Below are 72,089 nucleotides of genomic sequence, written 5' to 3' on the forward strand. Positions count from 1 at the left end.
AACAAACAACGATATTTATAATGTAGTTTTTTATTTTTTATTCTTGCACTAAAAAAAATACGGACCAAAAAAAACAGCAATAAGAAATACTAATTTAGCGACAGAATTCGGACAAGTGATGCTACCGATTCGGACGAATGAAACAAACAAGTTGTCCAATTCGAACAATTGAAACATTTGTTATTTTGGCGGTTCGGACGAATGAAATTCGAACATTTGTTCCACTGTTCGGACGAATGAAATTCGAACATTTGTTCCACCGTTCGGACGATTGAAATTCGAACATTTGTTCCACTGTTCGGACGAATGAAATTCGAACATTTGTTCCACCGTTCGGACGATTGAAATTCGAACATTTGCTCCACCGTTCGGACGATTGAAATTCGAACATTTGTTCCACCGTTCGGACGATTGAAATTCGAACATTTGCTCCACCGTTCGGACGATTGAAATTCGAACATTTGTTCCACCGTTCGGACGATTGAAATTCGAACATTTGTTCCACCGTTCGGACGATTGAAATTCGAACATTTGTTCCACCGTTCGGACGATTTAAATTCGAACATTTGTTCCACCGTTCGGACGATTTAAATTCGAACATTTGTTCCACCGTTCGGACGATTGAAATTCGAACATTTGTTCCACCGTTCGGACGATTGAAATTCGAACATTTGTTCCACTGTTCGGACGATTGAAATTCGAACATTTGTTCCACTGTTCGGACGATTGAATTTCGAACAAATGTACCTACCCCGTTAATTTATATAGAAAGATCAAGCGTTTTCCGTCCAATTTTAAAATCGTTGTTTTATTACATTGATAATCCTTTTCTCACCCCCCGTAATCGATTTACTACTACTACTGTACTAATTTTATTACGCAACTGATTATAGATTTAGCATTACCAAAGACTCGTACACCGTTTTATGTACTGATTTTTAGAAATGGTTATTCACTCGGTTTATCGTTAATTAGCGACACCTGTGCTAAATTTAAATAGAAATTTACACACAGATTTACTATGACGTATACAGTAGTAATTAGTTTCCGCAAAATGGCCGTATTAATATTAATAAAATCAAAGGCCTATCGTTTTAAATGAGGCTTATGTAAAAATTTAGTACCAAATGTCATCCCTTATCGGTTCAAATTAATCCGCAATTTTGTACATCGCTAATACGGAAAAGGCATACTAAAATTGCCACCTTGTACGGTCGTCCTACGATCATTGATTTAACACGATATATACGACAGCATTGTTAAGAGCGCCGCGCTTCGAGTAGCCGGAAAAATGATTAATGGCAAGTTGTTAAAAAGCGAATGGAAGTACATGCGATACAACAAGCTTTTTTTGTTAGTGCCTGATATTTTTCTCTCGTACTCGCTTAAAACGATTCTGACTCCACACGCTACTCGACTTTCCATAGTGTCCCCACGATATAGTCTTATTGAACTGGGGGGTTTTTCAATGTTTATCAGCGAGCCAGCTGCTTGACTTACGTGACTTTCTATCCAAGGACCTCGAAGCCGAGCTTTTTCGTCGAGTACCTCACGTGAGCAATTGAAAATCACTTTCCCCCAAAGAGGGAAACCCCGACGAATAATGACGAAAAACCCGTAAGCTTATAAAATATCGCTTCTAAATCAATCAACCATTTCCTTTACATTATGATCTAGCCAGTATACTCAATCCTTTTGTCCTAACTGTCCCTGTAGTCACCGGAAACCCCTTTCGTGATACGATGATACTTAAACTCTCTACCTTCCGAACACGGAATGGAACCAAAAAAAAAATTGAATTAATGTTCGGGTTTGTCCCATATAAGGTTTGATTGGTGCTTGTGGAACGGTTTGATGTATTACATTCCGCGGGTCGGTTAACAAAATTTCCCTCATCGGAAATTTATTTCGTACAATACGCGATGTACAAGAGGAAATTAGATTGTTTATGGACTGGAATTTTCTTTGTAATACGGGAATATTGCTAGAATACGTGACAATACTGTGTTTGCGGTAATATGGTGAAACAAGAACTTAAATTGTTTAGTTTTAAAGTTTTTTTATTTTTGGTGTAGTCATTTGTTTACGTTGAAATTTACGATAAGCATATTTTTGACTATTTTTTTTTAAATATTCTGACAAGAAATCCAACTTTATAGTATCTTTTAGTTAAAATTACAAGGACAAAAAGTATAAAATAAATTTGAACTTGTTTGCTCGAATAAAAACCATAAAAATACAAAAATGTATCCCAAATTGAGCTTAATTTTCTACTCATAACTTTTTTAAAGTCTAAGACATATTCACACTATAGTCAACATTTTTGAGAAATTTGGTCGGTGAACAGGTTTCAACTCGAGTTCGTTACCTACGTTGGGTTTTCATGCACACGATCCACGTAATATTTCAGGGATTTCACACGTCCACCGTCAAAGAAAATTACCAGTAATTCTTAAACTAAAATACCTCTAGCGCCTCAAAATTAAAGTATGTAGTATTAATATTATCGTTTTTAGTTTTGTCAGAAGTAACTGAAGCGAAGTTATCGAAATAGTGCTCCTTCTGCGTTGAGTTTGCAAGTTCTTTCGCCACTGGTTTAAGGGGTTTTCTCCCGAGCTCTTCGGTTTCCCCTTCCATAAAAACTTGTTGAGGTTAATGGTAATAGTTAGTGTAGGGAGCTGTTTGCTCGCGTGGCATGCAGGGCTTGCCACCACCCTCCTACGCATTATAACATGGCCACCTGAATTAAAGGCTTCGAAAGTAGCTTGATGACTTAGGTCTAAGGTAGTGCCTTGGCTATTAGCCTAGCTGAATCGGAGGGCGTTTTCCTTATGAAAATGAAGAGAAAACCGAGTAAAAAAAAAGCTAATTTCCATCCCAGTCTTTTGACGCGATAATGTCACTTGGGAATTGTGGGTATAGCCATTTCTATGTATAAAAAATGGTTTCATAAAAACAAAAACCTTTTTTTTGGCCTAGTAGAGCGCAAAATCTTAAATTCGAGGTCAAAATGTAACTTCATATGGAAAACGCCTCCAACATGGGGAGTATAGCAGTCTGATAACTTCGGTTCATTTACTTTTGGTTTTGTTCAATCAAAAGAATGTATATGAAAGTTGCCATTTTTGGTCGTAAAGTTTGGTTATAACACGTTTAAGTATAAACTTAAGTGGAAATTATTAAATTATTCACACTGTTATTCTTGTTGGTCAACAATGTTTGAAAAAACTGCTTTCTGTGAATAGAGCTTAAATTTTCAGTAATGAATTGAGTTGAAACCCAGGGGCCCAAAAAGGTGAAGGGGGGTGTTGAGGGATTGAGGGGCCCAAAGATGCTCGAGGCCTAAGGGCCCTGGTTAATACGGCACTGCCCGCAAGTCTTTTCTATTTCCCCGCTCATTAATGGACGTAATTGAAAAACAATTTAAGCAATCCAATATTAATTCCCCATTTTTAATGCTAAATAAATGAAATTAGCAAAATGAAATATATTTCCGTTCAATAAAACAAAGGAGTCTGAAAAACCTCTGACGTCAAACGTGACGATGCATTTATCCGTTTTATTTGTATAAATCGTAGAAATATTTAATTTCGACAGGGTAATAAAATGAGATTATTAGGGACTGGAGTTCCACTCATCGTCGAACAACAAATAAGTTAAAGCAAAATCGTTTAAATTTCAGAACACGAATCGATACAATTGGCAAAGCTATTATTCTTGTTATTACGATAACCGAAGTTCCTTCCTCGGTAAAAGGCTTAATCATCAACCGGTGCTCTTCAGTATTCACAGCTAGCCTTTTCCTACCAAAATTCAAACGAAAACAAATCTATTCTATGGCGTTACGCAATGTATAGCCTCTCATTTTTTTAAATTAAAAAAACCGGAGATTTACTATTCTCGGTCTCCACGCTTGACTTGAAACGCTATTTCGACTAGAAAAAATATTATATTAAAAATATCCCCCCTTCGCGCCTATATAAATTCGTATCTGTCGTTTTCAATAAAAATCAAATATACTGTAGATATACTTGTAGAAAGAATTAGCATCAAATTGAATGAATTGTATATGTCCCCCTCTTATTCAAAAATATACACTCTTTTCTAGCCACTGAAGAAGAGAGGGTCGTTTAATAACGTTTATCAAAACGCTTATACATTTTTCTAGTCGGGTAACTCTTCGGTTGAGATGCGTTTTGAAGTGCGGCGATTCCAATCGATATTAAAAGACGTTTCTCGTTGTCAAACTTTGCGGGGAGAAAAAGACGGTTTGAAGAGAGACTTTTCATGCTCGAATAATTTGAATAAGTCAAACATCTGTTTGGCGTGATGTGCCCCTCAATTTTTTACTCCTGAAAAATGTCCTTATTTGTTAGGGATTTCTTCAATTTCACTTAATATATATATTTTTTTTGTGTTTTGGCAAAGACTAATATATTGGGGGAAACTTAAAGATATAAAATTATTTGACTATAAAGAGAGATATTATTTTGACTGCATAATGTATATCTTTTATTTATATTTCCAAAATTTCACATTTTCTTCTTAAATATATAATAATTTTAGAAATTAAGGAGTATAGAATGCTAACGTTTAATATCAGCGTTCTAATCCCTTTTGGGTTTTTAGGATTTCCGTGATTAAAATAACTGACCATAACTTTTGCTAAATTAATTTGATGTTTGAAATGATTTGAGTTTCCTTAAATTGTTTGGTAGTTTAAAAAAAAATTAAATTTTGTACCTTTTTCAACTTAACCTTTAATTCCTGATAACTTAAATCCGTAATATGATACTAGCCCTAAACCTCAATGTCGTTTGCATATCATTAACTATATCGGTAAAGTATATCAGTTATAAGTTGTTTATTTTATTGTTGCGAATTTGGTGTTGATATAATTACGTTTCGAAGCATTTTACGGTGTGAGCACTAATGAATTTTTATTTATTTTTATAATTTCTATAAATTAACACATTAAACTTGCGGGGTTTTATTTCCCCATTGAAACAGTACACTGTAATAATTTGCTTATCTAACAAAAATAACCGTTGGCAATAGTGATTGGTGAAAGTGTTTTTTTTTCGGTTAACATCAAAGTAAAATTTATTTTTTTCTCGGCAATCCGAAGAATGAAGTTTATAAATACTATACATTTCTTATAGCTATACTTTTCAAAGTTTTTTTTATTTAAATTATAGAGTTTTTCCTACCGTATTAGTTCATTTCCTACTAGACCTAGAATACAGTTCGTTGAGGTGACTTTTTTCTTGTAAAAAGGTTCTCGAGTCTTGAGCGTGCGTGAGTAGTTCGTTTTCATGTCGCGCACTTTGTCACTTTAAAGGCCGGGAAAATACGAAATCGCCGTTCAACTTTCACATTTGTTAGATTTTGAAGTATCGGTTCCATTAATTTATTTTTCCTTTGTCCTTATAACCCGCACATTGTTTTATCTTCAATCACTGCACTTTACTGAACTTGAGCTATTAAAATTGGGTAAAAATAGTTGGATTAAAATATTATTATAATTTATCAAACCAAATTTTTGAATCTGACTATTCTATGATTAAAAAAATTTGGCTTATGTTCAATCCTTTTTCGTCGGTATAAAGCTGAGGTATAAAGCTAAGGTAACGTCAGAAGTAAATGAACCAAAGTTATCAGATTGCTATACTCCCCATGTTGGAGGCGTTTTCCTTATGAAGTTACATTTTGACCTCGAATTTGAAATTTTGTCCACTTCTAGGCCGAAAAAAAACCATTTTTTATACATAGAAATATCTATACCCAATATTCCCAAGTGCAATTTATCACGTCAAAATACAGGGATGGAAATTAGCTTTTATTTGACTTGACTTTCTCGACATTTTCATAAGGAAAACGACCTCCGATTCTGAGCACTATTTCAATAACTTCGGTTCATTTACTTCTTTTAACGTACAAGTAGGGAATATTTTTAAAAATACAGTAATATTACAAATGAAATATTTACGCAATTAATGGTATATCGGTATTTCACTGTACGCAATGGCTTGTTCAAAAATCTATTTAACTAGGATTGCAGGTTTACCAGATAAATGAAATAGCTATTTCTATTGCATTATATCTATACCCGCAGAAAAAATATTCAAGGAAATTAAGTCATATCCTTTAATATCATTTTCAGCCGAAGCTCGCTCTAATTGCGTTTGAACCTTGACTATAAATGTTTTACTTCTATTAACCTATAATTAACGGTGTTATTTCCCGTTTCGAATTAGAATTCCTATACATCCGGAAGCTATGTCAAAGGTGCAACCGTAGAGCGTTATGGCTTAACCACTAAATCATTAAGTCAACCAGTGCCATAAAGGATTTTTAAGCCCTCGAGACTCGACTCCAGCTACGAAATGAAAAAAGAACCTCCCCTATAATACGCATTGTGTATTTTTCTAGTTTTAGAATTTGAAACGAGAATTCGGTGGTGAAAACTATTGTTTTTCGGGCTGTCTTAGCTCTGGTTAGATGTAGTTCGATAAGGCGGGGACGCGAAAATCAAATCGTTTTTCCGACAGAATTTATTCATTCTGGTATGGCTTAGGGCCAAGCGGAGACTGTGTCATTACCTGCGACGACTTCAATTTTTGTCGCGAAACGAGGCGTTTTTATATCATGGGCGATTCGGAGTTTTTGCGTCGCATTTTCCCCTCGCCTCAACGAACAATGCCTCTTTTTTCTTTACTTTTCCAACTGGGTAATAATTGGTGGAAAGGCCGGTCCCTTTTTGGGGCCGGATGCCGGGGTATTTTATTCCCGGGCGAGCCTTTTTCTACTTTCGGATGGCGTAACGCCACCCCCCTCTTTAAGTATACGATACCATTAACCGAAATTACATATTGTTTCTAGTCGCCGTATCCCTTTCGACTTAGCCACGGCTTACGTCTCGCCCCTGCGGCTCACCCCGAAGCCTTCCTTTCGTTCGTCGCCCGTAACGCGACATTGACGTACTTTACTTTCCACGCCCGCGATCTACGAGACTTCTTAACGCCTAAATTGTCCGCGATAAAGGGTACCCCGTTTACGCGTTAACTAAGTCCGCCATGACCGATACGTCGAAGTAATGAAAGTAGGAAATTACAATATGGAAATTACAGAGCTCGTATCGATCGCGACTAAGTATAATTAACTAATTAAGAATGAGCTTGTTCTATTAAGGAAAATATCGTTACTTGTGTAAAAAGTCTTGTCGAATTATTAAGGCTCACTGGTTTTACCACTACTCGAAATGTGTTCTACCTTTTCTCCGGGGGATTACAAAAAGAAATATCTAATTTGTAAAGACGCCCAAATCGTGTTCGACGACCGTTGCGAGGAAAACACTGTTATAGTTTGCGCGTCGCGTTAAGGTTAATTTAAACGAGTGGCGAAAGCTTACCAGTAGCGTCTCCTTCTCCCGTGGATCGCAGATGGTCCAAGGCGCTCTTGGCCGCCGCTGACAGGGCGCTCATGGAACTTCCGGCGTATCCGCAAGAGTTTGGCGGTGTTAGACTGGTCGATGGCGGGGCTCGGACCAAAGGAGGAGGATGACGGTCCAGTTGCTGTTGAGACTGTATACCGTATTTACTTTGTTAGAAAGGCGCTGAGGATTTACTTTGGGGTGCTTAGGGTTACGGAGTTTGCGCTTACTTCGTGTTGAAGGTCGTAGGCCATGGCTGCGGCTCCCATGCCGTGCGCCGTCGCTATATCACAGTAAGCCCTCGATGGCTGATGGCCATCTTCCGCCACCCGCAACGATCGGTGGAACAAAGGAGCGTTCGAGTCGGAACTGCTGCCGCTGCTACAACTATTGCTTCCGGGCGACAACCTGGGGTCTTTGGACTGTTCCTCACCCACCGTCGTCTCATTCGCGCAGCGCGTGTTTGTCGGGTCGAAGGCGGTGGCGGTGCCCACCGGGGACGTCGACGAGGGCGCCGTACAGTTTTTGGACACTAGCGAATGTCCCATCGTCCCGTTCATCCAATTTTTGGTATTCGTCACTCCGCCGTTGACGGTGCCGCTACCGTAATGTTCGCCGTAGTGTCCAACGTTGGCCGGTTTGGCGTCGAGGTCTCCTTGGCGACCATACATGCCCATGGCGACGCCACTCATGTTGGCTCGACCGCAAAAGATATCACCGTCTATTTCGGATTTGACGTATTTGGGGTCCCGGTACTCTTGCCTGTTGTTGATCGCGCTGGGCGTTGATGGCGCGGGGTTTTGGTGGACGAGCGGACTCCTCCTGACCGGCGGGGGACTGTCCGACGTGGCCGTGTGAGCGAGGGACCATATCTTGGGTCGGTTGCTTTCGGAGGTGGGCGAATCCCTCATGGAGGCGAGTCCCCCCATGGACCCGTGAATCCCCGGAACGCCACCCGCCACTCCTCCCGAAGCCAGCACGAATGCGGAATTACGCGAGGCGGACAAGTTGAGACCGGACGGAGAGGTAACGTGGTGACCGTGAGGCAGTCCGCCTCGCAACAGGAGGTTCTGTTGTTGCAAATGCAGGTTGTGAGATCCGATCGGAGTGGAGAGCGGGTTGACGCAGTCGGCGGAACTGGACGAGTTCTCCGGACTGCTAGTGGTGCCCATTCCACGATGCGGATGGTGCAATTTGAAGTCCGAAGAATCGCGTGACAAATCTTCTTCTTGCTTCATATTTGAACCTGATTAAAACAAAATACGAAAAAACCCGTCATTATTACGCCCTATATGTTTCAAATAAGGTACTATAGAATTGAATAACACTTTGCCCATCGTGTGGCGTCTAAAAATATGGGCGCAGCGGCAGTGAGAAACCAACACCCGAGATATGCGAGCTAGTGTATAAGCCTGTAATTACGTATCTCCTAGTTGTTATTTTTTCATTTTACCCTTGGATTTGGCGAGGCCTGTTCGCTGACGCTAACCTGTTTGCCAGTCCGCATCATTCTCTCTCTGTACGTTTATCCATTTCTGGAAGGGCGTGCCCGGCACACTCAATTTAGATAAAATCGAAAGTAATAATACTCCACACATAAATTCAATTAATACAATTTCCTGTTTGTTTCTGGCGCCAGTCAAACTGTGAAAGCGACGCGTACGGATGCTACACGACTCTTTTACCTTTATTTCCGGTAATCGACATATCGATGCAACTTACAATATTTATCACGCGATTAACTAGTCTAATTAGCCGTAGAAATTTTAGTATAGAATTAGTACTATAATATGGTTTTGAATTTTAAGGTGGGGCTAAATATTCACGTGTTTTAACAAGCGATAAAGTATGCCCCGGATCACAATACAGAAGTTAAACTTTGGCCCGAATTTTAATATAATTCATAGACCTTTAATGTGTTCTCTCTATTAATATAAGTAACATAATCCCTCGTAAGTATTCCTTTGTATAACATGTCCAAAGAATAATTTCACACGGAACATACAATTAAAATTCATTTCGCGCGTGAAAATACGTCTCCTTGTTAGGGTATTAAAGCAGATAAATAAGGCTACTAGACCTCATAATGCAGAGGCATAGTCATTTTTCAATCGGACAATTAGTGTACCCATAAGTGTATAATATTGTTACATAAAGTGTGACACTTCCTATTCTTCACATGCAAAAGTTTTACTGAGAGATATTCGCAAGACAGACTGCATTACGGGCTTCGTCGCCGTTTTGCGTCCGCTTGCTAACGCGTCACACGTTGCCTTTGACAGCGCCTCGCTAGGGGGAGATTTTCTTCTTGTGATGACGTCACTCCGTTACTAGCTCTTTGTAAAATATTAGCTAAAGTGACCAAATTATAGAATAATATTATAGACCGTGGAAACAAATCTAATAATCACGAAGCACGAGCTATATGACGTGTTTTTCGTCACTCAGTTGGAAGTGACGTAATTTACGTCATATCCCACGAAAAAGGTTTCTATACCGAAAATATCATTATGGCTTTGTTATTGATATGTTACGTATGATTTAGAATGTGTTGTAAAAAGTAAATTTCCTCAAAACACTTATTATTGCTAAGGTGGAGAAATTGCAAAGTTGACAGAAAACTGCAAGTCGAATTGAAGTCGCCGCGGGTTGACATACAGTGGGTCTTTTCGTTTAGGAATCTGCTTAAAAATCCATCACAAACAAGCTACGGGGCCGTATTAAAATATCTGGCAGGCCTAGACGAGCTGAGAAGGAACGATCCCTAAACGAACAGCCTCGAGGCTACGAGTGTCTCGTGCGATTTTCAAATCGCTTTAAATATATATCAATTTTGTGGAAATGATTTTTCTCCGCGACAAAACGGCAGATGGACGCAGTGGGCCAAATAGGCTTTTTCGACGAATGTGATCATCATCGACTCTCGGAATAGTCATTAAGACGAAGCGAGTCGGCCGGGCGGGGATCCACCCGTGTCCAATCCATCCGTCGATTCGCCTCCCGTCGTTCCTAATTCCAACTTTATAACTCGCTAATTGTGGTTGAATGTTTTTTTTTTGGCTTTTTTTAATCAATTCTTTTTAATGCGTCTTTGCCGAGGCGTGTTGAAAATTGCGACAAGTCTCCGAAATGACGTGTCTCCGACGGACGGAATAGACGCGAAATTAGACGCGAAAATTAGACGCGAAATTAGACGCGAAATTTTCGTGTCTCTCGTAATAGAAACGATTGATTTTTTTGCCGTAGCGTTCCCCGTCGACTGCCAAAACGGAGAAATTAGCGTCTCCTAAATTAGGGCTATTTTTCGTTCCCTCTTCGAAACTAGTTTGACTCGAATGAGAGTCCCTTTTAATGATAGTAATAATAAATTTTTCACACGATGAAAGCGCTCACTCGGTGATAGAAAAATTTGTTCCGCGCCGTAGTCACTTGTTACCGTCCTAGTTTTGGATAAACTACGTGTAGGGAAAACGCGTTTTTAACTTTTATTCCCATAAGCCTTGGTCGCGTTCAACGTTAGGTTCTTGTATTTCCGAAGAACTCGTTACTCGTTGTATGGGGGAGCCCAACAGTTTTGTTCAATTTTACGGGTTTAAATTACCTAATGATACATCAGTTACCGGTGTCATTACAAGGTGCTCCCACATATTCTTAATTAAACCCCCTGCGTGGGAAATAAATTTTAGGGGTGTTTCAAACGTTACTAGAATAGAGGTATTTATATTAATTAAAATATTTCAAGTTGATTATTTTATTTTCAAAATGTATTCTAGATTTTATGTTTCGTATATTTTTCTGTTCTTTGTGCTATATTGTTCGTCAAGCCTTGGTAAAATTTCAACCTTTTAAATCGTTAATTTGCAATTTTCTAGTAGGCCTACCGCAAACGGACACGTGGAGTTCAAAGAATAACTGAAGCTAAGTTAATGTAAAATGTCGCGCATGCTTAACAATCGTTTGGAAGCGATTCCATCTGAAGTTGTATAGTAAAAATAAGAAAACGAAAATTGAGTTCATTTTCTCAATTCTTAAACTGTGGAAGAGAAAATGGTAGTTGACACGCACGTCCTTCGTCATTTTCCACTGCACCCATTAACTATTTCTGCCCTTCAACATTTTTTTGCCGTTTAACGACGTTTGATTTCTTCCAATTTTTTTCTTCTTGAGTCCGCCCGAGGATAAATGTTGTTCGGATCCATTTGACGCGGAATCCACGTGGTACGACCACCGACATCACTCGAATGATATCATAGACTTACGTAACCATCGATTGCCGGCTCTGCGTTATGTTTTCCTCTAAGGGCTACGGTTAAATGTGGACGCTGATTGAGCCTATAGTATCGAAGAACTCCCCGTTTTCCGAGTCGGGTTAATTACCGACTACGGATCGTCGTGTTTTTCGAATACCAATAATTATCCGTCCGTGTAATTCCAATGAGAAAATCATTATCTAATGTTACTCTTAGCCGTGTCAGTTGCGAATTGCTTTTCCGCTTAAAAATATGGCTTTTTAAACGTCCAGGCCAAATTTTTGGTTTTACCCTCCCGTGAGAGTATTTATTTTTCAATAAATTCCCAATTTGTTAAAATTACCGTGTTATTCGGGGTTTATTCCTCACTGAAACGTATTCAAGACAATTTTATACGTATACGTATGGCAACCATGTATGTTAACCTTTCTTAAAGCTTATTATATGGTCTTTGTTTTGCTTTTCCTTATTTGCCGTGAGAAACAAAACCAGTATTTGTGATAAAGTAATTTTCTGGGGTTCACTTTTAAATTTGTTATTTAACTATGTTCTTACCAGAATAAATTTGATCGTAATTTCGATAAAATCGAATTTAAAGTTTTAAAATTTTCAAGAATATATGGAATATAGTATTTTTATTATATTTTGTGTCGCAAAATCTATTGTTTGTATAATTAAACTACAATGGTATTAACTATAATTAGAGCTGATATAACTTAACAAGTTAACTTATAGTTACACTTTTATTGTTAATAGGGCGTTATTCATAACCATAGATATAAGAATAAAGGTCTAGATAAATTTCGAGGCGTCTAAGCCTAACATAAAATACGGAATTGACACCTAGCAGACACCAGGAAGGCACGTGACCAAGAGCGCGAGCTCTCTTAGCATTTTAGTACTAACAATGGGAAAATTTAAATTTGTTGTTGACAAAAACATTTTTCGTTGTCATGGCAAAACGGTTGCCCATTAAATAAATTACCTTTAGGATTTTTCAAGTTACATGAAGGTCTACCAATCCCCCGAGTTTGAACAAAATCGGTGGGTTACACTTCGGGATGTCTCCTTGCAAGTGCTTGACCTTTCCGCAGGCTGTAGTCTTTAGACACCATCTGTTGGTGACTTTAAGTATAATTTTTAAGCAGGAGGCAATGGCTCTCGCGAGCTTTCTTACCGATAGGTAGCGCCTTATAAGGATAGCCTGCAGAAATTACGCGTTTCTGCTAGCTGTCACCTCCGTATTCACTCCCTTTGAAATATTTTATCTAGACCTTTATATACGTTTCCTATATCTATGGTCATAACTTCATAAATAGGCGGTTAAATAAAACATCTTAAAGGAAATCGCCAAGAAGTAATATATCCGAGAGCCAGGACCTGCAAGTTGTAACCCGGCCACCTGAATTAAAGGCTTCGAAAGTCGCTTGACGACTTAGACCTAAGGTGGTGCCTTGGGTATTGGCCTAGCTGATTATTATAAGTTACGGCTTGTGGAAATAATGGAAATTTTCACCTGTTAACCGAACTTCGTGTTTTTGCTAAAAAAATCTACGTGGTTAAAATTAAACACTTGTAGCATAAGGTACAGGTTAAACGTTTCCATTACTTCAACAAGCACTATATAAACAGTAACTTGCAAGTACTGGCTCTCGGAAATAAAAAATACTTCCTGGTGATGTTTTATTGAAGCGTCTAGTGAATCACTCTGCAAAGACCTTATAAAACTCTTAATAGATGAAAAAGTTATTAGCTATAAAGCAAATTTTACACTCTTCTTTAGATTGAACTTCGAAATCATATATCTCGGTTCAGAGGTCAAATCTAAAAACAATTCGTCTGCATTACGACCTGCGTAAAAGTTATTTCTGCAAAATAACACGCAAATTGGGTGAAGTAGGTTTTGAGATTTAGTTTTGACAATAAATATGATATTGAAATTATGTTCTGTGGGTCCCAAGAATATTTCGCGCACAAATTCAACATAAAATTTGAAAAAGGCACGTAAAGTTAAGGAGGTTTTTTGACTTAGGTAGCAATTTTTTCTCAAAACCTACCCACACGCCGACACCAGAACATATTTTAAGCCAGTAACTTTGTAGGCAACTGCAGTTTTCTAAAACGTTGGCTATATCCACATAAGGGTAACTCAAATCTAGCTAAATATGATCATAAAATGAAGAGGTATTCATCTGTTAAACTTATTTTCATAAAAACTTGTCGAGGTTAACGGTAATAGTTAGTGTAGAGAGCTATTGGCTCGCGTGGCATGAAGGGCTTACCACCACCCTAATACGCATTGTAACCCGGCCACGTGAATTAATGGCTTTAAAAGTCGCTTCATGACTTAGGCCTAAGGTGGTGCCTTGAGTATTAGCTTAGCTGATTATCAACATGTACAATAGATTAATTTTTACAAAATTTTGCGTAGGGGATTTTTATTACAGAAATCAGAAACTGATTTTGATATTTCAGAGTACAAATTTCGTATTGATTTCAGGTTTCTTAGGCTGATTGCGAGATTTTGCAACTAATTTTCGCCCAGAACTCTGAATTTTCACGTTAATTTCAAGATTTCTAAAATTATTTTTCTCTACGAATGTCGCAGCCCTCGAGCTAAGTCTTGGATTACGTTAGTGGTGAATATCGTAAATTTTCGTCCCAGATAATCCAAATATATTCGTATAGCTATCAGATAACTGGGATATTGACATTCTTATAAGGATTGTCGATTTATGCATATTGCATACGCAGTCTGGGAATGAAGAGTTTGTCTACTAACCGCCTAGCGCCTGTGGGTAATTTCATTCATAAGACGTGAAATTTGGCTGTTTTTTAGAATAATCCCAAATTCAAAGAAGGCCGTGGGTCTTTTTTCAGTGTCCCTTACATTTTACGCGATTTACCAATGTATCCTCGCGCTGAATACTGAATAATTTGGTAATGAGTGAATTCTCAGCCTCCTGGCTCATCTGAAATGTATATGGCATCTTGTAAGGTACTCCGATAGCCGCCAAAAAGCAGAAGGAGGCAGGTACAGGGGACATTATTAATAGTGGAAAGAATTAACATGCTACCAGCCCGCGCCTCCAGAATGTATATTTTTCTCTCCCTTTAATGGGGAAATTGCCCGAAAACATTATCTCCAAAATGGGGAGGTCTCCGAATCATTCTTTTGGGAGAAACTTGTTTTTGGCGCCGTGTGTGCTTACGCTCAGAAATAGCTAATGCGTCTTACGATGTCACCCTGTTCGTCTGTCTTACTTTGTTTATTTTTATTGCTGACTGTGTTTCTGGAATTATCTGCTGGTAGTAGACATTTTGCTAGAATTATCATTTTCTAAGTTATCTATATTTGCAGAATGATTAAATTAATTTATTTTAACTTGGTCTGGCTTTGTGGTTGCATGGTTTTAGGGGTAATGCGCAGATTTTATGGTATTTTATGTTATTACATCAATGTCGTTACTGAGCTTAGCTCATTTCATTGGTCTAAGGTCAGGTTTACATTTGATTTGGAACAAATTATATTTATTTTTAAACAGTAAATGACTTTTTCCTGTATAATTTATTGAAACTTAAATTATTTACATTTAATGACCTTTTTCCTTTTTGTGTGTGTTTTTTTTTAATTTTAGCGTGAATAAAATTTTCAGTTAAAATACATTATAGGATTATTTATTATTATTATTCTTATTAACCCGTGTTATATCAAATATCTTTTGAGTTTCAATTATTCCACAACCAGAAGTAAATTAACTTAATGTAATGTAATATAATATCAAAATTATGTAATCTAACTTTATTGTTACAAAAAGTAAACTTATTTAAAATGTAATTTTAACTTAATAAGATAATTTTATTATTGTTATTCCTGCGTAGTTTGTAAATAAAAAATAAGTCTATTCGTAATAAAAAAATAAAACAAAATTTGTATACCGGTAAAAAGTGCAAATATCGTGTTGATTCTTGGAATAACCAGTGTTTGAGTTGAATTGAATTACAATATTTAATTAAATATATAATGTATTAATAATACGATGTTAAAAGAACAGATTTGCGGTTGAACGCGACATCTTGTCCCATTTGGGTAATGCCAAATGATTAATTCAGTTTTTCCATCGCAGATGTATAAAATTTAAAAAAATCGTCTTCGGGGTTTTTGTTTTACATCGAAGACTCGTTATGAGAAAACGACAACGCGCAATTGATGAATGTCACCCGTGTACCACGCGTTTTAGCCAAAAAAGAAACAGAAGTATTTTTTTTTTACTTAATTCGCCCATGCAAGGGATGTCACGCGCTCAGATTTATAATGTCTTTGGTAGCGAGTATGGCGGGATATAAAGATATTCTAAACGTACGTGAAACGAATATACGATTGGTAACCGCGATGAATCTTCCCTCCGAACTTTTCGTCTTAAATTTTCATTTTCTGATTTTTGCCAATTCCGCACCTCCCCCTTGAGGTATCTTTTACGGTTGCCAATAAGGTCCCCCTTTTATATATAAATATATATAAAATTGCCGTAACAAGAATTCTCGGCGAAAAGAATTTGAACAAGTCATGTTCCTATGTTAAATCATCGATGTGATATTAGTCATTTATGCCTTGATTCGAAAGGCCGCGGGCGAAATCGCGCGGATTGCCTTATGTAATATTGGAGAAATTATTTAATTGGAATCATTTTTCATGCTTCTTTCTATTGGGGTATTAAACAGGCCGCAAAATACTGTTCCCAGAGGGGGAAATCATGACTGTTATATATGTAAAAAAAATTGAAATGTATGAATTTCGTCTATGCATTTTTTTTAATTCGCTTCGGTCCGAAACCTTGATATGGAAATTAAGAGATTTCTGAGTTTTTTGGCAATGCTTTTTCTCCCGTACACTACGTCTCAAGATCTTAAACAAGGTTGTGTTTTTAGAGGTGTATACAGAACACTAGAATTATCTCTCGTTTAAAGGGAGCATGACATTCCATATTTATGGTGGTTAGACGAATTTATATTTCTGCCACTATACACTCTAAAAAATTAAGGTGTATTTCAACACCTTTTTAGGAAATTTTTTGGGTCCAAATTTGTTGTGTTTAGAGGTGTTAACTCACACCATTAAAGGTGTTAAGCTACTTCATTAAAGGTGTTAAACTACTTCATTTTTACACTACCCAAAAATTCAAGAAAAAAGTTCATTAAAAGTAATCTTTAATACCTTTTTTACACCTTTTTGGTATATTTATCCTTCTTAAGTAGCACTTTTTTACTCCATTATAGGTCTAAATAATAGTATTGTTTTCTTTTTTAAAGGTGTATAGTATCACAAATTAATTTTGGCATATATATATAATTTAAAAAAATTGTTTTACTGTTACGCTCCATATTAACACCTTTATGAGAAAACGTTAAATTCAGAAAGGTGTTTTTATATAAAATGTTTTTTCTGGAGTTTTTTAAGGGTTAACAGAAGCTAGGGGTGATTAGCGCTAGTTAAAAGCACGTAGTAGCGGCCTATAGCGGGTGTTATTTAGTTTCTATTCGCTTTAAGAAAATAATGGTTTTATCCTTGAAATTATCACTAAATTAGGGTCCCAATTCGATTCCAATCGTTAAAGAGTAATCGAGTAAAACTAATAATCGCCATCTATCGGCCTTAAAAATGTTACTTTTTGGAACCAAAGAAACCTTATAAGATGATCTAATTGGTCACTAATGTATGACGTCACAATAACAAAATTGACTGTTGAAAGGCGTAAATTTAAGGGATCCAATGAGGTGTGTTGTTAGAAATATATTCTTGGTTTACTACAGTTTTTTGTAGAAAAGTATATTATAGTTGATTTTTCGGTTTATTCTATTGGAATTAATAGTGGATGATAATTGACTTTTGGTGTCGCCAACAACATTAGAAAAGTTTTGGTATTACAAAAACAGATCGAAAACTATTGACCCTATACTATATACATTTGAAATAACACGGAATAAACGAAGTTCAGCACCTATACTACGCCCAAAAGACCCATTAAAACTGACCAAGAATGGAATAATATATATGCTAATTATTCGCGATGGGGGAGGGTAGTCGTCAGCACCCCCCTCCAAATATATTTTCGAGGTGGACATATTTTTCGCGTCGAGTGTGATTACGTCGATGGACACGACACGGTGTTCCGGGGCGCTGTCATTGGGCGGCCGAATCATTTGTTTCAAGCGGTGTTCGACGCCAGCTCGGATCTGATTGGTTTACAAGGTGATTAGCGAACCCAAATTATTTTAAAAAACACTTTTCACACGCTATTGTCCGCGGAGTGTAGAATATTCTATTCCCTTGTTCTTAACGAATCGAGAAACCTGACTGTCTAGCGTGCCGCGTATCCATTAGGCCCCCGCGGGGGATTTTCTATGTAGCTTTGCACATTGCAAAATGCAAATACGACGTAGCCTAGCGATAAATAGAACGCTTTCTACAGCCAATTCGAGCCGCTTTATGAAGAATGTTTTTTCTTCTAATATATCTCGCTGAAAGCTATTTCCTATAATGTTAGTTACCGTAGTTACAGTCCTCTAATGGAACCCACCGAAATAACTTTAAGAGAGAGTGGCTGTTTTAAACGCATTTTTATAGCAATTCCTATGTATTAAAAGGTTTATTTTAATCTCGAATTTACGTGTACGGGTTCTGTTATTACTGTCAGCTTGACGCTGTTAGGCGCGCGGATAATGAAGTAGCGAAATATCGACGTGTTTGCCTCGAACGCCGTGTTGTTTCCAGCATTGTTAGCACGACTGCTTTACCCGTGTCTGCTTAGAAACGCTCAGGTTTGCAGCCAGCTCCTATATTTGTATTTTGTAGAATGTTAAGGAGTTGCTTTGGGAATTTTCCAAGAACCACGCCTCGCTCTACCCCTCCCAACTCTTTAATAAGACTGATATATTAGAATTTTCTACCTTTGGCATTTAAAGTCGATCGTTCTTAATTAAAGGTAACGTTTTGAGCTAAATTTTTTTGAAAGGTTGACATGATAATATAGATTTTTAGCGCGCCCTTTATTTTATCAATTAATCTAGTTAGTAATCAAAGCCCTTTATAATACCATTTCTAACGATAGGCCCCATTTTACGTTCTTACAGGTGGTATTTTATGGTCTAATTTTAATTAAATTGTTCCTTTATATTAACATTTCTATCAAATTGCTCCTTTTTATTAACATTTCTATCAAATTGCTCCTTTATAATAAAATTTCCATCAAATTGCTCCTTTATAATCAAATTTCTATCAAATTCCTTTTTTATAATCAGATTTCTATCAAATTGCTACTTTATAACAAAATGTCCATCAAATTGCTCCTTTATAATCAAATTTCTATCAAATTACTCTTTTATAATCAGATTTCTATCAAATTGCTACTTTATAATCAATTTTCTATCAAATTGTTCCTTTATAACAAAATTTTAATAAAATTGTGTCGTTTTGATCATTTTTCTATCAAATTGCTCCTTTATAATCAAATTTCTATTAAATAGCTCCGTTGTTAACAATTTTCTATCAAATTGCTCTTTTATAATCAAACTTTCATTAAATTGCTACTTTATAATAAATTTTCTATCAATATGCTACTTTATAATCAATTTTCTATCAAATTGCTACTTTATAATCAATTTTCTATCAAATTGTTCCTTAATAACAAAATTTTAATAAAATTGTGTCTTTATAACCAAATTTTCATTAAATTGCTCTTTTGCAATCCAATTTCTATCAAATTGTTCTTTTATAATAAATTTTCTATCAAATTGTTCCTTTATATCAAAATTTTAATAAAATTGTTCTGTATGATAAAATTTTCATTAAATTGCTCTTTAGTAATCAGATTTCTATCAAATTGGTCTTTATAATCAAATATTCATTAAATTGCTCCTTTATAATAAAATTGACCATAAATTGGCCCTTGAAAACCAAATTTTAATTAAATTGGCCCTTGAAAACCAAATTTTAATTAAATTGACCCTTGAAAACCAAATTTTAATTAAATTGGCCCTTGAAAACCAAATTTTAATTAAATTGACCCTTGAAAACCAAATTTTAATTAAATTGGCCCTTGAAAACCAAATTTTAATTAAATTGACCCTTGAAAACCAAATTTTAATTAAATTGGCCCTTGAAAACCAAATTTTAATTAAATTGACCCTTGTAAACCAAATTTTAATTAAATTGGCCCTTGAAAACCAAATTTTAATTAAATTGACCCTTGAAAACCAAATTTTAAATAAATTGGCCCTTGAAAATCAAATTTTAATTAAATTGACCGTTGAAAACCAAATTTTAAGGAAATTACTGCATAATGTACAATTTTTTTCCAAACTGCTCCATAATGTACAAATTTCTATCAACCGCCCCTGTATATTGTGTCCCTAGAAATGGTACCAGTTGATCGGTAATGTGCAAATTTTTAAAATCCTTTTATAATCAAATTTCTATCACGGTACCCTTTAAAATTCAATGTCTATCAATATGACCTTTAATCACTCAAATTTTATTTTATGAAATTGCACATTTAAGACCAAATTTCATTCAAGATATGCTTTACAATAAAATTTCATTCAAGATACGCTTTGCAATAAAATTTCTATCAAGACGCCTCTTTTATAACTAAATTTATATCAAAAGCCCCTTTCTAATCAAATTTATAAGAAGATTTATAAGAAGACGCCCTTTTACAAAACAAAATTATATTAAAAGGCCCTTTAGAGTCAAATTACTTTATGATAAAATTTTTATCATTATAATGAAATTGCTACAAAAACGCCGTTTTATAAATAAATTTCTATCAAAAAGCCCCCTTATATTCAAATTCTTTTTAAATCATTCTTTAATATTCAAATTTCTATCAAATTTCAATTAGTAATCTCTTTTTAATAAAAGTTCTATGAATAATCTCTTTTTAATAAAATTTCTATAAATAATCTCTTTTTAATAAAATTTCTATAAATAATCTCTTTTTAATAAAATTTCTATAAATAATCTCTTTTTAATAAAATTTCTATAAATAATATCTTTTTAATAAAATTTCTATAAATAATATATTTTTAATAACATTTCTATAAATAATCTCTTTATAATAAAATGTCTATCAAAACACTCGATCCTTTATATTAAAATGACTATCAAAACACTCGATCCTTTATATTAAAATTTCTATCAAAACACTCGATCCTTTATATTAAAATTTCTATCAAAACACCCCTTTATATTAAAATTCTATAAAGTGTAACCGCTAAATTAAATTAAATTAACAATTATAATTAAAAGTCCTTATAGGTGTTTTGTGAGCAGGATTTTGTTTAAAAATTAAAATATACAAAAATGCTTTCAAAACTGTACTATAATTAAATTTTTAATAGCCTTTGTACATTCCCATGATTTCGTAGTCAACGTTATTAGTACGAGGTGAAAAAACACTAAACGAATTTGGTTACATTTAAATATCCGAAAAGGTCAAAAGACTCGGTGACGTATCGAGGGCCAAGACATTCTCATAGCTAAATAAAATCCCTGTTTGACCCACATAAAGACAGATCATAATATTTAAGAGAATCTGTCTGCCATATTCCCATGCAACAGGTATACCCTTTTAATACGACATTAATGAATGAAATAAATCCCCCTCCACTCCGCTGAATGACTCGAATTTAATAGGATACCAATTTTTTTTCTGGTATCGTCGCTTTGCTCGAAATTGTCAATTACTTTTCTCTTAACTTAGGTGTTTCCCAACTGTATATAATCGTCCCCAAAATTATATTTCTTTTATATTACTTCTCGTAATGATCCTAATTCTTAAAACTTCCACTAATTGACGTTTAAACGTAGCTTGGAATCTCCTTCTTAACGGGATACGAAATCTGGTTTTGTTCTCTGCCTCCTTAGACAAATACCAGTTTCGTAAGGGTCGAGTTTTGGCAACGTATATAAGTTTCCCCTTTTTTCTATGAGAAATTTTGATATAGTTCATTATGACCCCCCTATTAATAAGCCGTAATTACTGCTAAAATGTACCGAGACTCGTTGAACTGGAGAATATAGTTCGCACGGTTCACCCCTCTTTCTTGAATGATTGGGATATATCCCGTTAAATATAACACCCATTTGAAGTATGGTACGCCAGCCCCCGACCCTCTGTCGCTCTCACGTCTAATAATTTAGAACGTCATTATGATTCTTTCCCATGTATATATTTTGTTGCAATAGGAGCGGCGTGGTCCCTGTTATGTACTTTAGGTGGGAAAGATCATGGTTTGCATCTCAAACCTGCCCCCGAGTCCCTGAGTCTTCAAGAATGTCCTCTAAATGTTCCTGGGACGGTTCCCTTACACCCGGATGACCCTCGCCGCTTTGGGGTCAATGATTTTGGGACTATTTGGCGCTTGTTCCCCTATTATGCGAGATCTGTTTTATGTATTCGTAATAATCTTCGCGATGCAAGAATGATATTATACGTTAATGATCATTTTATGAATGAGTTCGCCAATTAATTCCCGCTTTTTATCTTGTAATTTTATTGCTAAGTTGACTACTTACTGGGCGATTAGCCTTTGAGATTACAAAACGTGTATTTTGGTTCGTCCAAAAACTGGGGGCAAATTGCGACCGCGGTCGATAAGACCTCAATAAGAGGATCATTATGTTTAGTAAATTAAAGGGTAAATATTACTTCCTAAAACACTGCGCAACGCGGTTTACTTCCAGTAATGAGCGCAATTTTAGTCTGTCAAACACTGTATAGCGTAACATTATCCGGTTCGAAGCAACAATGTTTTAAATATCAATGCGAAAAATTAAGAGTAGTCTTTAAAAATTAATGTTAGAAATATCTAAACTTAATCATGATGCGATTCGCAAACTGATCTCTAATTTAAACCAGAACCTCTTTTGGAGTCGCTGTGCGTTATAGATAAGTTATACCATACGAAAATCTAGGAGCAACAAACACAGCACTGCCCACACAAGGAGGACGCAACCTGTCAAAAGTCGTGCATTTTCTCACGTACATTTTTCATTGGTTAGAGTTAGACGGTTTATCGCCTGCTGCCGTCGGAAGAGGAAAATTCAGAAATTGTCTTCCACCCCTACCCGTAAAACGTGCAGAGTAAAGCCTCGTCCAATGAAATTTGTACACAACACTGCGTTAGCGTGTTTAAAGGCCAGCTGCGTTCTCCTTGTGTGGGGTGCTGTGTTTGTTTTGCTCCTAGACGTAAATAATATAACTCTAACGAGATAAGTAGGCCACATAGCCGCTACAATATATTCGGATACTCGAGACAAGTCATTAAGGCATACACCGCATTACGGCGTTTTTAAATTTAAAAAGTACACTGCGTAGGGATATTCACTTCTTTAAAAACCACATTTATACATTTATAGTGTTGGATGATGTAATTCGCCTCGCACTATTTTATCTTCCGGCCGGAAACCTTTCAAGCGAATAGCATTATGGGTAGATACTAGCTTATCGCGTAAAAGAGAGGGAGACCCAAATTGATGTATGGGGAGATGTCAAAACGAGTACTCACCCGAATTTAACTTGTGTCCCGTCGGCCTGTCATCGTGGATGGAGTTATCTTCGTCTCCGCTGTCCGATTTATCATCGCCGTCCGCCCCGTCGTTTGTCTTGTTGCGTGGTTCCCAAGTCATCTTGTTCTCCTTCTTTAACCTCCTCCTGGCGTTGGCGAACCAGGTTGACACTTGGGTCAAGGTCATCTTGGTGATGATGGCCAGCATGATCTTCTCCCCTTTGGTGGGGTACGGGTTCTTCCTGTGCTCGTACAACCAGGCTTTCAAAGTATTGGTGGTCTCGCGGGTGGCGTTCTTGCGACGGGCGGCGTTGTCGATGGCTCCGTATCTGTACAAGTTCAAACTTCGATTATTATTTTCGGTAATAAAGTTGCTCCCGCCGTATGGAAATTATTTTGAAAACCGCGTGCTTTAAAGAAAATTATCCCTCTCACCTGTCGCCGTAGGGTCCGTAGGCACCCATCGGGTCGTAAGGGTAACAAGCAGCCGCCGCCGCCTGGGGCAGGGTACCCCAGGCCCCCCTGCCATCCTTCAAATCGTAAGGACTGGGCTGAAGATAACAAAAAATACCAAGATGTTAAAAAGTTGCGCTCTGTGTGTCTGGTTGGAGGCTATCATTGAATTATTATTTTTTTCTCTTCGGAAGCAACAATTAAAATCCACTCAGAACTCGAATTTCACCCGCCATTAATGTTAATTTCTGAGGCGAAATAATTTAACTTCGAGACACGATTCGGAAATAAAGTGATTAGGCCCATTTGCTAAAATTACTTTCAATATTTAGTTGTCATTATGCAAATACGCGATTGCTTTATTGTATTTTAATTTCTTTCCCATGGTTGACAGTCACTGGTTTGTTTGTAACGAATTTAATGAACCCTTGGCACCTACGCTAAAAGATAGACGAATTCGAGTAAGTTACACAAATTCTATTGATTTTGTTTTTCACGATTAAATTTTTAAATATTTCAATTTCTTTATTGGGTTACCATTATTTATTATTATAATATAAGTGGTATTTACAGGTATATCTCAACAATGAATGTTTTTGGTGGATTAAAATTTTTCCAGTAAGTATAAAATTTAACTATGTACTACCAATTACTACTAACCCGAAATAAATTGGAATTTACTAGGTTTTATCTTTGCACAGCCGATTAGATTATGTAATGGTTTACTATACGTTCAGTTGTTTAATTTTCAAACTAGAGACAATATGGATGTTTGCTCGTATTTATATTATTTGGCGTGCTTATCGGCAAACAAAATTAAATCTAGATTGAAATAAGCCTATCTAGAAGCTTTCGAAGCAATGACAACCAAACTCAAAACCCCAATTTCCTCCACGAAAAACAAATACTAGGTGAATCGACAAAATATTTGTTCGTTCGTCCGGCCATTTTTCAAAAGACGCGTTGTGACTAGCAATGAATAGTAATAGAATAAACCAAAAAAAAACGAGTTAATAAATATCCCCCCGTCCTTTTGTCCAATCCGAGTCTCGCCAAATTCTTTTTTTGTTGCTGTTCCGTATATGTTCCGCGTCATGTTCAACAAGCAGCCCGACTAATACCAATTCGATCGAATTGTTAAACCTAAGTTTTCTTGTTCTCGCCAATTCGGATTCCATGTTTGGGAAGGCTGACCCACGCGACTATGACATTTCTGCTTACTTTTTGCCCCGCAACCCCCACCCAGAACAGACAAGTACATGAATGTTTTAGACAAGTTTTTTGTTTAACATAGTCGGAGAAAACACGTAAATATTAGAAGAGTTTTATCCAATGGCCTATAGCGTGTTCTGGTCATTATAATAATAGACGGTGTGTATACTCGACCAGTGACTTATCTGAAGCCGGGATCTCCGGTGAGTTCGCCCCCCCCCTTAAAGCCCCTTAATATTGAACACGCAAACCCGATTTCGTTTATTAAGTACCTATCCGAAGCCGTCGTGCGAGCACACACGCCATGTGTTCGAACATTACTTTTTTGGACGCGCTCAGCCCTCCGCGATCGATCTTGGGGACAACATTTTTCTTTTGGCCGAAGCTTTTGGCGCCCTAGCACGGTGGCGTATTATTAACTGTTAAGACTAAGTGCTAATATGCCAGATATTGATCATTGTAACGGTGGCGTTTTTGTGTGTTACCCACTTTTTTATGTTTTGGTTTTAGGATGCAATTTAAATGCTTTTGTCCTCGTAGCGAACTCATTATCTATAAATGATGTTATAGTGGGCAGTTCTATATTCAGGGTCATTGTTTGAGGGATGATTTGTCTTAAAAACATTAATTAAAATCATTTTAATTAAAATTGCAGAATTATAATAATTCCAATTTTCAAAGATCTAAAAATCGTCTATATAATTTGGCTCGAAATTATGAGGTTTTACACGGGTGAAGCATTTTTGGAATTGACAGATTCAAAATACTGATAGGCTTTAAAATTGAGATTAAAGTTACAAATTTAAGTTATGCTACTAACTGGCATTAGTCACGTTAGCAAATTCTATAGTGCGTTTTTGCAATCGTTTTTTTTTCTTTAGTTTCTACTCCTAATTTATCACTTTTGCTACAAGGTCAATAGCTACTGGTTACTTTAAAAACAATTTATAAAGCTCGCTAGCAAACAGTTTTCTAATTTAGAAACTACCTTTAAACGTAGTTATACCAAAATATTTATCAATCGGGTTTGACATTTCACGATACGTAAGACTATAACTTTAGTTTATAAATTAATCAGTTTATTGCGCAACATACAATATAAACAAAACATCGATTTCATTCGTACCCTTTAGGAAATAAAATATTGAAATATCACAAAAAGAAAGTTTTCACTATAGTAAAACGCCCTTGAAGTAACGCAATAAAAAGTCTTGTTCAAGAAACAAAATGTTTTCCGTTAACAGGTATAATGGGCGCTACAAAGCGCGCGTCCTCCCCAAAAACAAATCAAATCCTTCTCTTTAATCTTATGCTAAAATAACCTAATATATGATTTAATGGACTTATTTTTTCCCGAATAAGCTATTGTTTGGCAGCCAAGCATTCACGCTTAAACACAGTAATTTGCGGCCGTTGGCAATATTCGTTCAGAAGGCTGTGTTTTTCACTGACTTACCCGCTGCGGAAAAGGAGTTGAATCGACACTCCCACTCATTAGCGGAAGCCGCAGCCGTGTAACCATGAATGTTTCACCGATTCCTATCGCACCCTTTGCTTTTCCTCTGACGACACATTTGTCTTATCTTGTTTTATTTACCTTTTTTTATACGTGCATGTTTTGTAAGTTCTTTTACGGATGGGATTTTTGATTCAAAGCCAAATTTTGATGACTTAATTGTACGAAGGTTTTTGAATAAATTACTTGTTTTTTACTGGCGTGCAAAATTGAAGTACTACAATTTATGGTCGTTTAATTTGAAATAAAATTTCTAAACATATCTGGTAACGCATAGCTTATGGAAACCATTTTGTATCTGAACGTATTTTATAAATATATGTATAATTAAATAATTTCTAAATATATTTGGTAACGCACGGCATATGTAAACCATTTTGTATCTTAACGTATTTTATAAGTATAATAATATAATTTCTAAATAAAATTTCTAAATATATTTGGTTACGCATGGCTTATGGAAAACATTTTGTAACATAACGTATTTTATAAAATAGATGTTTAATAATATAATTTGACTACTCAATTCTACCGACGTGCAAAATTGAAATACTAAAAATATTTAGTTTTAATTTAAAATACAATTTTTACGTATTTTTGGTGATGTAGGTCCCATGGAAACCATTTTGCATCTTAACGTATTTTATGAATATGCTATGTTTAATAATATAATTTGTCACCCTAATTATACCGGTGTTAAAAATTTAAATAACAAAAATTATATTGGTTTAATTTTAAATAAAATTGTTAAAAAAATTGTTGATTAAACGGGCCATTTTATATGATTGCATCTCAATTAATTTCAGAAATAAGTTATCTTTAATAAGGTAATTGGACTATCTAACAAGTGTACCGGCGTGCGAAATTGAAATAATAAAAATTATATCGGTTTAATTTTAAATGAAATTTTTACATATTTGTTGTTGATTAAACGGGACATTTTTATGATTATATCTCAATTAATTTTAGAAATAAGTAATGTTTATTAACGTAATTTGATTATTTAAGGGTACCGGCGTGCGAAATTGAAATAATAAAAATTACATCGGTTTAATTTGAAATTAAATCTTTACATATTTTTTGTTGATTAAACGGGACATTTTATATGATTATATCTCAATTATTTTCAGAAATAAGTTATGTTTAATAAGGTAATTGGACTATCTAAGGATACAGGCGTGCGAAATTGAAATAATAAAAATTATATTTTTACAATTGTGACAAATTTTTGTCGATTAAACGGGACATTTTATATGATTATAACTCAATTATTTTTAGAAATGAGTTATGTTAAATAAGGTAATTGGACTATCTAAGGGTACAGGCGTGCGAAATTGAAATAATAAAAATTATATTGGTTTAATTTAATATAAAAATCTTTACACATTTTTTGTTGATTAAATGAGCCATTTTATAACTCAATTAGTTTTATAAATAGGCAAAAATTTAATAACGTAATTTGACGAGCCGAAAGATCATTTGGGTAAAATTTAACGGTAGACGTAATTTGAAATTGGATCGTGCCAATTTACGGGAGAAAACGTGATGGTCAGCTACGGCTGATACCCGATATTAGGGAGTAGTGGTCGTCATCAATTATACTTACAAGGGACGAGTAGAAAGCCGAGGCGTTGGTTCCGAGAGCCGCCGTCACGTAACTGGTCTGATCGGGGTAGGCCGCGGCCGCGCCGTAGAAGCCGTTGACTGCGGCGGCGTGCAGCCCCGTGGCCAGCCGCGGATAGGACGACAGCAAGCGGCTGTCGTACGCCGCCGCTGTGGGCAAAGAACACACGGCAGCAGCCGCTGCGGCGGCGGACTGGGCAACTTGAGGGTCGGGCGACATGACTCCGCTAGATACGCTTCCGCTGGTCGGTGTACTCTCGCAGCAAGTTGTGGCTGGTGGCTGTTGTCCGGTCATAAGAAGCTGCCCAAAGAAAAAACGCTATTATTTCGGTCCATTTCGTAATATCACCTTAAATAAATCCTGCTAGGTTTTGTTTTTAAAATTAGGGGTAATTTGCTGGCTAATTTGTCCCGGTAAATTCGAGCCGTACGCGTGATATGGCTGGAATCTTGTCATCACTTTTCGACGTAAGAATCCTTTTAAATTGTTTGGAGATGATGGATGGGTTTTATAAAGAAGGAAATACTATCTAACTATAGCGTTTCGATCTTTTGATGCTCGATTTTATTTAAGAGAGCCTAATTTGTCCTCATTCTAGCGTATAAGAAACCGGTTATAATTGGAGATGTTATATTATTTAGGTTTCGCGAAGTTTAAAAGTGATGTGTTTTTCGCGCGGCATTTCGTGTATGTTTTCAATCACACGAATGACAGGGCCCGCTTGACTTATAGCCAAATATCGTGCGCGTTTTTGTTCACGCTTTTTGGTGTTTGGTTACGCGGTTTAGTTCTTGTTCGTAATAGCCACGGGCATTGTAGCTTCTGGATGGTCATTGAAAGTTAAGGATTTCGTTGAACTACTCGAAATTAAGCAAAATTAGTTGGGTTATTATGTAACTTTGGAAAACTTTTATTTGTCAAAATCAAATTTACTTGCCAAAAATTGAAAACTAATATTATTTGAGGTAGTACTCAATTACTCAAGGGGGTGCTTAATTTTTAAAACGGGCCCTAATCGGATGTTGATTAACAACAACCTGGGCCTATAGGCTTCAGCTTTATTATGGGCCCTCTGAAATTGCTTTAGACTCGTCCTCGGGCCCACAATCTTTTGACCCTAGGCCTACTCAAACTATTTGTTAATGATACACTGCATCCAGAGGCCGGGGTACAAGCATATAGCAGCGGTTCCCCAAAGGTATTCCGCAGAACCTTGGGGTCAAGAGTCTTTTAAGATAAGTAAAAAATTAGTTCGGGTTCCGCCAGAATTAGGTGGATATAATTTAGGGTTCCCTAGCAAAAAGAAATTGGGAACCACGGACCTTTAGCTTTGACTGTGTTAAAGTGATTACACAATACCCTTTTCATACGAAGCTTATAAATAAAAGCATATATTCCTTTTAGCTAAAATTCTATACTTAAATATGTATTGAAAGTGAACTTGGGGTTTACTAAACCTGGTTCTATAGCTCTCGTTTGAAACCTATTGCAGATTGAGCACTATCAAAAGCTGTACTCAGTTTCGTGTCCATACAGTACATATGATAATAGTATGGTTACCACGTTAGTATACAGTATATCTATAGCCTATTGGATGCGCAATAAAATAATTATTAATATAGCAAAATCTCAGTGAAGGAATTTTAAAATGCCTTGTTAATTTGCATTTTTTTGTGTTTCAAATTCCGCTTTAAAAATAAATAAAATATTTAAAAAAGTTAACTTCGATAATGGCCTTAAAATATAAATTCTAAACGTGATATAGGAATTTCTGGTATGTCTTACGTTCCAGTCAAGCGTATACAAAATCATTACAGTCTTAATTTCTTTCGATACGTGTTGTTGGTCAAAACGTTTATTATACAATCCCAATTTAAAATTTAACTCGATTAAAGTTAATTATAATTTTTAAAATAATCGCTGATCAACATTTATAGTAATTTCCGGGACTATTAAGGAAGCTTAAACGTTAAACGTCGTCGATTCCGTATTTAAATACCCCCATAATTAAGCTAATGAAACGATATATGTTAATCCATGGTTCGAATTGTTCCGAATATACCAACCGTTTAATATTAATGCATACGCTACGCCTCATTATCGCGAAATGGTCTATTTATCCCCCCTCATCAATGGGGGCCTTGCCAACCCCACCGAAATATAACTCTTATAACTCTTGGCCGTTCGAAGGGACTGCCAGCTGGTCGCTTTTTCCAGCTAATAAGAGCCTCATTAAGACGACTTATTTGGCAAATACGCGTGAAATATTTTCTCCCAAATGAGCGTATCGCTTAATCGCGCTCCTGAGTCGCATGTTTCGTATGAGCCCTGGCCCTTTTAACATAGCCCTGGGCAGCTTTCTCCTTTCCCGCCCTCCGTAACCCTCCCACTTCATCGTCGGAAATGTTACGGCCGATGTTAGACTGCTAACTTCGATTCCGCCCCGTCGATGTTAGCTGCCCCGTAAAGCTCCCGTTTCTCCTCCTCCCCCGTAAAGGCCGCTTCACTTTGGCTCTTTCCACACTCCACCCCCGCCTAAATTACCTATAACTTTATATATATTTCCAATGTACATGTTTGTGGTATTTATTGTTATAATGTATGCCTTATATGATTTACATATTTTAAGGAAATGAACCTACTGTAACTCCGACATATTTTATTGTTTAAAATTAATTTGAGTATTTTAAAACGGCTGGCGGAAGTTGAGACAGACTAATTTTATTAGTTGGAATTTTATTAGTTTGAATTTTATTACTTTGAATTTTATTACTTTGAATTTTATTAGTTTGAATTTTATTACTTTGAATTTTATTAGTTTGAATTTTATTACTTTGAATTTTATTACATTGAATTTTATTATTTGAATTTTATTAGTTTGAATTTTATTACTTTGAATTTTATTACTTTTAATTTTATTAGTTTGAATTTTATTAGTTTGAATTTTATTAATGATAATTTATTTTTGTTATTACGCAGGTATTCAATTAGAAGTTTCATTTAAACCAAGGAATAGGCAGAGGTATTCCTTGGTTTAAATGGAACTTCTATTTGAATTTTATTAGTTTGAATTTTATAAGTTTGAATTTCATGAGTTTTAATTTTATTAGTTTGAATTTCATGAGTTTGAATTTTATTAGTTTGAATTTTATTAGTTTGAATTTCATGAGTTTGAATTTCATGAATTTGAATTTCATGAATTTGAATTTCATGAATTTGAATTTTATTAGTTTGAATTTTATTGTTTGGATTTTATTAGTTTGATTTTTTTAGTTTGAATTTCATTAGTTTGATTTTTTTTAGTTTGATTTTTTTAGTTTGAAATAGATTTATTATTATAATTAAATAATTGTTATATTGAAATTATTATTTATGTATCCCCAGGTACGATTGGGGGGAGTTGAAAATATCTCCAGAGTATAATATTCGTACATTCTTCAAATATAATTCTAAGATGGATATGCAAAAATGTGTAACTTGTTTATCCTGCATTTCCTATTTTTCTGTAATTTGGTATTGAAGTAGTTAGTTTATTTTTCTTAAATATATCATATAATAGTATTAAATTTTAGTATTTTTTCCGTACAAAAAACTTTAATAAAATTGTGGTTTTAATTCCCTAAATCTACTATTATTTTTGGGAAACTAATGTCTATGAGCACCACAATTCACAAGCTACTCATGATGTATTTGAATTGTACAAAATAGTCGAAAGATGTAAGTAGTTTTAATATTTAAATCTTAACTTTCGGTTGTCCTAAAAAAATTATTATTTGAAATTGTTGAGTGGGTAGTAACTTAAGTAATCAGGTATACAAATCGTAGGTAATCGTAAGAATTAACTTGGAAAAACAGTAGAAATAAAAAGGAATATATAGACATGTATATTAACTAAAAAATATATAAATCAAAGGAAATCAGCGAAAAATTGTTAAAATGAATCGAAATCTTAAAAAAAAATATTGAAATGAATGTTAATCATTGAAAATTTATTATAAATCAAGGAAAATAAGCGAATAATTGTTATAAATCAATGGAAATCAGCGAAAAAGTGTTATAAATCATGGGAAATCAGCGAAAAAAAGTTATAAATCATGGGAAATCAGCGAAAAAGTGTTATAAATCATGGGAAATCAGCGAAAAAATGTAATAAATCAAGGGTAATCCGCGAAAAATAGTTATAAATCAATGAAAATCCGCGAAAAAGTGTTATAAATCATGGGAAATCAGCGAAAAATGTAATAAATCAAGGGAAATCCGCGAAAAATAGTTATAAATCAATGAAAATCAGCGAAAAAGTTTTATAAATCATGGGAAATCCGGGAAAAAGTCTTGTAAATCCAGGGAAACCATAGAAATCATGTTATAAATAAAAATAAAACAGCAAAAAAATGTTATAAATCAAGGGAAATCAGCCAAAATTGGTTATAAAATAAGCGAAATCAGCGAAAAATGGTTATAAATTGAGGGAAATCAGCGAAAAATTATTATCGTACATTTGTTATAAAACATTGAAGATCCCAAAAAATTTCTTATAAACAAATGTAAATTACTTGAATATTTTTCAAACTTTTTTAATAAAATATAGGTACAAAATATTTCCTAGTGACTACGCTTTTGAAATGCCATTCTAAATCTGTTAGTATTTGGCGCCTAGCATTTCCAGTTTAGGCAATTTCCTTAAGCGCATTAAAAGACAGACAATTGAATTTCAATTATTCAATTTTCTTTATTTTCGACCCGTGTACAACTAATTGAATGAACCTTACTTGATCATTACTTTAATAATTTCCTTAGTCATAAAACAAATCGCGCTTAAAGATTATTAATATTATTATTATTATTTTTGTGTTGCGCGTCAAACAAGGAAACGTTTTGACGAGTGTTTTCTGTTAATTCCACTTTGTCTATTTGAATAGAAACTCACTTCTAAATCAAATTAATAACTTGGTATTTGCCATTGTATTGTCACGCGTGTTTTTGTCGTAAATTGAAATTGTCGAACTTCGTGTAGCATTTCTATACAATGTGTCTTAAAGCTGGAAAATAAATTTTACAATATCTTCACTGCTAAATACATGCTAGTAAATTAAAACTATTTTGAATCTGGTAAATTCTAGAAGATATAGAATATATTTTTTAATGTATACTTTTGCTAAGAAATGAGCCTGTTTAAGGCATTAAAAGTCGCTAGATGACTTGGATCTAAGCCTTGGGTATTAGCCTAGCTGAGTCTTAATAACAAATAAGCCATCTGTATATTACTTAAAAGTGATAATGATTATAAATATTTAATAATATATGAGCAAATCCACATTTCAAGTTCTATTATGGGTAGGTAATGAATTATTTTGCATTGAGATTTCCCTATCAATAATCATTTCTTTTAAATCAATATTTATGAATGAGTGAATTACTAAAAATAAATTATTACAATGTTTTCGAATATTTAATATTTAAAACTAATACAAGTGCAGTGATTATTGTCGAGATCTACTATTAAACTTTAATTCATTTTTGTACGCTCATGCGATAAATAGACTTTGGATGAGCTATAACTAGCGCTGGCTTTTTCTAAAATCTTAAAAATTTTCATCATATACCAATTTATTAAGGGTGCTTTTACGTAAAGTTTTTGGTGATATTCCTAAATATAGATTTTGAAATAAATGGATTTACCGATAGTTTTGTTTGAAAAATAATAATCAATGGAAATCACGCGATAAAAATTTAAAATAAACTGTCTCCTAAGTATATTTACTTATTTATAAACTGTATTTTAAATCTGTAAAACCATTATGGTATATTTCTTCCGAAACAAATTTTGATAATTCAGTGGGAGCCTGCAAATAGCATTCCCATTATAGGTACATGGATATTACTATCGTAAGATATACAGGGTGTTTCAAAAGGTTATGCAAAAATTCTAAGGAGTTGTAGGGGGTGTGAGTTGAGAAGTATGCCTGTTTTTCCCCCATTTTCCTACGTTGAGTGAAAAGAGCGCCAGAGAGCTTCAAAGTGTGGCCTACTAGCCCCTGGAAGTAGGCTGCAACAAGCGCAAAACCAAGCAGCGGGGAAACGTGAACATTAAGGTTTGGGTTCGTGTGATAAGTAAAAAAGGACTTTGTAAACAATTCGAGGTAACCAGCGTAAAAAAATAAACTTAAACGGTATTTAAAGTCCCTGCTGCTTGGTTTTGCGCTTGTTGCAGCCTACTTCCAGGTGCTAGTAGCCCACACTTTGAAGCTCTTTTAACTCAGCGTAGGAAAATGGGGAAAAAACAGGCATACTTCTCAACTCACCCCCTACAACTCCTTGAAATTTTGCATAACCTTTTGAAACACCCTGTATATTACGTATTTCCGATTTCACTAAATCCTTATAATCGTGTTTTTAAATGTAAAACAGATATACAATAAAGGTCATAAAGGTCAATCCGATATTTCGCAACCAAATGCGTTGTTTATTAACACGGAATTCTAAAACTGACTATGCGATGTAAGCGAAAACGAGTCTGATAAAATGTCTTAAACGTATCTCGAATACTTTGTGGAAGGCGGGACACGGGAGTTACGTAGATACGCTTAACGCCTAAGCAGAAGTCAAATAACGAAGGAAGTTTTGGCGTTACCCGATAAGTATACACGACGTGAAACGACATTTCCAGATTACATGAATCATGTTTTATGTGTTATTTTTTCAAATAATTCGGAGCGATATAATAGCCGCCATTTTTTTGCGCGCTCTAAGGGGATATTGCTAATGGCCGAAAGCATGACAAAGAGCCATTAATATTGTCCACTGTATTCTTAGAAAAAGCGTAGCTTTCGGTTAAACTTGTCCGACATTGGCAAAAACAAGGCTTCGATGGAAAAGGAGGTGGTTACGTTTTCTCCAACAAGACAGTTGTGTCCACATACAAAAATCAGCCTATTCCCGGGACAAGAATTGGAATACAAATGTCATACGCCTTGTTCTGCCAATCGACAAACGAATAAAAGAAGGCTTGTAGATTTTACAGATACCCCCTTAAATTTCTGGGAACCTATTGCTTGTTGAACAGCAGGTTTTCGTACGTTTCGACCAACATAATACGGGGTTTTATTATTCCAGTGCTTTTGTCTCTAATGCTTGTGTATACTTAATTCTGAGAGTTTATACAGGCTGGTGGCGCGTTTTAGTTTAATGGTCTAAGTTGCCATAATTAAGTCCGTATACATTCATGTAGAAGTTACCTGTTTTTTGCGTTTTTACCAAGTTATATCGGCTCTGTATAGGTTTACGCAACAAGTTCTAAGTAATTTTTATTACTGTTATGGGATTTTTATATAAATATCACGCGTGAATGTTAAGTTAATGATATAATGCTGTATTATAGGCATACCAGTATTTCTTATATTTGCATATTTATTTCCTTCATGGGGTAAATAATTCTTTGTGTAACGATGCTTTGGTATTGGTTTACTTATGAATATTCTTTGTATAGTATTTAAACTGCATTTTGATATTATTTCCATGGTAAAAAGCATGGTTTTTGTTATGTAACCATGCAATTTATCTATTGACCAATCCATAAAATCTACAGACCGGAACAAAAAGACGCGAAACTCGGACCAAATAGATCGGGTCAAAAATTAATTATTTTTTTAATTTAATTTTTTTTTCTTACAATTTAATTTAATTTTTCACTCGAAGATCTGTTTGGTCCGAGTTTCGCGTCATTTTCTTTGCTCGAAGACCTATCGGTACGAGCTATTTATAAGTTTTTAAATTTCTTCAAATTTGTTTAGGGTTTAGCTTTATTATCCCTTTTCATAATGGACTAATCTACTTATTCGCTCATTTTATCATCCTTTACAATAATGCAATGGTTCCTTCATTGCTTATTTCACTATCCTTAGTTCCAAAACCAGGTAAATCAACTTATGTATTTCGAAAGAGCATTTAAAACTTGATTTATATTAAAAAATACAAATTTAAATTCAAAGTTCTTTATTTTTTCATTTCTAAAAATTATTGCTAATGCTATCTTTTTAATATTTAAATAATTTTATTTTTAAATTGAAATTTTTTAATTACCTAGTTATTTAAAGCTATACCTGTTTTATGTAAATTATGATTGCGCTAACTTTTGATCTCTAATGTTCGCAAACTAAACAATATGTACTAGATTTAATGTAAAATATTCAAATGTGGATTATAATATCTTCATTATGAATGTCAAATGTTAAGGGGGAAGAATACAGTAAAAGCCTCTTTTTCGTTCAAGCTGAACGTTTCTGTTTTAAAAATTACAAAATTGAATTATATTTTTATTATTAGGCTGAACCTTCCTCTAGTGCTTAAAATAATTTTGATAATTATAATATTAATAGTTAACGAGATACAAGGTTCTAACTAAAGGCTAGTTTGGGCGCTTGCGCAACTTGTTTAGCTCCGGGGGTCCGAATTACAACGTAATAACTTAATTAATTTTATATTTTAAATTGTAAAAATTATTTTAGTCACTAAACAAGAGGCTGTTCAACACTTAAATATTAATTTTGTAAGTTAAAATACAAAATTAAAAGAGTTCAGCTAGAAATATCGCGAAATTAGACAATGTCTACTGTAGTCTTCCCCCTTAATAGCGAAAATCCGGAGCCATTGTTTAGTCAATAGAGATCATGTCATAACAGAGTTATGTTAGACGTGGGACATTTACGGTTATTACGCCTTACCACGAAGGGTCTAACTGGGGTTCCAGCCCTCCACATCGGCTATTATCGCTTCGAGAGGGGTTCATGAGCCGTTTTTACCACCACTTGCATCGCGGCACCTCCAACCACGACTCCGAAATGGATGTGACTCATTATTGATTACTCTCTTTGAAACCAGAGGGACTTCCCTGCAGTACTATATTCGGTTTCATAAGGGATCATATATATTCCCTAACTTGGTTTAGGTTAGGAGCTAATATATTTTTTAATGATATGAAAAATGATACACCGACATAGCGTGTGTGTATACACTGGAAATATCGTCATAAATATTTTCGTGATGAAAAAGTTGCATATTTAAAACTCTGGGGACTTAGGGCAGTTACTAATATTGCGCGCGATTTGACATAATCCGCTGGAAATTTAATAATTTTTCTATATTATTTATAAATCATTTAAATATATATCTACCATTCTGGTTAAGTTTTCTATCAGGTGTAAAGCTCATTTGGGAAAAACATAGTTGAATCTCGCTAGGCCAACTCGATTTGGAAAGCGTAAGGTGGGGTGGCGGAGTGGTTAGCACTTTCGCCTCGCAGCAAGAGGAGCCGGGTTCGATCCCAGTTTGTGGCACTGGGTGAAAACTCGGAACAACTCCTTCCGCGTTGAGTTTTCAAGTTCTCTCCCCACTGGTTTAAGGGGTTTTCCCCCGAGTTCTTCGGTTTCCCCTTCCATAAAAACTTGTCGATGTTAACGGTAATAGTGAGTGTAGGGAGCTGTTGGCTCGATCTCGTGGCATGCAGGGCTTGCCACCACCCTCCTACGCATTGTAACCCGGCCACCTGGATTAATGGCTTCAAAAGTCGCTTGATGCCTTGGGTATTAGCCTAGCTGATTATAATTATTAAAATAAAGCATCTTTTTCGCTGTGTTTAGTTCATGTATTTAAATTATCTTTACAAGAATAGCTAACTATAGTTTAAAACAAGACACCCCTTATTTTAGCATAACACGCAATTTGGACCATATAAATTTTATTCCGATATACCATTATGGAGTATATTTTCTGGCAAATGGCTTTGCTTGGCGTTGATGGGTATTATATTTGTATTTCGACTCGTTATATTCACAATCGTTTTACGTTACAGCATCCGCCTCAGGAAAATTTCAAACTTTTGCCGTAATAATTCTCGAATTGATATTTATTCTGCCATGTTGGAAATGTATAAGTATTCAGTCTAGTTACGGAGTATTATTAATGAAGTGTAAAGACAGTCCTAATGATAGTGTTGTAGGTAGAAATTCTGTACCGAGTTTAATTGCCACTTTGTCGTGGATTTTTACTTAAGTGTATATATTATCTTCCTTCGTTAATATCTTTATGCAAATATGACGAGTACATCGGCTCCCCTAATGGGAAAAACATAGTTGAATCTCGCTAGGCCCACTCGATTTGGAAAGCATCTTTTTTCGCTGTGTTTAGTTCATGTATTTAAATTATCTTTACAAGAATAGCTAACTATAGTTTAAAACGAGACACCCCTTATTTTAGCATAACACGCAATTTGCACCATTTGCCTTCTTTAATAGTTTTGAAAATGGTACTTGACTTTCAGGTTTATGCTTATTATTCAATGTCTTATCAATGAGATGTTTTTATTATGTTATATAATTATTTAAAATTAATAAATGAAAAATATAAATTTATATAATAATTAAAAAATAATAATTTATATAATAAATAAAAATAATAATTTATATAATAAATAAAAAATATAAATTTATATAATAATTAAAAAATTATAATTTATATAATAAATAAAAAATAATAATTTATATAATAAATAAAAAATAGTAATTTATAAAATAAATAAAAAATAATAATTTATATAATAAATAAAAAATAATAATTTATGTAAGAAATAAAAAATAATAATTTATATAATAAATAAAAATTATAATTTATATAATAAATAAAAAATAATAATTTATGTAAGAAATAAAAAATAATAATTTATATAATAAATAAAAAATAATAATTTATATAATAAATAAAAAATAATAATTTGTATAATAAATAAAAAATAATAATTTGTATCATAAATAAAAAATAATAATTTGTATAATAAATAAAAAATAATAAATTATAAAACAATTCATATTTAGGGGTAATTTTAACCAGTAGAAATTGACGTGTTAAAATTATACATTTAATATTTTAGGAATTGAGCATTTTCAGAACACGCATTTGAGGCGTGTGTAGATTACACGAATACTAATACATTGTCATTATTAAGGTACCGGTATGATTCGATACGACCGAAAACAGCTATGTCGCGCCAATAATATCGGAGTTGAGTTATGGCTTTTGATTACCCGTTTGACTATAAAGGAAAATTTTGTTGCCAATTATTTCAATATATTATCAAGTTAATTTAATCTTCACCAGAAATATGATTTAAAATATAATTTACGCAATTTGGAAAATGGTATTACCTGAGAGGACGTAGGATACGTGTAGGCGTACATGCTACACGGACCGCGGTCAGTTGGTCCGAGAAGTAGCCGCTACGCCGAAGATTGTCGAAGATGAAGATGGCAAGGCGATCGACCACTCCGTCTTCGGTGAAGTCCGGCAAAGTCGCGAAAGTCGTTGAGACGCGTATTCGGGCCGTTTTATCCACACAGGTGACGTTTGACCACCGCAATCGCGATTGTTTCGGACCTTTGAAAGCGGTCCATTACGATAGTCCGGTTAAAAATCGGAGCGTCGACATACGGTGTCCAGAAAACTTCCTTTAAAGCATGGTTGATTGGGACAATATTGCACTCCGTAAAAATGTTTCGCCGATAAATTTGAATTTCGAGAAATTATGAAATAATTTGTTGACAGAGCTCGCCGATGTCGCCCAATCCGAACTGACGCGTCAAAGATGGAAATAAATGTTGAGGAGGGAAAAAGCTTCAACTCGGCTTAAAGGGGAGGGTCACGACGCTAAGAGGGGGGCCGGCAGTTGTTAAGAACGAACAAAGGTGGAAGGGGAGGGGGGTCGGAAGTTGAGAACCAGGGTTTCGGCCTTTAAGGTTCTGTCTTTGGGCTGCTGCTGGATAAGTTTCCCTGCCGTCGCCGACCACTTGTTAACAAGGGTCTCCGTCTGTGTCGAGCACTCGGGTTTACTAGCGACGGAGATCTCCGTTCGTTCGAGTTGCTGGCGTCGTGCAATAATGGATACAACTGGCGGCGTTGCCGACGAGAGAGGCCAACGGCGGGGAAAGGAAATGTGGGTGGTAAGAATGCTCGGGCCAAAGCGCGACTCCCCGCCTCCTTTTGGAAGCTTGATTGACAATGCCCGCTTCTGTCACGCCCAGTAAGTTGCCCGCGTCGGAGTTTCCTCCTCCCTCGCGGAGGTACACCGGCGGAGTGGTTTTACCTATAGTTTTTACCTGTTTTTCGCGCCCACCCTCCCTAACCGGCTGCCAGCCCCGCGTACCGTATTGATAAGCTTCTGTGTCGTTTTTAAGTTCATTACCTGGCCGCTTGACCCGAAGGCGCTGCCGATCGACGCGCCAAACGAAACATTCGCTAGCGGACATACGCGCCGATTTTTCTAACGACGAATATCAGGTTTTGTCGATATGATGGTCTCATGGAGGGTGGAGTTTTAACATAATATATATCTCTCTCTCTCTTAGTGTCTAACTAGATCTAAGCGTGACCCAAATTTTTCTTCTGGGTTATTCAAATTGGGTAATTAATGATGCGCTTTATTATCTCGGGGGTACTTTATAGGTTTCAAAACCAAACTAAGATGGGTTTATACGCAAATTTCTAATGCGGAATCGAGAAATGGGTTTGAGTTATAAAGAATAGGAATCGGAGGCTTAATTTTGGGTGGTTTGGTACAACGATGACCTATTGGAAAACTACGACGTGTACCAGCCCTCTGGTTTCGGATCTCGGAGTTATGGGATATTACTTGTCGATGTTAACAAAATAGTTCCCTTTAGCCTCTCCAGATGGCGCCAGTGTGGTTAAAATTTTAAAAGATTGTCTTTAAACTTAATTAAGCTTGAAATGTTTATTTCATAACGTGAATATGTATATAGTTTTCAAGATAAATTTTAAGATTAGCTTATAATTTAAGCGTTGTTCGTGGTTTCCGCGATAGATGGCGCATTAAGCCTACGCGATCGATTTTCGGAAACTCCGAATTCTCCCAAGATGTGCTACCCTCTAGTGGCGGGTGTATTTTCTAATTTAGGCGCGTTTTGAGTCTTATTTTCTCGATTATTTCGTTATTTTAGTAACAAACGTAAGACTAAATGTAACAATATTGGCTTTGAGATCTATCCCAAGTAGCTAACCAACCCATAGAATTAGGTATAACTAATCCCTGGGAGTTGGGAGTTAAGTGAATAACAATGTTTTTGAACGTCCTGGGCATTTGTTTCGTTGTTGTCCTCAGAGATAAGTCAAAAATGTAAATTCTGAATTTGTATCTCCAACCATTAACCAGGGTTGGGCCGGGTCGAAGTACGCGAGTAAAAGTTGCCGATGGAAACCTTTCAATCTTATCTTTGGCCAGTTGTTATTTCAGATAGGCGGGCAGGCAAGCGCATCTTGTGGGTTCGTTTATACAGGCCCCTACCGCAACTCCGTACGGTAGTCATCCGTTTTTGTCTTAAACGCGATAGAAGTTTAAGAAGTGGCGTTTGTCGTCAAACCTATATCTGGGATAGCCGTCTTCGCAATCTTTCGGAACCCAACTGTCCGTACAGAAAAGGGGGACTGTTACGGATACTACGGCACTAAAACTGGGAGAGAGAAAAAACGGCGTGGTCGCCTAGGCCTATTTATCTAAGGCTGGTTTATTTTTTGACGTCGCGACCTTTTGTCGCCGACATTTCGTCCCCTACTCGCAAAATTTGAGCCGAAAGTATTTTTCGAGGCATGTTGAAGCAGTTTCGGAAGAATCTCTCTCTTTCTCTCTCAGGCAGAGCCGCAGCGGAGGTTGTTAGGGACCTCTGTATGTCCGGTTTTGGAAAACGACTGTTTACATCGCCGCCGCCATGTCGCTGCGTGCCCCCCTCCCTTCCACCCATCCCGGAGAGGGGTCCTCTCTGACCCCTCTCTCCTCGTGGTAGGGCTCCCGCGTCCCGTCGTAATACGGCTTGATGGAAACCTCCTTAGCCTCTGCCAAATAGGGGTTATATAAATTTTTACTCGTCAACACTGATCCAGTTTCGTATTTTTAAGGGCTCATAAGTAGTTGCTCTTGTCTCCACCAGGGCTCCGCGCACAGTTGTGTCGCCGCCAATCAGTCTCCAATCTTTCCCCCTCTCAGGCTCTGTATACGTTGACCCCCTGAGAGTCGTTTTTCCGCCATTAACTAGTGTCACGCTCCCTGTCAGGAAAAGTGAAAATGTCTGTGACATTCTTTCTGAACATACTCGGGCCACTGTGACCCGAGCACCCAAAGATTTACGTTCTAATTAAGTTTGAATTAATGGTTTTTGTTCTAGAGATTTTGGTGTTTTCTTAGTTTTTTATAGTTTAAAAATTGGGGATTGTAATTGTGTGTATTTAATTTCACACTCAGCTAAATCTGCATTCTTTATAATACTATGGAAGGCTACTCCCAAGTTTACACAGCAGTGAGTTGTTTAGTAGAATCTTCTTATTTTTAAAAAGTTGTGATGATAACTGTGTGTATTAAATTTCACACTCAGCTAAATCTGCATTCCTTTATTCTATAATAGAGGTTTATCTCCAGTTTACATAGCAAGTACCTCGGTAGAATCTTCTTCGAACGAATCATCTTCCGCTGAGCTACGAGTAAAAGGCGCACGCGTACGAATTTTGCATAACGCGGTAGGAATAGAGGCTTCTACAAACGAAGAGGCAATAATGTGAAATTCGTTGATTTAACGTCCAACTTTATATTAAATTGTCGATTAATGATGGTTGAAAAAACCAGACTTTTTCAGATTGAAACTGTACAAGTGTAAGTTTTAATCGAGTTAGTGTAAGGAGTTATACGACAAAGCGTAACCAACATTGTCGTAACTAGCTCATTGTCCCAATACTAGTTTATCCGAAGTTACAATCGAGGCTGCCTGTCCTGTCCACTTAGTAGAAACCTTCGAGGCGAAAAAGCGCAAAGATGACAAGATATCTCGTAGTTGAGGGAGAATGGCTCGCATTTTAAGCCGTAGTAAAAGCGGGAAAAAATGAGCGTTCTTATTACCAGTTGGGAGGAGAGAGAGAGAGAGGATGGGAGGAGAGAGAGAGAGCGTAACGCTAATAAAGGTCACCGGATGGAGCCGGCGTCACTTGTCGCGACGGTCGGAATGCGAGTCTCCCTGGTCTCTGCTAGCTGATGGCTTATCCCATCGGCGATAGCGTCGCCATCTCGCGTTTGTTTCGTTACCCGCGGAAGAGGATAACTAGGGAGGAGGAGGATAGCCATTAGGCGGCTTTCTCACATCCAAATTGCTAAGAATACATCAGGCTCGTTCCCTCCTCCAGTTCCCAGCGACATCACCACCCAGGGCTCCACCCGTCGCTATCTTTTACGGTTTTTAGAAGAACTCCGTAGTTGTAGCGCGATGGCATCTAGTCTGTACCGCGAGCGTGTATGCGCGCTTGTTAGACACGCAAACGTCAAGGGAAATATTCCCGCGCTAGCTAACGTGGCGCCATCGGTGACATTTTTGGAAAAACGACCTTTCTATTTTTTTTATTACGAGTTATATACGCCGAATTGGGGTATAGGCCGGTTCCGGAGCCGCGTCGACTGAAAAGCTTGAAAAGAAGACGTTATGATTAGTTTTTCTCTCAAGATTTCTACCATTTCCTCCTACACTAGACGCTTAACGGGAAATAAAAACCCAGTCCCTTCTATATCGATTTTTACGAGCGCCAAGGCACTTTGCGTAATAAATGACGCATAATGGCTAGGTAGTAAAAGGGAAGCGGTTACGGGCGTCGTAAAACCCCGGCGAAAGCGATAGGATATTTCGCGTCAAATACGTAAATAAAGGAGAAATCCAAGGCTTAGCGAAGAATGGCGCGATCTTGGAAAAATTATTTCCTCGATTACTTTCGCGAAATGGCCTTACAAATAGAACTTTGTATTGTTCGGGTAGGTCAAAATAGATGTCAACAAACGCTCGTAAAAGCGTCTCGACAGCCTCGCTAGTAAGCCCTCAACGTCGGCCGCCTTCCAGGGATTGATACGGCGTGTTTCGTACCGAGGGAGTGTAGCTCCGTTATCTGTACTTGAAAATTGGATTTGTGGGCCTGTATTATACTCGAATTAAAACTGGCCTTTTCTCCATTGACCCTCGAGCCACGTGCCTTCACTCAAAGCTTCGTGTGAAACAATCGTTTTTAGATCGCTACTGGGAAAGCGTACGGCCCTCGCTGGAGAGGCCGCAGGCGTTCGCCACTCCGCCTCTCCGCCGATACCCCGTCTCCCCACGCGGTAACGTAACCTTCACCCGTCTCCCGGCTATACCGGTAGCGTCCGATGAGGGCTATATCCCCGATTGCTTTTATTATGACGAAGCTTTTGAAGATGATGATAATAGAGGGCAGCACCGATAAGCTTCCCCTTCATCTCCTCCCCGCATCATCCCTTCGTAAGAGAAAAATATTTTATTTGGCGCGGGGGGGTTTTCGTCTCTTTGGCTGGCTCGCGGGCCTCGTGCGATGGAGATTAGGGGCCCCCGATAATGGAGAAGAGTGGCTGGGATTAGAAACTTATCACTTGGGAAAAACCAATATTCCAGGAGTCAATTTGATAAGGGCCCAAAACTGCTTTCTAATTTAATGGGACTAAAGCGTCCCCCCCCCCCACGCCTTTCTTCAAACTAACTTTATTTTCCCGTGGCTCACAGTCGTTTTGTGGCAGCTACGAACCATTTTTGCGGCTTTAAATTTTTGCCCTGATAGTATTTTTAGATTTAATCCCTTCCAAGCTTTATCTGTGATTCGTTGAAACATAGCTACTGGGATTTTAACTTTATAACAGTATCATTTTTTGGCATATTAGCCTGTGCAAGGGAGGAAGGGAAAGATGGGGTATAGTCACTCTTAAAACCTTTTGCGCAACTGATTACTCATTTTAGAAAAATAGATGTACTTGATTTCCTGTGATATATTTAGGTGATTTCCTGTGATTTCCTTAGGTGATTTCCCATGATTTTCGTACGTGGTTTCCCATCATATTCTTAGGTGATTTCCTGTGCTTTTCATACTTTATTTCCTGTAATTTCCATAGGTGGTTTCCCGTGATATTCTTAGCTGATTTTCGTGATTTTCGTACGTGGTTTCCCATCATATTCTTAAGTGATTTCCTGTGCTTTTCGTACTTGATTTCCTGTAATTTCCTTAGGTGGTTTCCCGTGATTTCCCGTGATATTCTTAGGTGATTTCCTGTGCTTTTCGTAAGAGATTTCCTGTGATTTTATTAGTTGATTATCCGTGATTTTTGTAGGTGATTTCCTGTGATATGTACGTCTGATTACTCTAATGACCGGGAAGCCGGTTCAAATTATCTTTGTACACCTGATTACTCTAGTGATCGGGGAAACCGGTTGAAATTACTTTCATACATGATACACCTGATTACTCTAGTGATCGGGGAAGCTGGTTGAAATTACTTTCATACATGACACACCTGATTACTCTAGTGATCGGGGAAGCCGGTTGAAATTACTTTCATACATGATACACCTGATTACTCTAGTGATCGGGGAAGCCGGTTGAAATGACTTTCATACATGATACACCTGATTACTCTAGTGATCGGGGAAGCCGGTTGAAATTACTTTCATACATGATACACCTGATTACTCTAGTGATCGGGGAAGCCGGTTGAAATTACTTTCATACATGATACACCTGATTACTCTATTGATCGGGGAAGCCGGTTGAAATTACTTTCATACATGATACACCTGATTACTCTAGTGATCGGGGAAGCCGGTTGAAATTACTTTCATACATGATACACCTGATTACTCTAGTGACCCGAGGAAGCTTGTCCAAATTACCGGGGCCCGTCTAACCTGGGGAGCCTGGGGTATGAACCTTTCTCAAAGTTTCTCAATGAAAAAGTAAAGTTTTTCCCGATAATGACTTCCGGAATTATGGTTTTACCGTTGCCCGGGCCCGTGCTCAACGGGTTTGAGTCTGTAAAATCTAATAGCAGGAATATGAAATTCTTTGATCCCCGATAAACATGGAACTTTAAGCATATTGTCCCCACTCCCCAGGCCCGTCTTAAGAACTTTTGGAACCCTGGGCTAAATTATTTCTTAAGACCTTTGCGATCCCCAACGGTCAGCTTTTGTATGTCCGTTGTCTAAATTCAACTACACAATAATCAAACCAAAACTTTTAATTTCCAAAGTATAAAATAAGCCTACTGAAAATAAGATTTTAACTGACAGTGACTCGCTGTTAGGTTTTAGATATTGTTGGTACCGTATGATACGCGATGTGGCGATGAGTCAAATAACTTTAGACGTATCTAAAAGATACATGATATGAAATGAGCATAAATAATATTTAACCAACTAAACCCTTATCCCTAGAGTAGAGGCTGTATGTAGCCCATTTAGCCCATGAATTAAAACGGCCCTGAGCACAGTATAAGAAATAAGAAAACAGTGAATTTATCAATTGTATATCGGAAAGGTATTATATGGACTTGTATCCCCTGCCATAGTGTTTGGGTGTAAAAGTGGTCTTGGGAAACCGCGGATATCCCAACACTGTTTGCCGCTACCCTTAACATGGCAATCCCGAATTTTACTTTCCTGGCAATAACGGGGTCGTTCATTTCTGTTCCTTTTCCCTCAATGCTCTAGTTACCAATCCGTTTATTTAGAACGGAGTAGAAGAAAGGGTAAAGTTTGTTACCGAGTAATGTAGATGGCGCTGTAGCGACCTGTACGCGTGGTCCCTATTTAATGTGGGACTTTTTCGCTATGCCCGCGTGGCCTGGCTGCTGTGTTTATCTTTTGAGTGATATTATACTCTGGGAGCTCGTGTCTTTTCCCCGCCATATTCGACTTGACACCCTCCCCCCGCCAAATCTCTTTTTACTTCCCCCTCAGCTTTTTATTAACGGAATATGAAAACAGAGGGCGCCAGGGTCTCCGTACATCCTCCTCTCGCTTCTTTGGCTACGGTCACACTAGAGCTTTAAACCCAGTCTAGGTCGGTTTGAATGCCAGGTTTGACTGCCAGGTTTGACTGCCAGGTTTGACTGCCGACGATAATTCTTCGTTCACACGTGCGAAATCTCTTCACCCCGGTTCGCTTATAGCCAAGGCTTAACGTCATTTCAAATTATGATCAGAATTTTTAAAATAATAAAATGTATCTCGAAACAATTAGTTAATCAGGTTTACTATACATACAGCTAGAAGAAACAAACACAGCACCCCAAACCAAGGAGAACGCAACCCGTCAAAAATCGCGCATTTTATTGCGTACATTTTTCATTGGTTAGACTCTTTAGCGCTTGCTGCCGTCGGAAGGGGAAAATTCGGAAATCGTCTTCCCCCTTTCCGTAAAACGTTCATTGTAAATGCTCGTCCAATGAAATTTGTACACATCCCTGCGTTAGCGTGTTTAAAGGCTTGCTGCGTTCTCCTTGTGTTTGTTGCTCCTAGACATACAGTAATATTATTACTGTATTATTTAGAATTTTACTCCAATTACTTTTGGAAATACGAGCAATTTTACTTCCCCGCCTTGTCGTTTTGAAAGCTATTTTAAGCGAACCGACTTGGACGAGTTGCTTCCCGAACCAACACGAAGCGATTTCTCACGATGGTTTTGAAAACTATAGTTATCTAAAACGAAGCTATTTTAGGGGTAAGTGTGAACCTGGCTTTAGTGACGCCGGGCTAAGTGCGAGCGTCACCGGGAAGTTTGCTTTAAGGGGGAGAAGCAGATCGGCTTATAACGGCTAGAACGATTTTCTTTTGGGGGAGATTTTATACGTATGGAGGGTACTAGACCCGTATTGTATATTCTAGAATCGAGAGTCTGAATAATAAGTGGATTTATATTGGTTTTATAGTAGGAGCTGTGAACTGCCGGCATTGTAGATAAGAGTTTTTTTTTTAATTTTTAGTCGGTTCGTAGGCTTAGAATAATAATATTTTATCTTTAAAAATTGTTTGACGAAATTTGACCTTCTATTTTTTGGAAATATCAGGGAGGCTATTCTGTAAAAATCAAAAATGACTATCGGTAGTATTGGTCAAGTTCAAAATCGTGACGATCTGTAAGTGATTTTAATTAATGCATCGACACGCGGTCGATGGTGCCAATTTAAGCCTTGAGCACCAAAAAGAAACAGATATTGGTCATCCGCTTAAGCATTTAGTTTATAATTTGACTCAAATACCGGATATAGCGTAACATGCTGCCGCTACTTAAAATGGAACTTACACAATCGATAGTTTGATATTTTGTTTTGTATAAAATAGATGACTTACAAGGAGACGACCCTAGGTGATTTTCATCGATTTTGCCCAATTCGGGGGATAAGTAGGCCTTTATATTACTTGAAATTTCCCAAAAGGAAAGGTTTCAACGGGCTTTAGTGTTGCCATGGGAACCAAAAATGTTTCTGATAACTTAAAACCTGCATTTCCCTATGGAAATTAACACGAAGAAATCGCTGATTTAACGGCTTGAAATTTTTTTAAATATTAAAAAAAAAAAATTACATTAAAAAAATTGTAAATTTGGGAAAAATAAGCGAATTGGATAAATACAAGTAAATGTTGAATTATATTATTTAAAATAGGTAAAAATGGGTATATGAATGTACATTTCAGCTAGGCTAATACCTTAGGCCTAAGTAATCGAGCGTCTTTTAAAGCCTTTAATTCAGGTGGCCGGGTTACAATGCGTAGGAGTGTGGTGGCAAGACCTGTAAGCCACGCGAGCCAACAGCTAAATATTAGTAAAATGTGTAAATTAGGTAAATGCAAGTAGATTGACAAAATTTTACCCAAATTAACCTGCATTTTTCCGATTGTACATTTTTTTAACATAATTTATTTCCAAAGGGAAAAGTATATTTTAAGTAATCAAAAACATTTTTGGTTGCCATGGCAAAACTAAAGCCCGTCGAAACTTTTCCTTTTGAGATATTTCAAGTTACATAAAGGTCTTCCTATCCCCCGAATTTAAACAAAATCGGTGAAAATTACCTCGGGTCGTCTCCTTGTTTGTATAAAACAATTTTTTTTAAATTTATTAATAAGGTTCATCGTCGTTTTATTAAGATCAAAGTGTAGTATTTGTACAGCAACATTATCGTTATAAAACTATCGCTTAAATGAAATCTGAGCTTTTTTATTTATTTCAGACGAGTTATATCAGATGAAGTAGCCGATGGGTCGGACACTTGCCATTATTTTGTACGGGATTTCGGGATTTCGTAGAGATTTTGGCGATTTTATCAATACTCTTTGAAGTGATTTTGGGATTTCAATGTTAATTTACCATAGAGAGAAAGATTTTGCGATTTTAGACAAAGTGTACGGGATTTTTATAAATGTCCGACCCCTCGCAAGTAGCATTGTATTTTAAACTTCCATACATCAATTCTGGCTAAATAGCCACAGTCATTCAAAATCCCGCAAAACGTTCCCTTTAAATGTTATGATCGGTTATGTAAAAATATGTTTTCGTTGGCTCATTTTATTCCTACACCGTGACTAATTTTGTTTACTAACTTTTGAAGCGTGTATACTCTTTTGATACATTTTTCACCAACACCACATCTTTTTAAAATCGAGATTTTTCTATCCAAAACATATTTCGTGGTTTGATCCAGGGGCTCCTTTCGCCGTGGGTTGATCCCGGTCTTAGCCCGGTATGCCTAAAAAGGCGACAATCGAATTTCGCCTGATTTCATCGCCAGACCGATATTAGCTTTCAGGGTTTCTGAGGCATTACAATGACGCTTTGAAAACGTCTTCGAATTTTCGCTCCGGAAAATCTGGAAAATGGTCGAAGAAAAGAGAACCTATATATTTTTCTCCACGCTATTTTCTAGGCGGTGTCCGGGTCTCGCCGATTACGTGAAAAGTGGTCCAGGTTCGCGAAAAAAAAACCCCACCTTTTGTGATTCCCCACACTTTGTATACGAGTGCCGTGGCTAAGCCAATTCGTCTCGTGGTCAGATCCACTCCAGTTGGCCTTTTATCACCTTCCTTTGCAATTCCCCCCGTTCTCCGATTGCAACCCCCCCCCCTGTAGAGTAGCTTCTAAACTATGCCCTCTGACCTCTTTTGCTGATTTGTATTGAAAAGGTTATATTAATTATACTAGATTTTTTCGTGGTTATGTATCTTGGATTTTCTTTAATAACATTTACGTAAATAGAAAGAAATTGTTTGATACTTTTTCCAAATTTATCAATCTGTTAGTTATAATTATTGTAGAATTTGACATTTTTTTAAAATATTTGGAGTGATCATTTAAGAAGTTTTAAAATCTGATAACTTTACAAATTATCAGATAGTATAATTTTCAAATCAAATAATTTGTACATTATCAGATTGATCTGAGTAACACATCCGGTTTAGTTTTATTTCTGAATTTTCAAATCTGCTAAGTTTACAAATTTTCAATCTGATAATTTTACAAAAAAAATTAAATCTGATAATTGTACAAAAAAATTAAATCTGATAATTTTACAAAATAAAATAAATCTAATAATTTTATTAAAAAATCATTTGATTGGTTAATTATATAAAAAAATAAATCTGATACTTTAAAAAAACAATTTGATTGGTTAATTTTATGAACAAAATCAATTTGATTGGTTAATTCTATATAATAAATCAATCGGATAATTTTATAAAAAAAAATCCATCTAATAATTTTATAAAAATAAATTCAATCTGATAATTTTATACAAAAAATTTATTAGTTACTTTTATAAATAAATTGATTGGTTAATTTATACAATTTTGGAGTAATACTTTTAAATATATGGAAATCGGAAATTTTTAAAAAATATTAGACGGAATGATATTTAATTTCGAATTTTTTATTCTAATAATTTTAAAAAAAATTGGAAATTTGTCAAATTTACAAATTTGGTAATTTGAAAATTTTTGGCAATTTTCCCATTTTTTTAATTTTATAATATTCCGAAATTTTGCTACACCCTGCATAGTTTAATTTAGCCTACAATCCAATATTTTCACTTTCTCAAATAAAGGTGCGGGTTTCTAGCAAACTTGATTTAGTCAACGTGAGCTGAGGTGACTGTGCCATAATCTCTTTAGTTGGCCGTTAAATTGGTAAACTCCAACAGACGAGATAACCTTCCCTGCGGAACAAATTAAAATGAACCTGAAGAGGCTTCGATAAACGTTTTATTTATCGTCGTCTCCGTGTATTTCCTGAAAAGATTTCCCGAAACATTCAATTTTTATAAGATTCGCGGAAAAGTATCGAGGCCGACACATCAATTTAGCGATTGAAATCTCTCCTGGCCGATGTCCGGATAGCTCTCAACCCCGGGCCATATTTACTAAATAAAAGTTCATTTTCGAAGCACTTATCTTGGCCCCAGCCGTCGAGGGGAAAATAACTTTCGGAGTTATAAATCTCCACTCTCGATAAAGTGACGACAGCGCTAACAAGACTCTCGATGAAATTCCAATATGTTCCCTCTTAACCTTTGAACTCTCTCATTCCTAATTAAACCTACAACGATTACAAAAACTTTTGATTTTGCACTCGGCGGGAATTTAGTTCGATTAAATTAATTCTAGGATTAGTTTTGTGAGTTAATTCTATAATTATTTCTATGAGTTAAGTTTAGAACAATTTCTTTGAGTTAAGTTTTGGAACAATTTCTAAGTTAAGTTTAGAACAATTTCTATGATTTAGGTCTAGAAATATTTCCATGATTTAGACTTAGAACAATTTCTATGATTTAAGTTTAGAACTATTTTTATGATTTAGGCTTAGAATAATTTCTATGATTTAAGTTTAGAACTATTTCTATGAATTAAGTCTAAGGCTAATTCTATGAGTTAAGTCTAAGGCTATTTTTATCTAATTCAATAACCATTTGTCTGAGTTAAGTCTAGAATTATTTATTTGATATTAGTCTAATACTGTTCATTTGATTGTAGTCTAAATCTATTTATCTGATTTTAGTCTATATAGGACGTTTTATCTGATTTTAGTCTAGAAAGTTTTTTCTGATTTTAATCTAGAGCTATTTAATTTATTTTAATTTAGAACTATTTAATTCATTTTAATCTAGTATTAGTCTAGGTATATTTATTTATTTTAAGTCTAGTATTAGTCTAGGTATATTTATTTATTTTAAGTCTAGAACTATCATTATGAATTTAATCATGAATAATTTATGTGATTTAAGTTTAGAACTATAAATTTATATGAGTCCAGTCTACATTTATTTCTTTGAGATAAGTCTACATATATTTCTATGAGATAAGTCTACATATATTTCTAGGAGATAAGTCTACATATATTTCTATGAGATAAGTCTACATATATTTCTATGAGATAAGTCTACATACATTTCTATGAGATAAGTCTACATACATTTCTATGAGATAAGTCTACAATTATTTCCTTGAGTTAAGTCTACAATTATTTCCTTGAGTTAAGTCTATAATTATTTCTTGAGTTAAGTCTACAATTATTTCCTTGAGTTAAGTCTACAATTATTTCCTTGAGTTAAGTCTACAATTATTTCCTTGAGTTAAGTCTACAATTATTTCCTTGAGTTAAGTCTATAATTATTTCCTTGAGTTAAGTCTACAATTATTTCCTCGAGTTAAGTCTACAATTATTTCCTTGAGTTAAGTCTACAATTATTTCCTTGAGTTAAGTCTACAATTAGGTAAGTCTACAATTATTTCCTTGAGTTAAGTCTACAATTATTTCCTTGAGTTAAGTCTACAATTATTTCCTTGAGTTAAGTCTACATTTATTTCTGAGTTCAGTCTAAATTTATATATTTCTGAGTTCAGTCTAAATTTATTTATTTCTGAGTTCAGTCTAAATTTATTTATTTCTGAGTTCAGTCTAAATTTATTTATATCTTGGTTGATTCTAGAACTATTTCATGTTTAACTCTAGAATATTTAGCCTGAGTGCAGACACGGTTATTTCCACGGTTGTTATGAAACCCAAACACGCAACTTTCCGCTGTCCATAACTGAACAGTTTCTATTGAGCTGTTTAGTTCTTTGTGGTTTCGGTTTCTTAAATAGAGTTACGCCGTTGTAGTCGATTGTGTTCTAAAATGCCCGTGACCCCTTTTGGCGTGTAGAGGGAGCCACTAAGAAGGAATGTGGTATTTTTGCCTTGTGTATGTACATTGTCGTGGCGAAATACCTTTTTGGGGGCGAGGAAATGGGCGGATATAAGCAATTTATCATTGCTATTTTCGTCTATTTCCGCTATTGTTGACTCGCTACACGTATTTGTAGCTTAATGTGTATCGCTACAAAAGCGTCGCTGGCTTAAGCTTTTTGTGATATTGATCAACATGTAAGGGAGGAATAAGTGATACGACGTTTAAAAAAATTTAAATATTAACTGCTTTCCTAATTTAAAAAAAAAATTGAAATATAAAACTGCTTTTGTAATTTAAAAAATGAAAATAGAAAACTGCTTTTGTAATTTAAAAAATGAAATAGAAAACTACTTTGGTATTTAAAAAATAAATAAATAAATAAATAGAAAACGGCTTTTATAATTTAAAAAATTGAAATAGAAAACGGCTTTTATAATTTAAAAAATTGAAATAGAAAACTGATTTTATAATTTAAAAGAAATTAAAATAGGAAACTGCCTTTGTAATTTAAAAGAAATTAAAATAGGAAACTGATTTTGTAATTTAAAAAAATTAAAATTAAATCTGATTTTGTAATTTAAAAATAAATAAAATAAAATAAAAGCTGATTTTGTAATTTAATAAAATTAAAATGCTTATTTTTTGTAACATAAGTAACATAATAGTATTTTTTGTAACATAAGTAACATAATAGTTCTAGTATGACATTTCGTATTGTTTTAATGCTTATTTTCTTACCGAACCTTTTTTCGACACTGACACGACATCCAAGCTCTGACTTGGACTAACTAACTAATCTGAATAGTATATTATAGTCCTTTGATTGCTCAGTCACGCTGATAATCAACTCGGTGAAAATATTCTTTTTTTGTTCACATTTATTTTATTTTTTTTATTCTGTAAAACGTTTATTTACTTCTGTTTGAGTATCTTAAATTAAATTTATTTTTATATTGTTTTGTAATTAAGTGGGTTATTTTGTTAATTATTTTCTTTTAACCAAATGAAATAATTCTAAATCTTAGGTTATAAATAGTATATGGAAAATTAATTTTAAAGTAACTTTTTTGCTTTTTTATTAAAAAAAAACAAAAGATTTTTGATCAAAGTCAATTTTTGAATTTTATTGAATATATTAAGTATTGAATAATTAATGGGTCTTTTCCAGTCTAGTTAATGGATAGTTTGTTTCTATCGGTTTTGTAATTTAAAATAAATTAAACCCGAATTAATTTTAATGACCATTTAACTTTTAGTCTGTTCAGATTGAAATTGTTTTAGAACATTTTTTTTAATTCGTCAATTTAGATACATCATACATCTGGTATAAATCAATGATTACTTAAAAAATAACTTGATTTAAATCAATGATTACTTAAAAGTAAGTTGATTTAAATCAATGATTACTTACAAAATAGCTTGATTTAAATCAATGATTACTTAAAAATAACTTGATTTAAATCAATGATTACTTAAAAAAACTTGATTTAATACTTAAAAAATAACTTGATTTAATACTTAAAAAATAACTTGATTTAATACTGAAAAAATAACTTGATTTAAATCAATGATTACTTAAAAAATAATTTGATTTAAATCAATGATTACTTAAAAAATGACTTGATTTAAATCAATGATTACTTAAAAAATAATTTGATTTAAATCAATGATTACTTTAAAAAAATCTTGATTTAAATCACATTGATTTCGATAAAATTTAAATAATTTAAGCCCCAAATTTGGGCAAGCATCCCTGGGTTTATCAATGGCAAAGATACGAGCGACCCTAATATTTTGCCCTTCGCCCCTGAATCCAAATTGACCCACGCTTGGTTAGAATCGAGAAACGGGGGCCAGTTTTTTGGGGTAAGAAAGGACCGTGTATGATATCGTGTGTTCAAGGGGCGGCATTCCGACCTCATCTATCATTTCGATCCAACGCGTTTATTCTATAGACCTTTCTATACTTCGCACCCCCTATCGGACGTATTAAAAAATCTACCAAGCCTCTATCAACATCGACGTGACTTAAAAGTCCCTCGGCTAAAGGCCTTTAGAATCCGAGCCAGTAACTTTGGGTCGCGGACGCGCTGGGCCAGAAGTATATTTGGCTTTTAAAAATTGTCCTGGCGTCCAATGTTTTGGTTGGTTTTCGCACACTGTCGGTAGACAAATATAAATCGGTACGGTAGCCCGCGCCGCCTATTATGATTTTTAACCGCCAAAAATAAGTCGGTGATCCATTTTGAAATTTCCTTTTTTACGCTGGGTCTAGCTGATGAAGTTATAGTGGCGTGGTTTTTTAGGGTCACTGTACCATGGACGTTGGAACAGCGAATAAAGCTGTTTTTGGCAGAATTTGCGGTGATGAATATGCAGACGACGCGCGCGCGTTTGGAGTGCCTTGGCTGCTACCGCCAAGAACGTGATAGTATGAATGATGGGGAATTTCTTCCCATGGATGTCGCGTCGTCCATTCTTCAACCTCGACTTGTCCAAAACACAAGGTCATTGTCTTCCATAACGATAGCTACAAATTGTATAGGAGGATGGGTCTGGATTGATTTGTAACTTAAATTTGTATTTTAAAATTAAGAGAGATCTAATTAAATTTATTGGGGTGTATCGAACCCAATACTTTAAACACCGAGCTTTCAACCCGAAAGTCTTTGTTTTGTTGTAATAGTAAATAATTTTGAGTTTTGCGCATGCTCTCGGATTATATTTACCGTGTATGATTGATGTATTTATATAGTTTGTTGTAGTGCTCGACAGTCGATTAATTTTTATCCATGAATAAAATAAGCTCGGCGATATTTAAATAATATTTATTTAAATAATCAATAGTTGAATAAAAATTGTAAAATGTTTAAATAATCGAAAGTGAATAAGCCTATTATTTAAATAAAACAAACAATTATTTAAATAAATACCACTTTTATTCAAATAAATGCTTGGTTGCGTAAAAAACATAATTAAATAAGTTAAAATGATATTCTTTTTAACAACGTTTTTTTAAATAAATCGTAAAATTTGTGGATAATGAATAAACAATTCCGAACACTAGTTTGTTGTCGTTTTTAGTTTTTTATGTTTAGTTGCTTTGACAAAGACCTTCGGTTGAAAGCTCAGTGTTTAAAGTATTGCCTTCTATACACCCTAATAAATTCGATTCGATCCATGCGTGTTTCTCTTAATTTTCAAATAAAAATTTTAGTTAGCTATTTATTCCATGGATATTTTAAAAATTTCTCAATTTATTGATTTGTAGTTAAGACAGGATGTCGCCTGAAAACCAAATCCACGTATTTTTTAAGATTTGTTAATAACGTTACGTTGATTTTGCTTCAGGTGACGAGGAGGTCATGGTGAATAGCCAGGACCGCCTAGGGCGAACACGGGCCCCGGGAAGATATATAATTCCGGGCCCTAAAAGTTCCGTTACTTCTGGAGATAGCGAAACGTTTTTGTGGAAAAACCCGGGAAATTTATACCTCGATTGCTCAAACCCGGGACCCCGATCTGCACGGGCCCTGGTAATTTGTACTATCTGGTCGGGCCTGAGAATAACGTACGAAGCAATATCTGTAGCAATTTCCATGAAACCGAAACTTAATTAAAAATTAAACGTATGACATCTATTAAGATTAATATAAATATAAAAATAAATATGTCAAAGTGACCATTCGCCAACGAAAACTATCGTTACGCCCTCTTATGGTTGCCGTCGAAAACTAAATAGGTCGTTTAGCGTTTGGCAGTCAATATCGTATGATGGATGAAATTTTATTATAATTTTACACGGTTTTATGTTGCCTCCACTAGCAGTAACCAAGATCAATATCAGACGCTAGATTGTAGGCGCTAACTCGGAAGAGCTTGACACTGCAGCGCCACGTATACTCGTTTCGGTCGCCAATTTTATTTTAATCTTTTTATCAGTTATCTTTCAATTTTAAGCACAAACCAACGGGTCAAAAATCTCTATTTATTCTGGTCCTAACGTATTTACATATTCTTCATTTTTAACCATGATTCAAAACCAGGCCCGACCAGAGAAGGGGAAGTCGGCACAAATTACCGGGGCCCATGCACCCTCGGGGGCCCGCTATGGAACACACCAGGTAAACTTATCCCTTAAAATAATGGCTCTATTTGGGCTCGAAATTAATATTTTTCCGGGGCCCTGTTGAAAATTGAATACTCTTTGCTTGGTGAACTCCTAGTGGAAATAATAGAAACGACGTCACTGAAGCTCGTAATTAGCGCCATCTATCGACTGTCAATTGTTTTTCAAAAATATTTACTATATTTGTGATATTAAAATTATTTTTTAAAGTTAGATGTCGCTAGCAGTGTCCTCGATGTTTTATAATCGGTAGATATAAAGGCATAGATGCCCGGTGAAGCAGTTTAAAAGCGCGTGATCAATTTTGGCTGTTGAAGCTATCAATTTCGGTTGACTGCCTTATTTAACCTAATGGGGGCCGATGAAATAGTAGGGATCGTGGTTTTTTCTTCACAGGCGGCGCTGGTCCGGATAGGTTACGTTATATTTTCACGGTGGTGAAGTTCCTTTCAAGTTTGCGACCCTAACCGCCAGGGGGTGCTCGGAATCACGCGCTGTAACGATCAGTTTCACGCTGCGATGGCTTGTTTACGTAACCTCCGCGTAACTTCCCGACTGTTTTCAAACATGCCTGTTTTTTATGCGGGGAATTTTTTTGTAAAACCACATCCACATCGGGCAGATCGTAAATTTAGTCCACCAACAGTGGTTTATATTAGTAACATTTCAATTTGAAAATTTAAGACAGTTATTGCACTATTTTGGAAAATCATATTTTTACCATTTTTCTTAATTTGGTAAAATATCAATATTTATCATTTATAGATTTTAGTTTGAGCTATTTACTTTTTAGACAAAACATTGCATACGTCGAAATACCAATATAACATTCATTGTGTACATTTGGCATTTATAATATTGTTATATTTGGAAAAATACTATCCACATGTAGATAACCCTAACTTTATACAAAAAATTTAAATTCTGACTAGAAATTTTGATGATTCCGGGTTAAAAAATTGTATTTTTCATTCTGTAGGAAGTTGTCGAGAAATTAAACTGCATACTAAAAAAAGTGGAGACTTCACTAATTTGTTGATTAATTTTTTATACAAAACATTGCATACGAAGAAATATCAATATATCATTAATTGTGTAAATTATGTATTTATAATATGGTTATATTTAGAAAAAAACTATCTTCATGTAGTTAACCCTAACTTTATGCAAAAAATTGAGATTCTGACTAGAAATTTTGATAATTCCGGTTTAAAAAATTGTACTTTTCATCCTGTAGGAAGTTGTCGAGAAATTAAACTGCATACTAAAAAAAGTGGAGACTTCACTAATTTGTTAATTAAATTTTTATAGAAAACATTGCATACGGTGAAATATCAATATATTATTAATTGTGTAAATTTTGGATTTATAATATAGTTATATTTTGAAAAATACTATCTTCTTGTAGGTAACCCTAACTTTAGACAAAAAATTACGTTATGTCTGGAAATATTGTTAATCATGGTGGAAAAAAATTGAATTTTTCATCCTGTAGGAAGTTTTCGGGAAATTAAACTGCATACTAAAAAAGTGGAGACTTCACTAATTTGTTCATTAAATTTTTAAACAAAACCTTGCATACGGTGAAATATCAATATATCATTAATTGTGTAAATTTTGCATTTATAATATGTTTATATTTTGAAAAATACTCTCTCCATGTAGTTAACCCTAACTTTATGCAAAAAAATTAGATTATGTCTGGCAATATTGATAATGCTGGTTGAAAGAAATATTATTTTTCCTCCTGTAGGAAATTATACTGCCTACTAAGGAACAGTGGCGTAGCGAGGAGATTAACTGCCCCGGGCGTCGGTGGGCAGGGGGTTCATATAGTATTAATAGGGATTTATAATATAACTGCTCGATGGGGATTGGGGTTTTGCCCCGGGCGCCAAATATCTTCGCTAGGCACTGCTAATAAACACCCAGGATACTGATGACAGTGTTTCCGGCTATATGTTAAAAAATAGCAGGGACCACATTTTGGCTGGAAACAAAGTCTATAACTGAAACGGCGGTAAACGTTAGTTCCAAACTAAGCCTTTGTTATATAATACGTATATCAGGAAAAGTGTGGATAATAAAAAATGAGAAACGTCTGAAACGTGTCAAGCAGTGGAGTTTGTTTGCCAATATTGCAGGGGTAACTCGCCTGCCTCAAATACCGATTTTGTTTGGCCAAGCCCTGGCAAACTTGAGGTTCCTATTCGAAGTCGGAGAATATCACCAGCTTCATTTTGATGGTCGCCCAAATCTGTGAGAAGTGTAAACAGTAAGACGTCCTCGGTGTAAGAAAAAAAAAGTTCCCCCGCATCAAACAGTCGGGCTTTTTTTTGATATTATTGAATTGAGGATTTTTTCTTCCCGGTTCTTGTTTAACTGTCCTTATTTTTGGGGGTTTCGATTGGGATGGTGCGGCAAAAACCGCTGTTGGCTGAAATCCGAACAAATAACATCGGTTTGAGGTCTGCCCGCTACTCGAGAAAAAATATCTATAAAATATCTTTCGGAAGTAGGAGAAAAAAATGACATCTTCACTTATTTATGTGGAAACTTCGCAGTCTATTGAAAGAAGTGGATTTTTGAGGGTGTTTTTACCGAGATGGAATCTCCCAAACATCCGAGTTTTCGTGGTTTTGACGTGATCGAGAAACTTATCGGATACCCACAAACAGTGTACACATTTTGGAATGTGTTTACTTTCGTGTTGAATAATATCGTTTTTGGACTAAATCTATAGGTCTATTCTTTTTTTTTTCGTGGATGTTTAAAACAATTTCGAGTATAATGAACGAAATTTCATTGTGATTTTAAATTTTTCTGTATAGACTTTCTTTTTAACAATAAATTGGTGATTTTAACTTACAAAAATAAGTAACAACGCCAACATAACCTTGGAAATGATGATTTTGATCTACAAAATGGTGCTCCTCTAAAATTGAAAATTGGGCAATCCCATGAATTAATTTGATAAAAGTGTAAAAAATATTTTCTTTGACAATTTCTGGAAGCAAAATTTAAATTAAATGAAGATTTTTAAATATGGTTAAGGAAAAGGCTTTGTTTTTCTAAATTTACCAGTATAGCTTTCAATCAGAAATTTTAATTTAAATACCACTTATTTTTTAAATAAATTCAAGATTTTGGAATCTAATTCTTAGTATTTAAAAAATTCCTTTAGCTTTAATCACTGATTTAAATTACTAACTCCTTAAAGTTTTTTTTATTTCATCAACAACACCAATGAACTTAACAAAATGTCAATTTTAACTATTTTCTACGCTTTTTAAATTTAAAGGATACAAATGTCTTAAAAATAAATTTAAATTAAATAAAAATTTTTGCAAAAAGCAAAAGTTATTTTTATTTATAAATGTATTAACTTTAAATCAAAAATTAAAATTTAGATCATATTCTATTTTTTAACGAAAAGCTCAAATTAAATTGTATTTCAAACATCAATCAGTTAGACATAAAAATTAAAACCTTAAATTCTTCAAAAAAATCAATCATTTTAAAACCCTAAAGTTTTATTTAAATCAAATCAAATTCGACACAAATCCAAAAAGTAAAATCTTTCCTATACTCTCAGATCAGATTTAACAAAACGCTAACTCCGCCAATTTGTTTACAACCTTAGATACTTTTTTTTCTTTAATACGAATTGGGTCCCGTTTTTAGGCGGAAGGAACCAGTTAACGCCATGTTAAAAGAGTACATTATAAATTATTTTCGGCCAAACCGTACCGTGGCCAATATGTCAACGGGGTTCTCTTTACCTACGGGAACCACAATACGAGACCCATCGTTCATTTTCGATACCTGTCCGCCAAATATTCACGCTCCGAGAACACACCCTATTCCGTTCAATGGCCGACTCAAATCCATTTTCCACACCTTGGTAAAATTATGACCGAGCGCCCGCGGGGAGTGGTGGTAGTTTGCACCCCGTTTTGACCTCTGCCTTTTTGTACCCCTTTCAACGGGACGTTGTTTAACACGATCCCCTTAATGGGACGCCAGGGGGGAAATATTTGGAACCCGAAAGGTGCCTTATTCGAAATTATTGGAGTTGACTTCCTATTCCATTTTGTCTAAGGTAGAATATTGGTGGAAATCTTTGAGGTTAAAAAAGAAGGCACCTCATAAATTAAGTTTTGCGACAGGTAGAAAATATTTTGCGGATGTGAAAATGACACTTGTTTACAACTGAGTCGGTACAGCGAGTAAAAAATTCGAATATCGAGGTTTTTATTTGTCGAATAGATCGATACGCGTATGAAAAATAAGAAGTTCCTTTCACTGGGGCAAAGTCATTAATGGATTGATTTTTGAACACGCAAAGTCATATCAGATTGCCCCACCATATAGAAAAATTAATTTTTAGCATACTTTTTAAAATGGTTCTACATGCTTTACAAAATTTTACATACTTTTAAAAAAATTAAATAGTTTTAAACAAATTTACATACTTTTAAACAAATTTACATACTTTTAAACAAATTTACATACTTTTTAAAAATAATTCGATACTTTTTAAACAAATTTACATATTTCTTAAAAAACAATTCGCCTTTTTAAACAAATTTACATATTTCTTAAAAACAATTCGATACTTTTTAAACAAAATTACATATTTCTTAAAATCAATTCGATACTTTTTAAACAAATTTACATATTTCTTAAAAAACAATTCGATACTTTTTAAACAAATTTACATATTTCTTAAAAACAATTCGATACTTTTTAAACAAATTTACATATTCTTAAAATCAATTCGATACTTTTTAAACAAATTTACATATTTCTTAAAAACAATTCGATACTTTTTAAACAAATTTACATATTTCTTAAAAACAATTCGATACTTTTTAAACAAATTTACATATTTCTTAAAAACAATTCGATACTTTTTAAACAAATTTACATATTTCTTAAAAACAATTCGATACTTTTTAAACAAATTTACATATTTCTTAAAAACAATTCGATACTTTTTAAACAAATTTACATATTTCTTAAAAACAATTCGATACTTTTTAAACAAATTTACATATTTCTTAAAAACAATTCGATACTTTTTAAACAAATTTACATATTTCTTAAAAACAATTCGATACTTTTTAAACAAATTTACATACTTATTAAACAAATATACATACTTTAAATGTTGATATGCTTTTGAATTATTTACATTCTTTTGAAATATTTACCTATTTTTAAAAATATTTACATACTTTTAAATTTTTACATACTTTTTAAATTTTTACATACTTTTTAAATTTTTACATACTTTTTAAATTTTTACATACTTTTTAAATTTTTACATACTTCTTAAATTTTTACATATTGTTTAGATTTTTAACATAGTTTTTAACATAATGTTTTTACACTTTTACACATTTTAAAATTTCTACACGCTTTTTTAAGTTTTGATATATTTTAAAAATTTTAATATACTTTTAAATTTTAAACATATTTATTTAATTTTTGGCCGACGTTTTACATTTTTTAATTTTGTCATACTTTTTTATTATGAAATTATACGAGCATTTATTTATTGTTTTTACATAAAGCACCTTTTAAAATATTTTTAGAAAATTGTTTTTCCTAAGAAATGACTAATAATGTTTGCATCTAAATTGACGCCATCTACTGTAAATAAAAGCATTGAAATCGAAACTCGAAAGGATTATCTCTAAATGTTTGTTTTTCCGTTAGCAATTTTTACATCGGTTTATTTTCAGGACTATTTCTTTATGAATTCGATATTAAAAACATTTCTGTAAGAATATAATTATTTATTTCTATTTAGTCTAGTCTACATATTTTCCATAAATATATATAAAAACATTCTAGGTAACATTAAAACTAAAAATTAAATAAATTACTTTTTAAACAAATTTAGGTACTTTTAAAACAAATTTACATACTTTTTAAACAAATTTACATATTTTTTATACAGATTTAAATACTTTTTAAACAAATTTACATATTTTTTATACAGATTTAAATACTTTTTAAACAAATTTACATATTTTTTATACAGATTTAAATACTTTTTAAACAAATTTACATACATACTATTGAATTTTTTCATTTTTTTTCAATTTTACATGCTTTTTAAATTTTACATACTTTTTAAATTTTTATATACTAATTAAATTATTACATCCTTTTTAAATTTTTATATACTTTTTAAATTTTTACATCCTTTTTAAATGTTTAAATACTTATTAAATTTGTACATACTTTTTAAATTTTTACATAATTTTTAAAATTTTACATAATTTTTAAATTTTTACATACTTTTTCAATTTTTACATACTTTTGAAATTTGTACATAGTTTTTAAATTTTTACACTTTTTTAAATTTGGATGTAATTTAAAATTTTATTACTGTCTTTAAATTTTGATATACTTTAAAAAACGTTACATACTTTTTCTACAAACTTTAGACTGTTATTTAGAAATTGTACACAATCAACTTATCCCTTAGTGTAAATAAATACATTCTTGATTCATGTTTGAAATAAATAACAATGTAGCAAACCTTTTTATCAAAGTGAACTTGGTGGCTGGTCCCCGAGTCGTTCGGTACTTTGGGAAAAGCTGATGAGACAGCTTGTCACGAGAGAAAAGAACCCGTTTATCACTTTTAAGGGGACCAAGCTCCCACTTTTCAATATTGTCCATATCAGTTTTTGAAAAGCGTCGAAAGCGCCCCCTTTTTTCGAGTTAGCCCGCCGTTATATCACTCTCGGAATATCGATGTGATAAATTATCCTACCCCCCCCCCCCCCCCGGGCACTCCGTCACTCTCGCTCTAAGAAGCGACTCCACTCTTTCTGCAAATCAAACAATTTGGGAGGCCTCGCCCGTGCCACCACGGGCAAAGACGGGGCACTCCGCCGGCTGATGAGAGTACACTAGTTATTCGCTCCCACGCGCTACATCTCTACCTCTTTTTCCGGATAGATTTCGCTCCCTATAAAACACACCACAATATATGCAATTTTGTCAAATAATTTTTTTGTTGAAAACTAAAAAGAGTTAAAAATAATTTAATTTTCTTTGTTGGGGGACTGAAACAGTTGAAAAGAATTAAAAAAATTTGAGGTATAATAGAGTGGAAAATAATTCAAGGTTTTTGAGGTATAATAGAGTGTAAAATAATTCAAGGTTTTTGAGGTATAATAGAGTGGAAAATAATTCAAGGTTTTTGAGGTATAATAGAGTGTAAAATAATTCAAGGTTTTTGAGGTATAATAGAGTGTAAAATAATTCAAGGTTTATGAGGTATAATAGAGTGGAAAATAATTCAAGGTTTTTGGGGTATAATAGAGTGGAAAATAATTCAAGGTTTTTGAGGTATAATAGAGTGGAAAATAATTCAAGGTTTTTGAGGCATAATAGTGTTGAAAATAGATCAACCTTTTTGAGGCTTAAAAGAGTGGAAAACAATTAAACTTTTTGAGGTAAAATTAAGTTGAATTTAATTCAACCTTATTGAGGCATAAAGGAGCGGAAAATAATTCAACGTTTTTGAGGCATAATAGAACGGAAAATAATTCAACGTTTTTGAGGCATATAAAGTTGAAATGAATTCAACGTTTTTGAGGCATATAAAGTTGAAATGAATTCAACGTTTTTGAGGCATATAAAGTTGAAATGAATTCAACGTTTTTGAGGCATATAAAGTTGAAATGAATTCAACGTTTTTGAGGCATATAAAGTTGAAATGAATTCAACCTTATTGAGGAATAAAAGAGCGGAAAATAATTCAACGTTTTTGAGACTAAATATAGTTGAAAATAGTTCAATCTTTTAGGCATAATAGAGTAGAATATAATTCAACCTTTGTGAGGCATAAAAAAGCCGTAAATAATTTACAATTTTTTTGCATAAAAAATTCGAAAATAATTGTTTTGAGGCTTTGAAAGAATTGAAATTCAAAAAGGCGTAAATAATTCACATTTTTGAGGCATAAAAGAGTTGAAGATGTTTTTTTTGGCTTGAAATAATTAAATCCTTATTAAATCCTGTAAGAGTTTAATATAACTCAACCTTTTTCAGGCAATAATTATATTTTCTTTGTTTAAAAGAGTTGTAACTAGAAGAACTTAAGAACTAAAAAAGTTGAAAATAATTAAAAAAAAATAGCCCTAAAACAATTGACCTTTATTAAGTCCTAGAAGAGCTGAGAAAAATTAAACGTTAGGAAGTCTGAAGTAGTTGAAAATAAATTAATTTTGAGGTATAAAAGAGCTGATAAATTATTCAACTTTGTTAGTGCATAAAAAGGTTGAAAAATAAGTAAAATTTGTGAGGCCTAAATGAATTGAACTTTATTAAGTCCTACAAGAGTTGAAAATAAATATTATTTTTGAAGTCTGAAGGAGTTGAAAATAATAAAATTTTGAGGTATAAAAGAGCTGAGGAATTATTCAACTTTGTTGGAAAGAAGTCAAATTTTTGAGGCCTAAAAGAATTGGAAAGAAGTCAAATTTTTGAGGCCTAAAAGAATTGGAAAGAAGTCAAATTTTTGAGGCCTAAAATAATTGGAAAGAAGTCACATTTTTGAGGCCTAAAAGAATTGGAAAGAAATCACATTTTTGAGGCCTAAAAGAATTGAACTATATCAAGACCAAAAAGAGTTGAACATATCTTTTTTGAGGCCTAGAAAGGTCGAAAATTACTCAAAAGTTGACGCCTAACAGACTATTCATAGTTTTAGTTTGGTCTTGATGAACTTGGTTCCCTGGAACAGTCCTTGGAGCAGAAGGCCTTTTAGGTGGTGAGGGTCTGCAAGCAGGCGGAGTTCTTGTTCCGCCAATAAAAGACGATAATGCCTTTTCTCATCTCTCCTCCACGTGTTAATTAAAACCAGCTCCGCGAGAAGCCCCGGATGCCAATATCCGGATCCTCTTGGCTCGGCAAACAAGGGCCGTCTTTTATTGACCCTACACGGCCCCGCAAAAAGGGCCACTCACTTAGCCGGGCTATATTCTCTTTCCTGGAAGCTAAAGATGACTCGATTTCTTTTCTCCCGGACTACTGTTTTCCGAAGGAGTAATTTGAGGATCGTCTGCTCTTTATTCTGTATTGGTAGCTCGCTACCGAGAAATCCTAGGATTTTTTCTCATCTTCCCTATTTCGTTCTTAAGTAAAAGTACTCGTGTTCGATTCTGCTTTCGGTTTTGTGCCGGATGTAGGGATCTGCCATAAAGGTTCGCTTTCAACCCGAGTTTTATTTTCGATCCCTGGTCTGATGCGATATGGTTTAAAGTTTCTTATATACCTCTTTTATACTATGGCAAAAACGCCGTTACGCCGACAAAAACAACATCAAACAATAACATTACGAAGCTTGTGGTGGAAACTAATCTTTGTTTAGTTTTCACTAGCATAATGTAAAAACTCGTCGTCACTCGCTGAAATGGAAAGTAAATTTTGCTTAGTTTTCACTAGCAGGCGCCATAGTGTAAAAACTCATCGTAGCAAGATCAAATGGAAAGTAAATTTTGCTTATTTTCCACTAGAAGGCGTCATAATGTAATAACTCATCGTCACAAGCTCAAATGGAAAGTAAATTTTGCTTAGTTTTCACTAGCAGGCGCCATAGTGTAAAAACTCATCGTAACAAGATCAAATGGAAAGTAAATTTTGCTTATTTTCCACTAGAAGGCGTCATAATGTAAAAACTCGTCGTCACTCGCTGAAATGGAAAGTAAATTTTGCTTAGTTTCCACTAGCAGGCGCCATAATGTAAAACCTCATCGTCACACGCGCTAATGAAAAATAATCTTTACTTAGTTTCCATTAGCACACGTCATAATGTAATAACTTGTCGTCACACGCTGAAATGGAAAGTAAATTTTGCTTAGTTTCGACTAGAACGCGTCATAATGTAATAACTTGTCGTCACACGCTGAAATGGAAAGTAAATTTTGTTTAGTTTCCACTAACACGCGTCATAATGTATTAACTCCTCGTCACACGCTGAAATGGAAAGTAAATATTGCTTAGTTTCCACTAGCAGGCGCCATAATGTAGAAACTCGTCGTCACACGCGCTAATGGAAACTAAGCATTATACGATTTTGCGATGCGGCGTTTTTACTCTAGCAGACAAACCCTTAAGCCCCATTTTCATGCTCGCTGGTAGCGGATAAAAATCGTCAAAATTCGCTTCCGCCACTCGCAAGCGTGAAAATAAAGCTAAAATATCTGTTTGAAACAGATCGACGCGGAAAATGGAAAAAGTGTATAGCTGAAGCGGATTTTGTCGATTTTTACCCGCTACCAGCGAGCATGAAAATGGGGCTTAAGACCTTTTTTGACACACGAAACCCTTTTACTTCGGAACATTGTTTGGCATTTTTTAGTATACATTTTTAATAAGTGTTTTTTGGTGTCAATTGCAATATCGTTTGAATATTCCAGTCAACATCATTCGTTTCAAAAAATGGTTCTCTGGACGCTCAATTCCCTTTCCCTCGAATCAGAGTATCGCGAGCGTCGTGTAGATGGCAGCATATGTTTCGTTCCCCAGCCGTATCTCTTAACGGAGCAAGGCGTGAAATCATCCACCGCTCTTCTCCGGACTATTATATTTAGTTTCCAGACGATATATTACCGTTGAGTTAGAAAGAGGAGTAATTCGGTGCGGTTTGGCAATAATCCCCCGAAAGGCTCTCCCTGTCTCTCTTCGCGACGCGTTATCTCCTCCGAGCCCACTGCGCTCTCCTCTCCCACGCGTCAAAGTCATCTCAATCAACCATATTTCCCCCTCACACACTCTCTCTCCTACACTCTACTTCTATATATCATCTTTCTTCCTCGTTTCAACATCCCCGGATGCGCCAGGAGCGAAGTTGTTTATCCTCTTTGCCTGTCTGATTATGTACTCTGCGAATCCGCTATTCATAGCCTGTGTATCTTCCCTTACCCCAAGCACCACAGATTTATGACTACCAAGTGGACGGCGAAGCTTTTTAACTCTCTTAGACTATCATATTGAACGCGTTTGTGTTGGAGATTGAATTTAGGTTGTTGATTAATGTTCTGTGTTTTTTGCGTCCAACAGTTTTTTCCTGACTTTGTTGGTATGCTATTATGTAAAATGATATTGTTTGTAATTTGAATGTGCCGCCATTATCTCGTACTCTTTAAACGCCCTCTAGTAGCGGAATCAGGTATTAAAAATATGGAGCACTGTTCTCGTAAAATGTTTTATTAAACTCAGTTTTTTAGCACTTAAATGTGTTTTTACTAAATATAAAAATATAACAGTTGGCGAATACAGTTTTCGATTAATTTTCGCAAAACGCGATGAATTGAATTTCAATAAAATATGTCAATTTACATTTATAAATATTGTTTCAGTTTTTTCAATTAAAAGGATGGCGGTGAAAATTTAAATATTGACGCTAAGCCTCGGTTATAAAATTTGCTCGTTCTTCGAAGCCTAGCCAATAAAAACGGGTTGTATGACCACCTAGGAGCAACAAACACAACACCCCACACAAGAAGAACGCAACCAGTCAAAATTCGTGGATTTTCTTGCGTACATTTTTCATTGGCTAGACGCTTTAGCGCCTACTGCCGTTGGAAGTGGAAAATTCGGAAATTGTCTTCCCCCCGCCCGTAAAACGCTCAGCGTGAAGGCTCGTCCAATGAAATTTGTACACAACCCTGCGTTAGCGTGTATAAAGGCTAGCCGCGTTCTCCTTGTGTTTGTTGCTCCTAGGTGTGACCAACATGTTGTGGTAATTGGTTGTTCATTCTCACGGACATTCGGTGACTCTGATTGCCGGGCCCTAAAAGAGATACGTTTGGGACATTTATGTATTTAATGTACAAAATTTAAAATGCAAAAGATAAGATTCTGAAAATCTTAATAATATATCCAGATTTCCAAATGATATTTGATGTTTTACAAAACGATTCGACTTTTGATTTTCAAGTTTTTTAGTATTATTTCTAAAGTTTTAAGCCACGATTTCGAGATTTTCTGGTAAGTTTAAAATATTCTAAGGTGTGTCCAACCTTAGGTATTTTCTTAAGAATGTAATTGTTATCTTTTTATCTATAGAAGGAACTCGCGATATCAGTATCTTTTTAGCGGATAATTGTGATACCGTTAACTTCTTTTAAGCTGGTAATTCAAAACTATAATAGTAAGATCAGTATCTTCATTTTAGAGGTTAGTTGTTATATTTTCTTCAAAGCTTGGTTAGATCTTGAAGGATACTTGGGGATTGTATTTGGTTTCGATACGCGAGTTCTGGCACTGTAATATAACCCAAGTCATATTTCTTGGCATGTTAAAATAACTCATTATTATCTGAAGTCATATATTCTTTCCATCAAGGGCGCCCATCGAAACATTAATGAGGAAAAAATTAATAAGGCAGCACCATTCAAAAACTTCCACTAGTATAACGCGTTAAACAAACTAGTTATAGTGAAGTAGAAGCTGGTGATGGTAGAGTGAAGAAACCGAAGTGTAGGGGGCTAGTCTCGCCATGATAAAACCGGGATTATATTACTACCCTCTCAATCATATTTCTCCCTCACCCCACCGAATTACCCTCTTTCCCGGTACGCCAAAAAAAATTGCGCCACTTCAACTATCCGCCTTTACACTCGCTAAACTCTAAGACTAAATCTAGACGTAAATCGCCAACCCTAACCGCGTACTTCAACGTCTTATACTCTCATTGCCATCAAACTAGAGATGTTTACGTTTCGCAGTTGCGTACGGTATGGTCTATCTTAAGCCTTGTCTCGGAAAAACTGGCATCCTTTCTAGCTGTTGAACATTCTTTATTACCGCGAGCGGGAACGCCTGCTTTCGCTGCAGATTAAACTTTCAAACGGTCTTTTACATTAAAAGTAGACAGGCCTTCGTAAGAGAGGCGCTTCATAGACATATTTCATATCATCCTAGAAGTATTTTTTTTATTCAATCCTAGCCGATAGATGGAGGACCCGACGGATTTTTTTTTTTTTTTAGAAACTGTTTTTTTTTTTTCTTTCAAGTCTTGTTTTAACGACGACGGTATAGCGGGCGTTTTCGGAGTCGGTGGCGCCCAACTGATAAGTTTTTATTGGTCTTTAAAAATTATACATACTCTCTTCGGTATAATATAAAAATCTCTCATCGTAAAAATGAAGGAAAAACACGTGTCTATTTTCGCGTTGAAAAAGCTGAGGGTTTGAAAAAATAATTTTGCCTCGCTTTTTGAGGTTTTAAAAGAAAGCCCGTATCTGTCGTATACCGTATCCTCAGGTTTTTTTTAAAAGGGGATACTGATAACGAGTAGTTTCTTTAAGCTGATTTCTTTCATTGATAATAAGTTTTAGGTTGGTCGATTTCTCGTTGGCAACACGAAAGAGCTTTTCTTGTAAACAAGGCGAAGCCCATCCCATGGCAGGATTGGGACGAGGAGGATGCTGAAACAAGGACTTAACAAACTTTGGCGGGGTAGAGATAAGAAGCTTGTCGAAGAAGCCGGTTGAGCTAATTAACATTCCCTGGCTATTTGAGTGTAAGATCGTGGCTCTCCCTGGTGGTGGGGACTGGCGTCTCGACTTGACGGTGCCCTGTCTACGCGCGCCACCCCGATGGAGTCTCTTCTAGTGACAGATAAGGGATGGTTGGGATGACCGATGAATGTCCGCAAAGCGAGGCGCCCGATGACCTCCCTCGCCACCCTCGTGTTTCGAGGGGGAGGTCATCCTTCGATTGGGTTCGTTACCTTTCGACCCGCGGAGGTTACCAGCACCGTTACAGCCGGGACCAAAAACATTGATTGAGATATTGTTTTGAGGAAACTGTTTTTTTGACATTGATGTCACCGATTTTATGATTTTTGATTTTAAATATTGGCTAATAATTTACTGTTTTAAGGTTAATACGCCCAAGTCACCCAGCTACTTTTAATGCCATTAATATGACTGCTAAGGCTAATTTACTTAATAAGTAGTATTACAAAAATTACCAACAATATTTTAAAAAAAATAATCAGCTAGGCTAATACCCAAGGCACCACCTTAGGCCTAAGTCATCGAGCGACTTTTAAAGCCTTTAATTCAGGTGGCCGGGTTACAATGCGTAGGAGGGTAGTGGCAAGCCCTTCAAGCCACGCGAGCCAACAGCTCCCTACACTAACTATTACCGTTAACCTCAGCAAGTTTTTATGGATGGGGAAACCGAAGATCTTGGAGGAAAACCCCTTAAATCAGAGGGGATAGAACTTGCAAACTCAACGCGGAAGGAGTTGGTCCGAGTTCTCACCCAGTGCCACAAGCTGGGATCGAACCCAGCTCCTCTTGCTGCGAGGCGAAAAAATGTGCTTACTATAGTAAGCACATTTTTTTTTATAACGTTAATGTTATGGACTGCATTGCAAAGGATGAAAAAATTTGCGAATAAGTAGATTAGTCCATTATGAAAAGGGATACAAAAGCTAAACCCTAAACAAATTTGAAGAAATTAAAAAAACTTACTAATATCTTGTACCGATAGGTCTTCGAGCAAACAAAAAGACGCGAAACTCGGACCAAATAGATCTTCGAGTGAAAAACTAAATTAAATTAAATAAATTGGTTTAGGGTTTAGCTTTTTTATCCCTTTTTATAATGGACTAATCTACTTATTCGCTAATTTTTTCAACATTTTTTTTATAATTAAGCACAAATGTAGGTAATGAAATTATCCAAGTTGTTTAATTTTTGTTCGTTCTCATTTATTGATTTAAAGTTTTTTGGAAATCCCCAACATGTTTTGCGCATCAATTAAT

At 35.1% G+C, this 72,089-nt stretch overlaps 1 protein-coding gene across 1 annotated transcript; it reads right to left on the minus strand.

Annotated features, from left to right (window-relative positions):
• Nucleotides 1-5,396: 5,396 nt before the first annotated feature.
• On the minus strand, nt 5,397-28,349 carry LOC149926501 (uncharacterized). The gene is made up of 6 exons (XM_090157704.1): nt 28,038-28,349; nt 23,686-23,780; nt 23,251-23,579; nt 7,663-8,678; nt 7,412-7,583; nt 5,397-5,480 (listed from the first exon to the last, which is right to left on the minus strand). Exons 1-6 carry the CDS (start codon nt 28,347-28,349, stop codon nt 5,467-5,469), a joined length of 1,938 nt encoding a protein of 645 aa, XP_090013830.1. The 3' UTR covers nt 5,397-5,466.
• Between the last annotated feature and the right edge of the window lie 43,740 nt (nt 28,350-72,089).

This window comes from Leiobunum rupestre, chromosome 9 (genome assembly GCF_980474605.1).
Source record: "Leiobunum rupestre chromosome 9, qqLeiRupe1.1.hap1, whole genome shotgun sequence".
In the NCBI taxonomy this organism is placed as follows: Eukaryota; Metazoa; Arthropoda; class Arachnida; order Opiliones; family Sclerosomatidae; genus Leiobunum; species Leiobunum rupestre.

Coding starts and splice junctions, on each gene's coding strand:
- LOC149926501 (XM_090157704.1), bottom strand. CDS start 28,349: ATGACCGGACAACAGCCACCAGCCACAACTTGCTGCGAGAGTACACCG. Junction 23,580..23,685: donor TACGGACCCTACGGCGACAG/GTGAGAGGGATA, acceptor GAACTTGTACAG/ATACGGAGCCATCGACAACG. Junction 8,679..23,250: donor GGGACACAAGTTAAATTCGG/GTGAGTACTCGT, acceptor TGTTTTAATCAG/GTTCAAATATGAAGCAAGAA.